The following is a 72,089-nucleotide window of genomic DNA, read 5'->3' on the forward strand; positions in this document are numbered from 1 at the left end:
GAAGTCCATGAGTGAGTATAAGCAAATGAGTCTTGCATCCTTTGTCTTCTTCCACCAGTTGGCATTGACTATGATCAATCTAACTAAGCTAAACCCACACCCAGCTATTGGCTGAAATGGGGTCTTGAACCCTTTGCTGGTGCTGCCTATGAAGATGATCCTCCAGATCTCTGACTTCTAAGTAATTAGTATTACAGACCTGAGCCACAACATCGAGCTCTTGGTTTATATTAAAGGTGATGTACAGAGGGGTTACAGTTACATAAATCAAATAAGGAGTACATTTCTTTTTGAATATTTCCTTTTGTCACCATCTTCCTTGTTTTTGGCATGTTTTTAATCTTCCAACAAGAGTTCTATAGCTTACAAACAGCCTATAGGTTTTGAGTGTTCTTATTCTGCCTCAAAAATCATAGCCTTTATATCTTCCTGAACTATAACTAAAATCTAAATGTTTCCCAGATTCTAAGGTACCCTAGAGCCCAAAACTATGTAATTGCATTTTCTGTACATGTTTTAAACTTTAGAAACATTCAAGATTATTTCTAACATGCTCTGATTTCACAAAGCAGAGCTTTACAGAGAAAGTAATCAGTGTTGAATAAATCTAGACCCTCCTAGAAAAAAATGGCACTAATGAGGAATGGATGCGATGATGAAGATCAAAGGTCACACTGTAGTTGTTAGTCGATGCCAAAAGCTGGAAACAGGGCACGCTGGATGACTTTGCAAGCAAGAAATTGACCAAAAGAATGAATGTGGGTAATAGTAACACTTACAATTTCAGCAGTAAGGAATTTTCCTCTTTCCTCTAACTTTCTCCCCTAATGAGGTACATGTTGGGATTAAATAGCAACTCATTGCTCTGTGAACTATCCAAAATGTTAACCAATCAACAACAGCAACATGAACACACACACACACACACACACACACACACACACACACACACACACACACACACACACACACAAATTCTGCTAAAAGCAGTCTTGGGATAACTGGGTATCTTGCATTGAGTTGGGGGTTAGTATCCAGCATGTGGCTATCATGGCCATTAGTCAAAAGGTACAAGCATACCAATGGTGGTTGGATCTGCTGGACCCCTCCAGGGAGGGGTTGCCTGTCTTCTCCATGTTTACAGCACATTTCTCAAGGTCATCCTTACAATGTCCATCTTGGGGGATGCTAGATCCATGGCATTGTATTAGCTCCATCACTTGTTCCCAAAAACTGGCAACTTTGCTCCTGTATAAAAATGAAACCTCTGTGTTAGGTTCCTCCTGGTTCACACTTCTTGCCTCCTGTTCCATAGCCAGCATGCCCTGGCTATTTCAGTGCAAATTAGAAGACTATAGTCTCATTTTTCTAATTACATATTCTAGGGTTTGACATCCAACCAGGCATGGTGGCTCAGGACTATAATCCCAGTTATTCAGATGGTAAAGGTAGCAGAATTTCAATCCAATGCAGCATGGGCAGGGAGGGGGGTGGGTAAGATCCTATCTGAGCAATAAATTACAAGCAAATGACCTGGGCATAGCTTAAATGAAAGAAAGCTTGCTGAGCAAGGCTGAGTTCAACCTCCAGTACATTTTGAAAAGCAGCATGTTAGAACTTAAGAACTCAATGTACCCTATTAAGGGAGAAAGTTAGAGGAAAGATGAAAGTACCTTGGCTAGGCAAGTCCATGGCAGAGTAACTGCTTCATACGCAGCAAACATGGGGTTCAATTTCCAGTGCTACAAAGAGGGAGTAAGGTGAGAGAGACAGACACAGAGACAGAGAGACAGAGAGACAGAGACAGAGAGACAGAGACAGAGACAGAGAGACAGAGACAGAGACAGAGAGAGCAGACTCCTTACTAACTGCATACAATGCAAGGAAATAGGAATGAAAAGCAGAGAGGTCTAAGACAGTTCCTGCCCCCAGAGACTACAGGACCAGAGATGATGAACTTAGACATGGCACCAAGTATGTTGCCTGGGTTGTAAGACTTTTCACAGCAAGAACTTTCTGTAAGTGAAAAGGAGAGTCCAGGGAGCAGCCTTGGATTTGAAAGCAAGGTGCCCATCATGGATGAGGTGAGTGAGAGACATGTTAACAAGGTCTGTTGGTGGGCACAAATTATCTTCCACACATAGCAAAGAGCCTAGTCTGGGAATCATGAGGGTTAGGCTTGACATCCAGAGCTTCCATTGCTGTCCATACAAACAGGCAAATCTCTCATCCTCCTAAGGCCTCTGTTCCTCATTCATAAATAGGAATTAAGCAACACTTGCCGTAGCTCCTACTTCCCACGGTGGTCAGAGGCAGGAAATGCCATTGTGGATGAGCAATGGCTGTGAATGTCATCCACCTTTGCTGTCATGGCCAAGCAGTGCGTCCGCATCCAGCACATGGCTGGGGTGCCATGGCCACCGCTTTGTGGGACTTTCCTGCCTCCCTTCCTCAGAAATGGCAGTCTCAAGCCAGGCGCTGGTGGATCATGCCTGTAATCCTAGCTACTCAGGAGGCCGAGATCTGAGGATCACGGTTCAAAGCCAGCCCGGGCAGGAAAGACTGTGAGACTCCTATCTCCAATAAACCACCAGAAAACCAGAAGTGGCGCTGTAGCTCAAGTGGTAGAGCACTCGCCTTGAGCTGAAGAGCTGAGGGACAGCACCCAGGCCCAGAGTTCAAGCCCCACGTCCGACCAAAAAAAAAAAGAAAGAAAGAAAGAAAGAAAGAAATGGCAGTCTCAGGGGCTGGGAAGGTGGATCAGTGGTAGAGCGCTTGCCTTGCATGCCTGAGGCCCTGGGTTCAATTCCTCAGCACCACATAAACAGAAAAGGCTGGAAGTGGCGCTGTGGCTCAAGTGGTAGAGAGCTAGCCTTGAGTTGAAGAGCTGAGGGACAGCGCCCAGGCCCAGAGTTCAGGCCCCACAACCGGACCCAAAAAAAAAAAAAAAAAAGAAATGGCAGTCTCAGTCCCCAGAAGCCTCTTCATCCCTGGACAAACCAGGATAAGTGATTCCCATGTTATATATTATGATAACAGGAACTGCAAAGACCCTGCTAGCCATGAAACTATCTTCAAAGCTCTTAAGGTGATCAACTCCATGGCTTTTAGTACATCCACTGGTTTTGCAATCATTGCAGTGATCTAATTGCTGGACGTTCTTATCACACCCAAACCAAGTCATTTACAGTCAGTTCCAATTCACTACCCCACCCCACCTCAACCCTGGAAGTCACTGTCACTTATGATGTCTATGGATTTACCTATGCTGGATATCCGATATACATGGAATCAAGCAATAGATAGACTTACGTGTCAGCTTCTTCTCTTAGTTTTTGATGCTTATCCATATTTGAACAATATCAGTATTTCATTCTTTTTTCTGGTAGTATTGGGTTTTGAACTCAGGACCTCAGGCTTGATATCCAGGTACTCTGCCACTTGAGTCATGCCTCCAGCCCTTTCTTATACTGGTTATTTTAAACATAGAGCCTCACTTTCTTCCCAGGAGCAGGTTTACACTGAAATTTGACTGTTTTAGGCTTCCCATTGTAGCAGGGAAGACAGGCATGTACAACCACGCCCAACTTCTTCCACTGAGATGGAGTCTCACAGGCAGTAAACTATTGTCCTTTGTATCTCAGCTTCCCAAGTAACTAGGATTACAGGCATTCCTTTTTGTGGATTAATAATATAGCACTTTATCAGTTGATACATATTGGAGTTGTTTCCTATTCTTGGCTATAAGACTAGAACCACCCATGAATATACCTGTACAGATTTTTGTGTGGTCATTTTGTATGATCTATTTCTCTTAAGTAGTTATGTGGGGTTGTCATTTCTGAGTCATATAGTCAGTAACTCTGTGGTCAACTTTCAGAGGAATCATAAAAACATTTTCCCAAATAGTTGCAACATGCTACACATTCCAACCGCAAAGCACAAAGGTTCCAATTTCTCCACATCCCTGACATTTGCTAGCATTTCTCTTTGAGTGTAGTCATTCTAGTGTGTGGGAAGTGGTATCTTATCATGGTTTTTTGATATGTATATGCATTTCCAGACAGTAACAATGTCCAACAATTTCTGTGTTCTTATTTAACCTTAACAGTTTAATTCTGAAATAAATGGTCATCCCACTGTCTAGAATCTGATTGTGCACTCTGCTGCAGTGTGTTTCCCATTCCTACACAGAAAAGAACAGTCACATTCTAGATCTTGTTTAGACTCAACTACCTGTTCACGGCACCAGGAAAAAGTCTAAATTCTTTCATGGCAGCCTTCACCTGATTTCCTTGTGCATTCTCAATTCTTTCTTTCCCACTCCAATAAGATGATTTATTTATTGTCCCCTCAAATACATCACTCATGGAGCTCCCTTAACATCTGCAGCTAAAAGAGATCTGTTGTTAGCTTGACAGTGGAAAAAGCACCATGGTGTTTTGCTTTTACAACTTCCCTGAGTGGCTGTGAGGGACTCCAAAGTCATTCAGAGGGTTCTGCTCAACCCGGGAATAATGTGTCAAAACAGGGTAGGGGGGGGTTAAGGAAAGGGAGTGTGGTAAATATTACCATTAAAACAATTTCTGTCCTAATTCTCTCTTCTGTTCTGGTGGCTCTCCAGATACACTAGAGACACTGATCCTTTACCAGGCTACCAAAGCCAGAGAAATCTCAGAAACATACACTATGTTTTATGCAAAACTCTTCCTCCCATGTCTCCTATGATCTAGTAATTCCATTCCTTAGAGTATATCAAGAGAAGTACAAATATGTCCAAGCTAGGCATGATACTACATTCCAGCATTCTAGAAGCAGAAACAGGAAGATTGCAAGTTCAAGGTTAGCCTAAGCTAACCTTGATATCTCGCTGAGGATCAAACTTTGAAGCCAGCCCAAGAGGACAAATCTGAGAGACTCTTATTTTCCAATTAACCATCAAAAAAGCCAAATCACAGGTGTGGCTCAAGTGGTAGCACCTCAAACTTGAGTGAAAGGAAAAGCTAAGTGAGGGCTTTATAGTTCAAGAATGGTACACACACACACACACACACACACACACACACACACACACAAATTTGGGGAGGTGATGAAAAATTTTCAGATTTTATTGTAGTTACACAGCTCTGCATGAAAACTAAATAAATATTGATTTGCACACATTAGTGAATCACCTAATGTGTGAATTATATCTCAATAAGCTGTTCTTAGTTTAATCCATTCTTCTGAAACACACTGAGATGGCTAGTGGCCTCTCTCCCTTGCTTTCTGATCTTCCATAAGAACCTCACTGAGTTTTGCAAATGTGTCTGTGCATTTGTGAATTTGCAGAAGTAACAGCACTTGGGCTGACCTCTTAGACCTCAGCTACAAGTGCTTATTGACATGGATATCCCTATGTGCCGTGCATCCTCTGGATGCTTAATATAGACTGAAAAGAAATTAGCATAGGAGAGTTTTGAATTTTGCTGCTTCTTTAGCTCTGAGGTCATATAAATGCAGTTGTTTCCCAAGGATGCCTTCTTCAAGCATAAACAACCTTCTGTGTCTTCACCTGCATCCCTCAGAGCTGGGATGGACACAGATGGACCAAATGCACTTCTTCCCACACTACTGTATTTTTAGTAAAAACAACAAGAGCTAGTTCTACACTATAGCCACCTATCGTCCAATTCCTTCACTATAATACTTCAATTTTCTATGTAACATTCACAACAATGGATATGAATCAGATGTTAGTAAGATAATGTTTAGTATTATTACATAAGCAACATCCCCACTACGGCAATCAAAATGGAGTAATACAGAGATAGACAGAGACGGGTACAGATGCCCTTTCAGTAACCACTGTGAGAACTGATCTTACAAAAAGAGCCAAAGAGAGCTAGGTACCAGTGCCTCATGTTTGTAATCTTAGCTACTCAGGAGGCTGAGATCTGAGGATCATAGTTCAAAGCCAGCCCAATTAGGTAAACCTATGAATTTCTTATCTCCAATTAACTAGAAAACAAGCCAAAAGTTAATCTGTGGCTCAAGTGGTACCAGTCTTGAGTGAAAAAGCTAAGGGATAGCACTCAGATTTTGAGTTTAAGCTCAGTATACACACACACACACACACACACACACACACACACACACACACACACACACACACACACACACACACACACAAGCACATCTAGAAGGAGCTGCAGATGCCAACATTGAGCACAGAGGACATGAGTGAATCTAGGTAAGAAGCCAGTTGCACAGAAAGCTAAATCATCCAGCCAGTACTCCTGAAAAAAAAATGAAAAGGAAGCAAAATGGAATGAACAAATTTTATGGTCCCCTTCTATAAAGACTTAGTAATTAAAGTTTGCGCCAAGAGCAGGTGCTTAAGCTAGGACAAACTACAAGGCTGCTTCTTCTCCCACCTTCCCAGTAAAGGCCAGCACCACCACCCCTGCTTCATCCAGATTCAAAAGATACTTCATAGTCTGGGGTCAAAACTTCAGCAAAGACAGGAGGCTAACAGAGCTAGAGCTGACCACACATTGAACTGGCACTGGTCCTATTTTTAATTTAAACAAGAGCTATCTTCTTGCATGTACTGAAAGGCTTTGGGATGAGGGAGAATAAGCAGTAACTCCAGTTGTTTCATTCATTCATTCATTCATTCATTCATTCTCTTTTTTCTTGTGCCAATACTAGGGCATGCACTCAGGGCCTGAGGTGCTGCCTTTTAATTTTTTTTTCTTTTATATTTGCTTAAGGCTGGCATTCTACCATTTAAGCCACAGTTTCACTTTCTACTTTTTAGTGATTAAATGGAGATGAGTTTCATGGACTTTCCCTACTGGGGTGACTTTTAATTGAAATCCTAAGATCTCAGCCTCCTGTGTACCTAGGATTACAGGGGTGAGCCACTGGCACATAGCTGTAAAATAAAATTTCTAAACAGAAAAGAGCACATTTGTATGCAGAGAAACCCATGCCAGAGCTATAGAGAGTATGTGTAAGCATCATCTGACTTCTGAGATACAGAACAGGCAGAGGGAAAACTGAGGCCCAAGGGAAGAGCAGTGATGGACAGGTAACAGAGGCTTAGCTACTGGCACATTCAGAAACAAGTCTTCTAGAAAGCCAGTGCAGAAGCAAGAGAGCAATGGAAAGGTAGGGCATCTGGAAGAAAAGAAGTTAGTGGAAAGACTGTGCGCAGGGTCTCCAGGGCCCCAGGACTCAGGGACCCGGAGCTGCTCCTGACCTGCTGGAGCTTTTCCTTCCTGAAGTTGCTGTAGGAAACAATGCAGATGGTAAGCATGTATTATCAGCAACTTGCTTCATGGTAGAGTCACCAAGCTAATGGCTCCCAGTGCCAGGTTCAACTATATTAGAGAGAAACAATCAGTAGATCTCTATTTGACTTTATATGGCCTGTCCTCTGCAGCTCCACTCCAAGCTAGAATTGAGTTTCAGCAGGGAAACTTGTTATTTCATGCCTTTCTTTTCCCTTATGTACATGAAAGTAGTAGGTAACTATGGGTTTCTGGGCACAAACACATCAGAATAAATTTTAGACTGTAAGGGCTTCAGATTTGCCTTTACAGACTATATTGGAAGTCTAGTAAATCAGCAAAAGGAAGCTGGAGGGACCAGAAACAGGAGGAGAACTAGGTTATCTTGGGTAAGTATTAGAGAATGATGTAGAAGATAGACAGAGTTGAAGGACAAAGCTTGCTTTGAAGCTATTGGGTTCCCACTGCTGGGGTGAGAAGCTATGGCAGCTCAGCCAGCCTTCTTTGACTAACGAAGACTAGAGACACAGCTTCCCTTAGGCAGTACTGACAGTGACCAACCCCAGAGCATCGGAGGTGATAACCTCACAGACATCTTTAGGCATGGCCACCCCATAGACAGCTCTGAAGCTTGAGGGCTGCCGAGACGTCAGTGGTACTCACTAGATGTGTTCCTCTCCCAGGCACCAAACTTCACTCTCTTCTGAGTGTAGCCCTCCAATTTCCTCTTGAGCTTACTTTCCATTATTTGTCACTGAAGATCAGTAAAACTCTCCCCTTCTTTTTTGTCCAGGACTCAGAGTCTGATGCTTTTGCTGAAAGGCTGGTGTTTTCCCATCTGAACCCAAAGGCTCTCTTCTTGACCAAAGTTTAGTTAGGTTTCTCTGAGCCCTTTTCTCAACCAGAACTCCACTTGGGCTTTTTGGTGTGTGTTCTTTTTTTGTATATATTTTTTATTGTAAAAATACTGTCCAAAGGGGTTACAGTTACATGAGTAAGGTAATGAGTACATTTCCTTTCAAGCATTGTTACCTCCTCCTGGTGTTTGTTCTTGACCAGCTCAGTGTTAGCAAGAATCATGCTGAGTTGTCCCTGTAACCCCTGGATACCTGATGACCTTCCTCATCTCTTGTCCTAGGTGTCTAAATGATAGCAAGAATCCTCTCACCTTTGAAATCTTCCTCTTAGTGAATTCCCATCTGTGCTACCTCTTTATTCTGTTCCTTGACTATCAAGCTCCAGCTTTTGTATGCTGTATTTGGAGCTGAGTTCAATCTCTCTTCTATTGAGTGCAATATGAAGCCAACTGGCATTAAGATAGTTTTGAAGAAAGTCTTTCTTACAACTTTACACAGTGCTCAGTGTATTATTTCTTTCATGGCAGCTCCCAGTATATTCTTTTCTGAAAGTCCTTCTCTTTTAAGAAAGATAATAAGTGAGGCTATATATAGTCTCTTCATCTCCCATTTAAATCATCTAGTGACCTCCAGTCTTCACAGAGACCTTCCCTAAAATCCTGTCTGTTTTTTCTGCCTGAGGATTTGATGGTTTTGTTGACTAATGCAAATGACACTAACTACCCTGAGAATTTCATTTGAAAGTTAAGTGCAAAAGCCAATTGTGCATTATGGATCTGAAATTACTTTCATTGGAATGCCTTGGAATGGAATTATCAAGCCTTTCTTTAATTAATTTGGTGCAGAAGTTTATTGTGAGGTACTTTTGGGACAATGCCCAGGCTCTGATAAGAGAGGCTAACTGCTGTCATTTGAGAGTTTGAATTTTGCTGGAGCTTCACAGTCTAGCAAAGTCCTCCACCCACTCAGTTACCTGGCAACTCACAAATGGGCTCCTTTGCAGGGAGAAGTGAAAAAGAAGGCCTCAGGAAGGTTCCTCCTTGGTGAGCTAAACCACTCTAAATGAGACCTTTATGCAGAAAAATTGAATTGAATGTCAAGGTCAATGTCAATGGCAGCGAGCTTTGTTCAACTGAAGAGGCAGAAATTCCATGGAAGTAACTGAATAAAATGAAAGAGAGTTAAATAATGTGAAAGTTTCACTCTTACAAAGGGGAAGAAACATACTTAGGATTGAAAAATCTATTTTCTTTTCTAAAAGTGAAATTTTTCACCTCCTAGCAGAGTGGCAATTAATCACTCCGACAGCCCTAATTCCACTTTTCTGAACTTCCCAGCCTGTCCCACAGCACAGTACAGATTTTAACACCACATTTGCTTCAGTATGTGCTGTTACTGGGAATGGCTCACAAGGAGGATATTTTAGCATAAACATTTCTTCTATAAAAGATGTTATTCTTGGGGCTGGGAAGGTGGCTCAGTGGTAGAGCGCTTGCTTTGCATGCATGAGACCCTGGGTTCAATTCCTTAGCACCACATAAGCAAAAAGAAAAGAGCCAGAAGTAGCGCTGTGGCTCAAGTGGTAGAGCACTAGCCTTGAGCTGAAAAGCTGAGGGATAGCGCCCAGGCCCAGAGTTCAGGCTCCACAACCAGACCCCCCCCCAAAAAAAAGATGTTATTCTTATTTTTATGAAGTCAATATTTGTTCTGTTTTGTATATCACTACCATTTTTTATTTACCTACCCACTTATTTATTTGTTTACAAATAAATAGTTAGACAAAGTCTAGCTATGTAGCCCACTCAGGTCCTCTAGCTACAAATCCTCCTTCCTCCTGCTGAATGCTGGTATTACAGGTAAGCATGACACACTTAGACCTATTTTTTTTGTTTGTTTAATTTACTTATTGACAGGTATCAGGGCTTGTTAATCTTTCTTATTCACAGTGGTACTCTTCTACTAGAGCCACAGCTCCAGCCTGGCTTTGCAGTGTTTAATTGGAGACAGTCTTCTGAACTGTTTCACGAATAAGCCTCAAACTACAATCTTCCAAGTTTTAGTCTCCTAAGTAGTTGGGATTATAGGCATGAGGCAAGGGGCATCTGGCTTAATTTTATTTTTTCCACATCAAAATATTGAAAGATCTTTGAATGAACTTCTGAAATTAGGAAGGTTTGGGGATGTTAAATCTGTGAGGAAAGTCAGAGAACATCTAGCCAGAAGTTTTCCAAGATTTCAGCTGAGATCACTTTCTAGTGAAGGCAGAAATGGACAGCCACAATGCATAACGGCAGCATCAACATCTACAAAAAATCCACTTTGAAGCTGGATTTAATGGCTAATGCCTTTAATCCCAGCTATACTACAACCCTGAGGCGGAAGTCTGGTAAGTTGGAGTCCAACCTGAGCAACTTATTGGACTTATAAAATACACTAAGACAAGTGCTAAAAATATAGCTTGTGTTAATTCCTAACACCAAACACACACACACACACACACACACACACACACACACACACACACACACACACACACACACACACACACACACCTTATGGGAATATATAGAGTCTGGGGTAGAATCTAGGGAAGGGATCCTACAGTCTCTCTTCCTATACCACCCTTTTGAGGCAGGATTGAGGGATGAGGTTGAAAGAGGCAACACGAAGCTGTTTTTCTTGGACCTATAAATTAATAAGAAGTTGGGGACCCAGCACCCCCAATTTCCATCTATCCCCTTTGATCTGAACCTTTATTTTTTAATTCAACATATTAATTCATGAGTACAATGTCACTCCTTCTGCCATTGAACCCATCGCTCCCATCCTCACCATCCCTTCAAGTTACCCTTTTCACATGTGTTCATTGAATATTTCAACTGTATTTGTCCACACTTCCTCTCTCCGTTAGTCTGTCCCCCTGATCTTGCCCTTCCTCACTCTTGACAATGTATATTTCAGCTTCCTGGTATTTTTTTAACATTAAAAATATCTTTAAGTCATACACTTAGGGTTTAGTCCAATATGTCATTTTATGAGTACAATGCATAGAAAAATACGATTCACTGCTGGGCATCTTGTAACAAAAAGCAAACTCACCCTCAGCTAGGCAATGCCTTCATCTTATCATCTTGCAGAAAAAAGCAAAGGCCCTAAAGAAAGAGAACATAGGACAGACTACATGCCGGGCAACAGAGACTGACTTGCTATTGCTACCCTCAATTTCTACAGAATTCCTCCGGAGGCAAAGACTGAGGCAACAGCCCTACCAGGCCCCACCTGTGACTAGGGACTGTTTTAACCCTACAGGCTTTTCTCAACTGCCTCCTCCAGTTCCCCCTATTTAACCTAAGGCAGGAGAAGATGGCTGAAAAATGAATTTAGTGCTGTCTTCCCATAACTGCCTTGTAATAAATGTTTCTCTACTTTCACCAGTAGTAAGTGGTTAGACCTGGCATGTGGGGCTCCTGGAATTTGGGCCTTGAGTCTGAAATTCTAGTTTTGGTCCATACTGGGACTTGAACTGTCCTTGAGCCTTTTTGCTCAAGACCTAGAGCCCTATTGCTTGAGCCTCAACTCCATTTCCAGCTTTTTTGCTGGTTCATTGGAGATAAGAGTCTCACAGGCTTTCCTTCCCAGTCTGGCTTTAAGCCTTGTTCAAAGATCTCAGGCTTTTGAATAGCTAGGATTACGGGTGTGAGCCGCCGGTGCCTGGCTAAATAAAGTAAGATTTGGTGCTCAACATGTATTTCTAAAACTTGATGAAAATGCTTCACTAGAAACTATCTAGGTTGGTTGGCTCTCATTAGGCAGGTGAGAAGATGTGTCTCATACAGGGGAGAAAAGTCAAGTTCAGGTCCCTCCTCCAACCAGTGAAGAGAGAAGGTTAGAAACTATGTGCCTAGAGCCAGAGATAGGTCATGACGAAGTCCCCCCCAAGACTTCTCAGCACTGTGGTAGTGTTCACAGGGGGGACCTCCATGTCCACATCTGGAAAATGGATGGATTAATAGGAACCATGGGCTCCAAGAGATGCCTGGGGGTGAGATGTGATTATGCAAAGTAGAGCCTACCACCTCTACCTGCCACCTTTTGGCCTGCTGCAGATCATGACATGGACCTGAGGAGGGAAGAGGGATTTGAGGTGGGCTCTGGCTGGGTGGAAGGAAGGTTCTGGCTATTGCAGAATAGAATTAATGATCAGGACCCTTGATGGTTTCTTCAGTAAGCTGAGATGTCCCTGCCAAACCATCACGTATTGTGGCTGCTACCTGAGCCCCAGGCCTTGTTTTGGTGTTCCCTCTGTGGTACCATATGGCATCCTGGGTCTCAGAGAGCTTCAGGAGCTAGAAACAGAAACAGGGCCTATAATCAATATTGATCTGAAAAAAAAAAACACAGAACCTCAGTTTCAAGGTGGTAGGGAAATTAAAAATAATCAAAATTAAAAAGACCAGACTTGGGAATTAGAACAGAATCAGGAATTAAAAGCTGAAAAAGCAAGCTTTCTTCCCACCATCCTGGGAGTAATAGGGAGATAGAGAATCAAAGGGAAACTCTGATAAATGGATTCTCTATCCAAGATCATGCTATATATTACACTGTTGTCTCTAGACCTAGACCCCTAGTCTCTCTTAGCCATAATTGTGGTGGTAGACCCTCCCTAAATCCATTGGATCTGTGTGTGGAAAGTTAGCAAAATGACTAAGGGTGGGTGACTTGCAGAAACCATCAATCACCAGACAAGAGGCACAATGGTGAGACTTCTTTGCTCCCATCTCCAGCCTGTAAGGGAGAAGAAGTTTCATTTCCCTTCTCTATTTCTCTATATTTTATGTCATATTTTCTAAATAAGTCATTACATGATATTCTTAGGAGAGGATCACAAAGGCACAATAGCTATGTGCATGAGCACATAAAATGATGTTTATCAAAATGAACTCCAAGAAATGGAACAAGAGGCGTTTTTCTTCTTCCCTTTTCGCTGCTTTTGTTTTCTGTATCTTTTGTCTTGTTTATAAGTTTACTTGTTTGGGTTAGGGTAAGAGGGGAGCACAGAAATGGTGGGACAAAGGGTGAACACATGCAGCAGTGATATTCACTGGACCCTATGTTGTAAATAAACTATACCACTTGTGGAGGGAGGGAATAGGAAGAAAAAAACTGGGAGACAGCAAGGAAAGAGGTGACACTGTTCATAAAGAAGTGTACTCAATACCTGACTTACGTTACTGTAATCCCTCTGTATAGCACCTTTGTTCTAACAATAAAAATAAATAAATAAATAGGTCCTTGCTAAACTTCCTTTTTTTAAAGTTTTTTTTTTATTGCAAAAATACCATACAGAGGGGTTACAATTACATGAGCAAGGTAATGAGTACATTTCTTTTTTTGGGGGAGGCGTCTGGTCGTGGGGCCTGAACTCTGGGCCTGGGCGCTGTCCCTCAGCTCTTCAGCTCAAGGCTAGTGCTCTACCACTTGAGCCACAGCACCACTTCTGGCTTTTTTCTTTTTGCTTATGTGGTGCTGAGGAATCGAACCCAGGGCCTCAGGCATTCAAGGCAAGCGCTCTACCACTGAGCCACCTTCCCAGCCCTAACGAGTACATTTCTTATCAAGCATTCTTGCCTCCTCCTTTCTTGCTAACCTTCTATGTTCAACATTCTTCTTTTAATGAAAACCTTCAAAATGTGTCTTTTCGTTATGAATATTAGGGGCAGTATTTATGTGGAAATTGAAGCGCTGAGGGATCTCCTTTACCCTTTCTCATTTCCACTGAAGTCTGTATCTCTACTACAGACAGGTTGCACCAGCGATAGGCTGTATGGAAGACCAGAATATACCAACCTATGATATATTATATCCCTTGGTCACACAGATTAGTTTAAGAAACTGTAGGCACAGTCATAGTTCTGAAAAAAGATGCCAAGTAACTCTTTTGAAAGAGAAATCGATATCTTTAAAGGAATCTCCCATTGTAAGAACATCTTCCTGGGCACCAGGAAGAGAGCATGACACTAGAAGTTATTAGAAGGAAATCACCAAAGGCTCTGATTAATGGAGAAGGCCTTGTCTAAGGAACCTCATCCTATACACTGGGATTCTCCTACCCACGTGCCCATGGTTATCCTCTTCATACCTGTTTTTGGTTTTGTTTTGTTTTTTTAACTTAATTCAAAGTCACGTCCTTGAGACCTAGAGGTAGAAGCCTTGCCTAATATTTGTGAGGTCCTAGCCTTAAACTAATTGCCAGCACAACAACAGCAAGAAAATCACCTCTCTGGGTTTTCCTCAGTATCCTTGGGGATTTGTGGCTTGGTTCCAGGACCACCCCCATCCCGCCCACCCAGCACACATATCCATACATATTCGTGTCTCCTACGTAAGATGGATTTGTATTTGCATAGAACCTTTCTCTTTATACTTTAAATCTTCTTTAGATTACTTAAATGCCTCACACAATGCCCCTGCTATATAAAGAGCTGTCATATTATATTATTAGAGGATAATGAAAAATCTATATGTTCAGAATATATGCAAATTTCTTCTCAAATATTTGCTAGCTGAGACTGGCTGAATTCACAGATATAGAACTCATATATGAGGGGTACTCACTTCTTCTGAGCTTTAATTTAATAAACACGTGTTTGTAGCCCTCTCATTAATAAGTTTACTATAAAATATGCCAGAGAACTCAAAGAAGTAGAAGCAAAGTTAGTCCTCTATAGTTCCAAATTGCTGAGCCAACATAGTCCAGTAATTAGAAAGCTTTTCTATAAAGGACAGTTAGAAAATATTTTAGGTTTTGTAGGCCAAGAAGCAAAATTGAGGATATTATATTTAGGCCCTGATGTAATCATTTAAAATGTAATCATTCATGATTGTAAAATCACCTTTAATTGATTGACCATGCAAAAATACTAGACCAAAAGACAAATACTGTATGATTCCTTGAATATAAGGTTTCTACAATAGTGAAAATCATAAGGAGAAAGTATACCGTGGGAGCTGGATTTGTGGGAAAAAGGGAGTTGCTGTAGAATATACAAAGAGCTCAGGTTTACAAGATGAAAAGAATTGTAGCACAATATGAATGCATTCAATGCAAGTGAATTGTATATTTGTTGGGGTTAAACTAAAACATTTTATGTCACATGTATTTGGTTTTTTGTTTTTTGTTTTGTTTTGTTTTTGTCAGTTGTGGAGCTTGAACTCTGGGCCTGGGCGCTGTCCCTCAGCTCTTCAGCTCAAGGTGAGCGTTCTACCACTTGAGCCATAGCACCATTTCCTGTCACATATATTTCACAACTTAAAAGCAAAACAAAACCAAACAAAACTGAGAAGCTAGGCACCAGAGGTTCACCTGTAATCCTAGCTACTCAAGAGGCTAAGATCTGAGGATTGTGTTCAAAGCAGCCTGGTCAGGAAAGTCTGTGAGACACTTACCTCCAATTAACTACCAAAAATACCAGAGATATAGCTGTGGCTCAAGTGAAAGCATGCTAGCCTTGAGCACAAAAGCCTAGGCACAGCACTCAAACCCTGTGTTCAAGCCCCAGGATCAGTGCGCATGTGTACACATACACACACACACACACACGCACACAAACTGAGGATATTTTTTAATTAAAAGGTATACATGAAGAGCTATGTTTTTAGTTGCCTATAACTTGCCACTTTCTAATCTAGCCACATTTGGAAATTGAAACTCAAGTCTAACTGGTCTAAGCACAATCAAAACTGACCCTTTGCCTGAGCTTCAATATTCTGCGTTCCTTCCTCCACAGAGCCTACATTCAAATCCCAACTCCATCACAGACCAGCCATGTGTCCTCAAGGAGGCCAGCCACCTAACAAATTGGCCACCAGCCTTCTGACTTGGGAAACAGACTAACCAAAGCTTTTGCCTCAAAGGCTACTTGTAAACTTATGTGGTAATACTGGTGGTAAGTTGAGGTGGGGGAAAGAGAGGTGTGGTCTTAGGTTTGATTGAATTCACTGTCCAAATGTATCTTTAAGGACACAGGTTTTCCTCTCTTGACTTTTATACTTGTTTGTCACCTCATGATAGCAAAATGCCTGGCAGAGATCCAGACATCATCATGACCACAAACTCATCTACCAAAACGGAAGAGGGATTAAGAGTGCTTCTCATGAGCCTTCTTTCCCCATAGTCAGAAGAACTTTTTCCCCGCAAAATACTCATGTCAGAATTGAACCGTGTCGCTCCCCTATGTAAAAAGTAGGCTGTAGAGTATGGAGCATGTCAGTGTCAGCACAAAAGGGATAGGCCCAGTCAATCAAATAAGAGGCCAGCAGTTTGCTTTGTAGATTTGCTCCCCTCCCTTCTTTCTCCCCAAGAGAATCCTACTTTTACACTTGATACATGACTAAGCCAGTCATAACAGCTTTATTTCAGCTTCCTTTGCCAGTGACTAAAAATGGCCCTGTGATGTAATCTGATAGAGAGGCACAACGCTTCTTCTTATGCCAGGACAGCGTTTCTTTAAAATCTTTAATTTTTTCCCCAGTTTTAGAGTAGACTCAAGAACAATTGAATTATCATAGGACCCAGGGTTAGGGTTTGAGAGTGAAATATCTCCCTACAGGCTCACATGTTGGATGCTTGGTCCTCAGCTGGTGTCATTCTATTATTGGGAGGTTCTGGAAATTTTAAGAGGTGGGCCTGGCTGGAGGAAGTGGATCATTGTAGGTGCACCCTTGATGGTTGAACCTGTTTCTCAGACCCTTGCTTGCTCCCTGACTCTGGCCATTGTGATGTGAGAAACCTGCCTCCCTACCCACTCCCATCACTCGGGTGTGTGACCTCACAATGATCCCAGAATTGCTAGAGACAAGGAGTGAAGTTGTTTTTTCAGGTATTTTGGTCATAGCTAACTAACATGAACATTAGTCCATGATAAGTAGAGTCATTGCTGTGACTAAAACTCATTTGGAGTTTATAAGGCTCTGGAACTGGTTTATGGGAGGAATTGGGACATGTTCAGAAGTATGGGCATGAACATCCCTACTGAGCTGAAGGCAGAGATGACGGGGGTACTCTGCAGGGAGCTCTGAAGACTAAGGTGCCAACAAGAATGCAGACAGTGAAGGCCAAACTCACCAAGTTTCAAATGGGAAACAAGGACCCTAGTGGGAAAAGAACTGGAAGTAATTTATCTTGGCAAAAACAAAAACATAAAAACCACTGGTGTATAATTTGTCCATGTCCTGAGATTTTGAAGGAGGCTACTAGTTCATCTTGTAGAGGGAATTTCCAGGTAGCCCAATATGTGGCATGGTTACTGCTAGCTGCTTCTAGTGAGTTTACCACAAGAATGAAGAGCAGAGGGCACAGAACAAAGACTTGAAAATTCTTCTAATTGGATCAGAAAAGCTTGTCTAAAGTTGGGGCTAAGGAAGGCATGATATCTGAAGATGTTAGCACCAAGTCTTCAGAAAGAGAGAAAGGGGGGGAGGTTGAGAGAGAGAAGAGAGGGGGCCACTGTTTGCTTCAAGGATTAATTGCCAGTGGTCTACTATCACAAACTAGATCCCACATCCAACACCTCCCAACAGTTCCACCAGCTGGGGCCAAATCTTTACCACAAGAACATTTGCCAGACACTTATGATCACAACCATAATTTACATCCAGGTAAATGTCCCTGGGAAGGGTGAACGTGAGCTGTGGCCTGTGTCATCTCTTGTACATAGGATCTCCGCTGGTCCTTCTTCAGGGTAGCAAGCTGGCCCTGGATCTCAGGCATTGTGCATGGAACTCCCATGCCTTCATGTGGATTGTGTGCATGTTCTTCCCCAGACTGAACTCTAATATCAGCTTATAGTAGATTCTAAAGAGTCATCATGAAGACTGACACCGGAAATATTCCCCCACTGCCCAAATCATGCTACTCCTCACCTTTTGGTCACTAACCTAAGCTGCCATCCATCCAAACCCAGCTCAGCTCCCCAGCCTCCCACCTAAGGGCCTTCAGATATTGCAACTTTATGCTCTTTTGCATGAACAACAGAAGGGGATTAAATTTTCCTTGAAGCTATGCATGCAAGGTAAAAGTTGCCTCAGGGATTACTAGTCTCCTGTGGAGACTACTAGGAGCTCAGGAAGAAATTTCACCCTTGGCTGAGATTCATTCATCAGTCCCATTAAAATCAGCAGAGCCATTTTCTAGCCCTGTTGATTCCATCTTCAAAGAAATGAGGAAAGGATAGAAAAAAAATGAACTGGCTATAAAGTAAGACATACCTACTTTTTACAATTTCCACCCTAGGTGTCCCCTGGGTCAGAGTCCCCCAAGAAGAGGTTTACATTGGAAAATGCCTATGAAGAAGCAGCAATGTGACAGCTGTGAACCGAGAGGGGCAGAGAATTACCACAGAATGGATGGAGCACTGTGACAGGCTTCAGCGTAGCTCAGAGAAAACCTAAGCCAGAGTGATGCAGACCTCAGGGTAAAAATGGCCCAGGGAAGAGCACAGCATTGGGCAGGAAATGCCAGAGTCTGGGTCCCTGTCAGGGTCAATATTGTGTGGGATCAGGCTGGGAAACCATGGCCTCACAGGAATGCTGACAGGTGCAGGATGTAGCAGCTGATGACTGTCCTCTAGTTCCTTATTCACTCTATGTGTGTGTGTGTCTCTCTCTCTGTCACTTTCTCTCTCTCTCTCTCTCTCTCTCTCTCTCTCTCTCTCTCTCTCTCTCTCTCTCTCTCTCTCTCTCTCTCTCTCTCTCTCTCTCTCTCTCTCTCTCTCTCTTTCTCCCCCCCCCTTCCACCTCCCTCTTAGGGACTGTGGATCAACCCAGGACCTCATACACACTGTATGTCATGCTAGGAAATTGCTGTACCATTGAGCCACACCCCTACACCAGGTTCTCTGGAAAGCAAGTCCCATAACCTGCCCTGCTTCCTGCCCATCTTGGCTTTAACCACTTGTACACATAGGAATTCAGCAGGGTTCTGCAGAAGATGACTCCATGTGACTGACTCAGTCAGCCTTTATCAGCAACCATTACCATCTGGTCCTCTAAGGAGAACGAGGTATCGTGTACAAGAACTCCAAAGTCTAGGCAGTGTCAGGCAGGAGCTAAGGAAGGTCCTTAGCTAAGGAAGGTCTCAGCATTTGCATTAGTCTATTAGGACTAATGGGTTCTTTTAAAGCTGGGGCTTGCCAGCCATCACCTGCAGGGTTTTCTAGTTTTATATGGCTCACAGCTAAGAAATTCACATTTTTATATGGTGGAAAAAGCAAAAAGGATGGTTCATAGTTTGGAGACTGTAAGAAAATTAAACTTCAGTATCCACACATTAGGTTTTAATGGAGCACAACCACTCCCATGGCCTGGGGCTTCTCCCAAACTACAGTGACAGGACAGAGAGGCTGTGACAGAGACCACACAGCCCACAGAGCCCAAGGGCCTAGAGTGTTTATTGTCTTCCCTTCACTGAAGACACTCACCAGGTGCTGTGTGTATATGGATTGAGGCACGTACAGTATTTGTAGGTGCTGGTGCTACAAACCGTCTAGTGAGTTCTCCTTCCTCACATATTGCATATGGCATCTCACAAATCAAGTGGCTAAGATCCAAAGGATCAAGGTACAAGGCCAGCCTGGCCAGAAAAGTTTGTGCTGAGACTTCATCTCTAAAATATACAGCAAAAAGCTGGGCTGGAAGCAGGGCTCAAGTGTTAGAGAACCAGCCAAATAAAGCCAAGCAGAGAACCCTGAGTTCAAACTTGATATTGGTGAAAGAAAGTGGGGGGTAGAGGAAGGAAGGAAGGAAGGAAGAAGGAAGGAAGGAAGGAAGGAAGGAAGGAAGGAAGGAAGGAAGGAAGGAAGGAAGGAAGGAAGGAAAAAAGAGGAAGAAAGTGAGGGACATGGAAGGAAAGGGGAAAGGAGGGAGGGAGGAAGGAAGGAAGGAAAGAAGGGTGGAAGGGAAGAAGAGAGGGAAGGAGGGAAGGAAGGAAGGAAAAAAGAGGAAGAGAGTGAGGGACATGGGAGGAAAGGGGGAAGAAGGAAGGAGAAAGAGAGGGAGGAAGGAAGGAAGGAAGGAAGGAAGGAAGGAAGGAAGGAAGGAAGGAAGGAAGGAAGGAAGGAAGGAAGGAAGAAAGGGAGAAAGAAAAGAATGCTGGATCTTTTAACAATCCATGTTTCTTGCATTTTAAGGAAGGCTTAGTCTTTTAACTTACAGTAAAAGAAATGCTCTGGACTGCCCTGAAAGGCAAGGTTTATATTACTCAAATCGCTAAGTAAACACATTCTTCTTCCTTCGAGATAGTCCATTCTTCCTCATTTGAGATATTCCATTAAAGCAGGCTCTGGCCTTAATTTCATTCCCTCTGCCAAATCCTTTAGATGTATCTCATTTCTCTATCTGTCCATCCCTTAGGCTCAGCTTCTACTTCAAACATATAATTGGAAACAAATCTTGAGATATCCAAGATGTTGGCATACTGAAAATCTGTAACCACAGTTTATCATCTATTTTTGTCTTCCTTCTTTCCTTTTTTCCTTCCTTCCTTCCTTCCTTTCTTTCTTTTTCTTCCTTCCTTTCTTCCTTTCTTTCTTTTACATTCTTTCTTTCTTTCTTTCCCTCTTTCTTTCCCTCTTCCTTTCTCTCTTCCTTTCTCTCTCTTTCTCTTTCTCTTTCTCTTTTTCCTTTCTTCCTTTCTTCCTTTCTTCCTTCCTTCCCTTCTTTCTTTCTTCCTTTCCTTCTTTCTTTCTTTCTTCCTTCCTTCCTTTCTTTCTTTCTTTCTTTCTTTCTTTCTTTCTTTCTTTCTTTCTTTCTTTCTTTCTTTCTTTCTTTCTTTCTTTCCTTCCTTCCTTCCTTCCTTCCTTCCTTTCTTTCTTTCTTTCTTTCTTTCTTTCTTTCTTTCTTTCTTTCTTTCTTTCTTTCTTTCTTTCTTTCTTTCTTTCTTTCTTTTCTTTTCTTGCTTTCTTTCTTTCTTGCTTGCTTGCTTGCTTTCTTTCCCTGTGTTGAGGATTGAGCTCTGGACCTCTCCCATGCACATACTCTACTTTTGAGTTTTCTCCTCAGTGTCTACTGGACAGAAATCTTCTGACAGCAGTAGGAACACCTCCTTGCTTTCAAATTCTTTTTGTTGTTATGGGGTTTGTTTGTTTTTGAGACAGGATCTCTCCATGTCACCCATGCTGGACTCAGACTCTTAAATGCATCCACCTTCATGCCTTAACTTCCCTGGTAGCTGAGACCATGGGTACATTCTTCCATTTTCTGTCTTGTCACCGAAATAGAGTGAGAGCCTTGTTTGGTTTAAACAAATATAGAACCTTCCCTCAAGAAAATACATGCTGGGCCAAGAGCCATTGACTGACACCTGTAATCCTAACTATTCAGGAGGCTGAAATCTGAGGATCGCTGTTCAAAGCCAGACAGGAAAGTCTGTGAGACTCTTATCTCCAATTAACTACCAAAAAGCCAGAAGTGGGGTATGGTTTAAGTGGTAGAGTGTTAGCCTTGAGCAAAAAAGCTTAGCATCAGTGTCTGGGCCCTGAGTTCAAGCCCCAGCACAAACACAAAACAAAAGCAAAAACATATCAGGATAGAGATTTAGCAATTGACTAATAAGATTCCATCTCAGCACTATAAGAGAGAGAGAGAGTGACGGGGAGGGAAGGAAGGAGGGTAGGAAGAATGGAAGAGGGGAAGAAAGGAGGAAGAGAGGGAAGAAGGAATGAAAGAAGGGAGCAAGTAAGGAAATTATCTAGTTGAAAATACAAGAACTACATAAATGATGAATGCATATGTCATAGAGATGTTAAAATCAAGACATGGTTGCTCAGGGCATATAGCTCAATAGTGTCTCAGCAAATCACTCTGGGTTAATCCCAAGTATACAGATACCATCACTACCACCACAAACACCACCACCATAACCATCACCATATGGAATCCAGTATTCCAAGGCTCACACAAAGTTGGGGAAAATGGAAAAGGCCCTCAGTTGAGCTTCTTGCTCTTTTCTGAGTTCTAGAACAGAACTGTTTAGGCCTTTTGGTCTGACTGCCTGTCTTCCTGTAATTGTCTGCCTTCCTTATTTTCTCCGGCAAATGTATTGGAATTCTATTTAGTTTGCATGCTCTGTGGATGAGGAGGTGTGGACTAGCCTCTGGATAGAGATCTAGTCTATGCTTTCAAGAATAATTCTAAATAATTCTGAATTGTTACATCCTTCACTAGTTCTCCTAAGAAAATCTCACTTTATCAGCAATAATCAGCCAGTAAAAGAATTTCACAGAATAAGATGCTACTGTTTAAAGAAGAGATGGTTGGAGCTGGGAAGGTAGCTCAGTGGTAGAGTGCTTGCCTTGCATGCATGAGGCTCTGGGTTCCATTCCTCAGCACCACATAAGCAGAAAAAGCCAGAAGTGGTGCAGTGGCTCAAGTGGTAGAGTGCTAGCCTGAAGCTGAAGAGCTGAGGGAGTGTCCAGACCTAGAAAGACCCAGAGTTCAGGCCCACAACAGACAGGGAAAAAAAAGAAGAAGAAGAAGTGACAGTTGAGCCAAGAGCTGGTATCTTACACCTGTAATCCTAGCTACTCAGGAGGATGAGAACTAAGGATTATAATTTGAACCTAGCCCAGTTAGGAAAGTCTCCAATTAATCATAGAAAAAGCTGGAATTGGTGCTATGGCTCAAGTGGTACATTGCTAGCCTTGCGCCAAATGAGCTCAGGTACAGCACATAGGCCGAAATTTCAAGCTCCAGGACATAGAAAGTAAGAACGAAAGAAAGAACGAACGGAAGGAAGGAAGGAAGGAAGGAAGGAAGGAAGGAAGGAAGGAAGGAAGGAAGAAAGAAAGGAAGAGAAAAAAGTAGTAATGTTGACTTGGGTCTGAAAATAAGTGCTCAAGGAGTTAGATTTTGTCTTTCTTATAAACAAATGTGAGAATATAAAATCCATGTTTTGACATCTGGATGTGGGAACTTGGAAGCATTTGAAGAATCTGACAGCTCCAAGAAGTCTGAATGGTTGATCACCTTAAGGATTTAGTATCTAATTTTCAAACATAATAAGTAAGGTCTTTTTTTGGCCAGGTATCATGGCTTGTGTCTGTAATACTAGCACTCAGGAGGTGGAGGCAGGAAGATTTTGAGTTCAAGGCTAGCTCAGGCTACATATCAAGACCCTATATCAAAACAACAAAAGAAACAAAAACCCAAGGGGTGAGAATAAAGTAGAGAATTTGCCTAGAAAAATGTACAAGGCTCCAAGTTGGGCCCTCTCCTCCTCCCCCCCCCCCTCACACACATACATACATATACACTACCTTTTGGAGTGAAGAGATGACTTCTGAAAGATTCACTTATTATGTCTCCTTAAAACATCATCTGGGCTGGGTGCTGACAGCTCACATTTGTAACCTTAACTACTCAGGAGGCTGAAATCTGAGGATCAAGGTTCAAAGCCAGCCAGAGCAAGGAAAGAGACTCTTATCTACAATTAGCTACCCAAAAAGCCAGAGATGAAGTTGTTACTCAAATGATAGAGCACTAATCTTGAACAAGAAAAGCTTAGAGACAGTGCCCAGGCTTTGGGTTCAAGCCCCAAGATGGCAAACACACACACACACACACACACACACACACACACACACACACACACACACACACACACACACACAGAATCCAGAAATGCCTAAGCTCTTTGGAGAAAAAGTATGAATGGAAAAGCATGTAAAACCCAATATTATTGTTTTCTGTTTTTGTTGGGTTCTTTCCTTTTTTATTTCCTTTTTTTCTTTTCTTCCTTCCTTCTTTCTTTCCTCTTTCCTTCTCTCTGTTTCTGTCTCCCTCTCTCTCTTTTTTTGGAAACACTGGGTTTTGAACTCAAGGATTCCTGCTTGTTAAGCACTTGAGCACAACATACCCTTTCTCATGGATTCTTTTTGCATATGATTCCCTGTTCCTACTGCATACAGTTGATCCTGGCTCATTGCAGGCTCTTGCTCACAAGATTGGTGGGAATGCCAACATGGACAGAAGCAAACTTTAGATGTACACAGAGATCTGACTCCATAGCAGTTGGAGAAGTTCTGGATTCAGCTAGCTAGGTCTTCCTCTGACTCTTTTGGTTGTCTGAGTTCATGTACTTCCCCTTTTTGGTTAAGGTAGTTAAAGCTTTGTATATGTTTCTGCTTTTGAAAAAATCCCCAAAGCAGCCAGTTACACAGGTAAATCCCACCTGAAGAAGCTTCAGCAAAGAATAAAGCCTCACTCACTCCCTGCTTTTCCAACCTTCTCTAGAACTGGGGCCAGGCAAAGGAAGTTGCTTTGAGTATGTTGGGGAGAAAATGTCAGCAATTCTTAGGACACATGACAAAGGCTGGTAAGACTACAAAGCCCTCCATCCTTCCCTGAGGCTTGGAGGAAGGCAAGGGGGTGGGGGTGGGGCTACCTGTCAGCCACCATCTCAAGGCAACCAGGCCCCATTAGCTGGAGAGCAGTAGAAAAATCAGTCATACAGATCTTTCATGGGGAATCTACATTATTCCTCCAGAAATGAAAATAGAGCATATGTTCTCTGGGGATATTTTCAGCTGCGCTCAAGAGAACAAACACTTGAGAAAATTCACTGGAATGGGCAACCCACAACCTTTATAATGCTCGGGTCCATAGTGTCTGCTTCATGTAGCCTATCCATATCCTCCATATACTTTAACTCAATCTCCTGAGGACTAATAATGCCTAATACAATGTAAATATTATGTAAATAGTTGTTACACTGCATTGTTTAGGCAATCAGGACAAGGGAGTTGAAACTCTGTACATGTTCAGTACACATGGAATTGAAAAATATATTTTCCACTTGGAAAAAATTATATTAAGTGAAGTAAGCCAGGCCCAAAGAAACATAGGTCCCATGGTTTCCCTTATTTGCAATATCTAGTATATGTATGAGTCAAGCGGAAAAGGTCAGATAATGTGATGTTAGGAAAATGAACCCATAGATTTGTATTTTAATGTTTTTTTCTTTCATGCATGTGTTTCTAACGCATTTATAAGATTATTTCTTTGTTGCTTTGTATGTTCCTCACCCACAGTATAACCCCTGCTTTCACTATATTTGATGTCAGTATAACTTGTGGAGGAGATGGGGAAAAACAAGTCATTTAAGGATACATGTGGACCTGTTGCAACAACGTCAGTGGGGAGGGGGGGGGAAGGATTGGGTGGGGGGGGAGGGGGGAGGCTGGGAAGGGATGTGAAGGGTAAACAAAGGAGGAGGCTGCAATGCTTGGTAAGAAATGTATGCATTATCCTGCCCATGTAATTGTAACCCCTCTGTACAGTATATTCACAAAAAAAGAAAAAAAAAGAAAAATATATTTTCCAATCTGTTCCTGGGTGAATCTATAGACATGGAGCCCAGGGGTGCAGAGGGCTGACTGTACAGTGAACAGGAAATTGGTGATCACTACCTTCTCAGTCATGGAGATTTGGAATCCCACCCATTGCTGGGGACTGTCCTTTTGACTCTGATTCCTGTGCAAATGGCTGCCTTTGCCCTGGGAATAGAGTTTCCTATAGAGGCAGAGTGAAGGGGAGGGGGAACAATGAGCAATGCAGGACCTAGTGACAGGTATTGATTCTTAGGCTGAGGAAGCAGCTTTAGCTCACTGGCCTGTGTGTCTCTTGAGCAGGGTGATGGCCATCCATCCCCTGAACACCTAATAATGGATTGCTGGACCTTCTGGCTCCTCTCAACTTCAGTCACATCTCTGCCTCTGGAACAGCCTACAGAAGAGCACCACCTTCAAAATTCGAGACAAGCTGGGTGTAGGTGGTTCACACCTGAAATCCTAGCTATTCAAGGAGGCTGAGATCTGAGGATTAAAGTTCAAAGCCAGTCTGAGCAGGAAAGTCCACAAGATTCTTATCTCTAATTTAACTTGCAATAAAATAAAATAAAATAAAAAGCCAGAAGTGTACCTGTGACTCAAGTGGTAGAGCATCTGTCAATTAAAATTTTTTAAAAAGCCAAGCACATGACCCTAAGTTCATGACCCTAAGTTCATGACCCTAAGTACTGGCATATAAATGAATAAATAGATATATAGATGAGATGAATAAATAAATTAGCTGAAGAGAAAGCAACATGGTAAAATCTATTTAAAACTTTTTAAAGAGGAAGGAGGCCAGTCAAGAAAAAGCAATAGAGGGTGAATTGAATGAGAATACATAATATGCATGTTTGGAAATATCACAATGAAAGCCCTTTGTACTACTAATTTATGCTAATAATTTTTAATAAAACAATTCACAGATTACAGAATATGAGCCAATTTTACAAGGAGGAAGAGACAAAGAAATTGACAACAGAAAAATAAAGAAGAGGGGAGCTGGGCGCTGGTGGCTCACGCCTGTAATCCTAGCTGAGATCTGAAGATCAGGATTCAAAACCAGCCTGGGCAGGAAAGTTCATGAGACTCTTATCTCCAATAAAACACCAGAAAACCAGAAGTGGTACTGTGGCTCAAGTGGTAGAGTGCTCACCTTGAGCTAAAGAGCTCAGGGACAGCACCCAGGCCCAGAGCTCAAGCTCAAGAAGAAGAAGAGGAAAAACAGAACCCATAAAAGACTACCCTTTCCTTTTCTTGTAGGTTATACCACAACTGGCCTTCTGCCTGAGTCCTACCTCCAGAGTGGCAGAAGTAGGAGAGAGAGAAAGATGCCAACAGGGGCTGGGAATGTGGCTTCGTGATAGAGTGCTTGCCTAGCGTGCATGAAGCCCTAGGTTTGATTCCTCAATATCACATAGACATAAAAAGCCAGAAGTAGTACTGTGGTTCAAGTGGTAGAGCCCTAGTCTTGAGCACAGACAGGATCAGGGCAGAGCCCAGGCCCTGAGTTCAAGCCCTAGAACTAGCAAATAAATAAATAAATAAAAAGATGCCAACATACAGGCCAGGGGTTTGCTCTGCCTGGGTGCCTGGTGAGGGAGCTGTGTGTGTCCCTGGTTCTCAGGGGGCAGTGACCCTGGTGGGTGTCGGGAGGCACTCTACAATTGCCCCAAGCATATTCTTGCCTGAGCTGGCCATTAGAGACACTCGGGAATCTATCACACTGTCATCAATCATGAACTTGAAAAAACTCAGTGCTAGAGTTTATTATCAACTCTTAATGAAAATATATGAGTTTCACAGAATAGTCTGAAAGGCATGGAGTGTCTGAATGTGAAATGGCAAAATCGTTTGATTAAGTGCAAGGAGTGAAATGATTGCCTGCTGATCGCAGAGAGCAGAGTGAGGAGAAAGGCCCCGGAGCACAATCAACCCATGGCAGATGCCAACACCTCTGTGGCCCCGGCAAGAGATGGGAGTAGTCTACTCTGCACAGTACAGAGCTTTTTCTCAAATACAAATCACAACATGAAGCAAGCTTTCACACAGAACTCTTGCCAGATTCAGGGAGAAGTGATCTGCAAACTCAGTTTCATTATATTCTCAGGTCAATCCTATTTTACAGATGGAAAATTGAGGCTCTGGAACATTAACTATCATGACTGGGGATCACTAGGATTTATACAGACCCAGGTCTGATTCTGGAGTCTGGGTTCTTAAGAATCAGCAAACTGGGGCTGGGAAGGTGGCTCAGTGGCAGAGCGCTTGCCTTGCATGCATGAGGCTCTGAGTTCGATTCCTCAGCACCACATATGCAAAAAGAAAAAAGTCAGAAGTGGTGCTGTGGCTCAAGTGGTGGAGCGCTAGCCGTGAGCTGAAGAGCTGAGGGACAGCACCCAGGCCCAGAGTTCAAGAACACGACCGGACCCCAAAAAACAAACAAACAAAAAGAATCAGCGAACTTTTTTTTTTTTCAGATCCAAGACCAAGCCTCAAACTTGGTACCTGATGCTTTTGCTCATTGGCTAGCGTTGTTTCAACTGAGCCATGCCTCCAGCCCCAGCAAACTCTTTTATGTAAAGGGTCAGATTGGCAAATAATTTTAGGCTTTCTTTTCATTTTTGGTTTCTTTTGCGTTTTGCTTTTGAAATCTTCTTAAAACGTAAACAACGTTTAGTTCTCTGAGAGACCACCAGATAGATTTGGCCCATGGGCTATTGTTTGCTGACCATTGTTCTTTCTTAAATGTTTTTTAAAGGTAATGCACGGAGGGATTACAGCTTCTTAAGTCAGGTAAAAAGAAAATTTCTTTGTGGACAATGTCACCACTTCCTTTGCTCTCAGTTTTTCCCTTCCAACCCCACCCACAAGTTGTATAGTTTATTTTCAACATAGTGACCAGTGAGTGTCACTCTGCACTTGTGCATCCTTTGTCCCTCCATTTCTGTGTCCACCTTATCCTACCAAAGACACATAAATGAACAAACAAGAAAAAAAGGAAGGAAAACAAAAACAACAACAAGGAACAAACCTCTTCTTTCCACTTCCTGGAGTTCATTTCGATAGATATTATTTTATGTGATGAGATGCATATAGCTATTGCACCTTTGTGCTCCTTCCCTAAGAGTATCCTTCTTTTGACCTCTGTTTGTAATTATAGCCCATGACCTTGAATAATACCCCTCTCTCTGCCATAGGTGGGCCCGTAAAGTGAGTTTGTAAGTGGATAATTGGGAGATGAAACTGGTATAATTCCCAGTATTCCGGGAATTTTAACATAGTGATTTCTTTGTGCTTTTCCCAAAGGATAAGACTACAATAGCCCTAAGTCTACAACAATTAACTGGCAAGCTGCATTACTCAGTCATTCTCAAGAATTAGACATAAGCCAGGTATTGGTAACTCACGTCTATAATCTTAGCTACTCAGGAGGCTGAGATCTGAGGATAAAAGTCTATAGCTATCCTGAGCAGAAAAGTCTGTGATACACTTACTTTCAATTAACCAACAAAAAGTCAATGGTAGAGCACCACCCTCGAGTAAAAAAAACCAGTGAGAGCTCATGGCCCTAAGTTTAATTAGCATTGTGTGTATGCATGTTTGTGTGTACGCGCGCATGCAATTACGTAATAGCAGTTGAGACTAACACCCATTAAAATAGCTGAATAGGGCTTGGTGGTAGAGTGCTTGCCTTGCATGCATGAGGCCCTGGGTTTGATTCCTCAGCATCACATAAGCAGAAAAAGCCGGAAGTGGTGTTGTGGTTCAAGTGGTTGAGTGCTAACCTTGAGCTGAAGAGCTGAGGGACAGCGCCCAGGCCCAGAGTTCAGCCACCACAACCAACCAAAAGAAAGAAAGAAAGAAAAAAAACCACACAGCTGAATACACAGTACAGTCTGAAGAAGAGAACAAGGTTGTATAGTTCACATACACCCCATATTTTTCTCTTACTGAGTTCAGTAGCATGCTCCTCGCAGGGAAGAGGCCTCCCCGGTCTGCACATTTGCATTCTCATCTATACTCCCACAACCATGAGGCTTTGCTCGTTTTTTTTCTTTTTCCCCTCTGTGAGGTGGAATTCTGTATTTGTGGTAACATATCATTATTTACTAGGCATTCAAAGGGTCTTTTAAACTGTGCTAGTTGTTTTATTAGGGGTCTTACTGTCTTCTTAATGTTCTAGTTACAAAGTAGCCTAGGTCTTTGACTAATCTCTTAACTTGAACTCTTCCATAATCCTGTTATTTTTTGTGTGTGATTTTGCAGAATATGGAGGTTTTTAGGAAAATATTACCGTGTTATAATAGAAATTCTTGAATCAATTCAAAACAATATATATAATTGACTTAAGTTTTAGACATTTTTTAAAAGATCTTTTTCTTTTCCTGTGTTTATCTTTTCTTTTCTTTCTTCTATTTTTTTTTTTTTGTTTTGTTTTGGTTGGTTATGGGCCTGGGTGCTGTCCCTGCCTCTTCAGCTCAAGCCTAGTGTTCTACCACTTGAGCCACAGCACCACTTCCAGTTTTCTGGAGCATAATTGGAGATTAGAGTCACAAGGACATTCCTGCCTGGGCTGGCTTTGAACTGTGATCCTCAATCTCCGCCTCCTGAGTAGCTAGGATTACAGGTGTGAGCCATTGGCACCCAGCAAAATTTTATTTATTTTTTTAATATATACTTTTTTGTAAAGATATTGTATAGAAGGGTTACAGTTACATGAGTAAGGTAATGAGTACGTTTTCTATGGAGCATTGTTACCTCCTCCTTTGTTTATTCCCTACCATCCCTTCCCTCCCCACCTCCCCAAATCCTCCCTACCCCCTCCAAAGAGTTTGTTTCCAACATAGTGTCTTGTACATCTCATTGTTACAATGGGTCAACCTGTATCTTTATTTCAGCATTTTGTTATTTCCCTTCCCCTCCCCAAATTAGAAAAATGTATATATAAGATGCAGGGCACCTGAATCAAATACAGTGAAAACAGGGGTTATACCATGGAGGAAGAACATACAAAAGAAACAAAAAAAATCACATAGTACATTATAAGTACATTAAAAACAACAGCAAGAAAGATAAAACCTCTTGTGTACCTATCCTAGGGTTCATTTCGTTTAGCATCATCTATGTTTATCACAGCATTATTTACCATAGTTATGGAACGATGCCCCTCAGTACATGAATGGATGAAGAAAATTATATATATATATATATATATATATATATATATATATATATGCCTCCATCAGAAAGAATGACACTGTCCCATTTGTTAAGAAATGGAAAGACTTGGAAAAAATTATATTAAGTGAAGTAAACTCAGGCCCAAAGAAACATAGGTCCCATGGTTTTCCTTATTTGCAATAACTAGTATATATCTAGGACAAGCAGAAAAGATCCAAATCTATGTACATATGACCATATAAAAATTTATTTTTAAACAAAGCTTTTTAAAATGCATGGAAACTTTCAATTTTTGGTAGAATTCTAGACCTCTTTCTCCTGTGTCCAAACCTTGAAATCTCCTCCCTTAAGTGTGGCCAGCACCTGGGTAAATGGCAAAAGCAAAGGGATTTGTACAGATGTAATCAGTGCTAATCAGTGACTGAGTTAATCAGAAGGGAAATTTTTCCTGAGGTAGGCTAGCTCTAATCACATGAGCCCTTATAAGAGGAACTAGAGATCAAAGACATTTCTGCTGGCTGTAAAGAAGCAAGCCACCACAAGTGCCACAACTGCAAGGAAGTGAATTCTACCCTAGGATTTTTGGCTGAGGACCTCAGATGAGACCCTAGACCCGGCCAACACGTGGTTTGCAGCCTCTAGAGAGACTAGCAAAAACAAAAAACAAAAAACACAACAACAACAACTAACCACCCTATTAACCTTTGCCTAGACTCCTGATTTAGGAAAATTGTAAATAATAAATGTTATTTCAATCTTTCTAAGCTGTGGTAATGTATTAAGAAGCAATTTATCATCAATTCAGACATACTTTTTAAAATTTGAAGTATATATCCTAGTACTTACTAGGCAGGTGCTGTATGACTTAAGCCATGCCTCCATCCCTTTTTGCTCTGATTATGTTTAGTCACTTTGTGTACAAGGCCAGCCTAAACCTTGATCTTCCTATTGACATTTTTTGACCTATTTGGGATGTCAGGTATGTGCTATCATCTCCAGGTTGTTTTTTTTTTTTATTGTTGTGGTAGTTTCACACACGTTTTGCCTGGGTTTTGCCTGAGACTGCAGTTCTGCCAATTTCAGCCTCCTGCGCTCAACCTCCTGAATAGCTAAGATTACAGGTGTGAGCTACCATGTCTGGCTCAGAAAAAAAAGATATTTATTTACCTCTTTTAAATTATCATAGTTTGGGATGGCCTTTAATAAAGAAGACACACAAGTGATGAAATATAAAGGAAAACTTCCATTAACGTGGTTTCATATTTTAAAACTACTGTTTAGTAAATAGTCAATGAATCACAGTGAAGACCAATAAGATGTTAGAGGGAAAGATTTCTAGCACATTTATTTAATCACAGAAGTAGATTTGTCCTCTGAAGAGACACCAGTGAGCTTCTCTGAGATATGGTCAACCAGTAAATGAATTGTCCTGCATCATGCAATATGAAGGATGGGACCAGGGCGTAGATCCCAGAGAAGAGGCTAGAATCTTTTCTTGCCATCTTGATAAGGTAGCTGGCTCACAGTATCTCAAATTCAAGGCTAGATTTCTGAATGTATTTTGTTTGAAAAGGCTGAGTTAGTAGCCTGATAAAGCCATAGCATAGTAGACAAAGGCAAGCATCTCTTCAAGAAGGAATTCCTCCCTAATATCTACCAGAGCAGATGGATATAAGTCTTCCTGAGAAGCAACAGGAGGACATGGGAGCTACTTGGCCATTAGACTCTTCTAGGCCACCGGAACACTAGTAACATTTAAAGTCACTGGAAGACACACAAAAGGGGTTCTGAGTTATTTGGAGGTTGGGCATTATTTATTTTTTTAAAAAGCAAAAGAAAGATCAGTAAAACACTAAACCCAACAGGTAGCCTTAATTGTTTAAAATGTGTCTATTCTTCAACATGCCCTAACATAAAGAAAATTCAAGTCCAGACAACTCAGAATCCATCTCACCCCAGTTAGATTGGCCAACATCATGAATTTGAACAACGAACATTGGTGGGGATGCGGTGGGAATGTCACCTAGCACAACCATTCTGGACAGCAGTTTGGAGGTTCCTTAAAAAAAACTAAACATGCCAGACGCTGGTGGCTCACGCCTGTAATCCTAGCTACTCAGGGAGCTGAGATCTGAGGATCGCGGTTCAAAGCCAGCCCGGGCAGGAGAGACCATGAGACTCCTATCTCCAATAAACCACCAGAAAACCGGAAGTGGCGCTGTAGCTCAAGAGGTAGAGCGCTCTTGCCTTGAGCTGAAGAGCTCAGGGACAACCCACAGCCCAGAATTCAAACGCCACAATCAACAACAACAACAACAAAACCTGAAATGGATCTTCCCTATGACTCAGCCATTACCACACCTAGGCATCTACCCAGAACATCAGAAGCCAGGATATCATAAAGACACATGCATACCCATGTTCATTGCTATTCTAGTCACAATAGCCAAATCATAGAAGCAACCCAGGTGCCTTACAAGAAATAAATGGATGTAAAGAAAAAAAAAATGTGGTACCAGGCCGGGCACCGGTGGCTCACACCTGTAATCCTAGCTATTCAGGAGGCTGAGATCTGAGGATCACGGTTCAAATCCAGCCTGGGCAGAAAAGTCTGTGAGACTCTTACCTCCAATTAACCACTAGAAAACCGGAAGTGGTACTGTGGCTCAAGTAATTGAGCGCTCACCTTGGGCTGAAGATGGCAGGGTTAGCACCCAAGCCTAGAGTTCAAGCCCCACAACTGACAAAAAAAAAAAAAAAAGTTAAAAAAAATGTGGTACCTCTACACAATGGTATTTTGCACGGCCGTTAGAAAGAATAATATTATTCATTTGCAGGAAAATGAATGGACCTAGAATAAATCATGTTAAGTGAGGTAAGCTGAGCTGAGAGAAATGGACATGTTTTCTCTTATATATAGGAGCTAGATCTAAAATATACCTGGGCATGATAACTTACACAAGACTCTAGGCATTCACACACAGTTGTACAAGATAAAGGAAGAATACTCCTCGGGGAGAAACCCAAAAGCATAACTCCTCTGAACATTTAAAATACTATTTATCAAAACAAATGCCAGGAAATGGAAACAGGAGTTTTTGTGTTGTTGCTGTTAGTGGTGGTATTATTGTTTGTTTGTTTGTTTGTTTCAATTTTGGGGAAAGTGGCACAGAAATGTTCACAGGAAGAGTGAACAGATGCAGTCATAGTATTCAATATACACTATGTAGAAAATGAACAGTGCAACTTATAGGGGTAGGGATAGGAGGGTAAAACTAGGGAAATGAGAGCTTGGTGGTGGTGGCTCACACCTGTAATCCTAACTACTCGGGAGGCTGAGATCTGAGGATCATAGTACATGGATAGCCTGGGCAGGAAAGTCCATGAGACTCATATCTCCAATTAACTACCAGAAAACTGGAAGTGGCACTGTGGCTCAAGCAGTAGATGCTCACCTTGAGCTGAAGAGCTCAGGGACAGCACCCAGGCCCAAAGTTCAAATCCCATGACCAACAAAAAAACAAAAACAAAAACAAAACAACTGGGGAAATGCAAAGAAAGAGTGACATTGACCAAAAAGAATTGTACTCATTATCTGAGTGCAAATGGTAGCCCCCCCCATACAACACTTTAATAATAACAATAAAATTCTATTAAAAATATACCTCTTCCGACAAACGGTACATGGTCTCCCTGATAAGTGGATGCTAAATCCAAAATGTTAGGTGATACGACAAAATTAACAGGACTTAAGAAACAAAGAACTCCCACTCATCTGGTCAAACCACTACTAAATATCCCCATGCTGCTGATCACATGCATGGTATATATGTGTACACCTTTATATGTTATAGACTGTGATAGACAATTTGCTCCAGGAAAGTTAGAATGAACTTGTGACTTTAAATGAGCATCATTATGCCACAATACTGTGAAATTTGGGAAATTATGTAATCACTTAATCATAATTTTAAAAAAAAGAACCTCGGGGAAGGTAGGGAGGGAAGGGATGGTAGGGGGAAACAATGGAGGGGATAACAATGCTCAATAGGAAGTGTACTCATTACCTTGCTCATGTAACTATATCCCTCTGTATAGTATCTTTACAATAAAAAATTAAAAATATATATATATATACCTCTTTCAAGAATTGTCCTGGGGACAGGATTCATTCCTCCTAGTTTTTATTTCTGTTTTAGGACAGCCTGAATGAAGCAATTTAGTGATTAAGACAATGATCCTGGATGTCTGAACACATTTAATCAGCAAAAATTAACTACTGCTCCCCAGATTGTATTTATAAACACCAGATGCAAACATTTTGGAGAAAAAAAAGTCTTAAACACAAACAATTTGGCATACTTCAGCATGATTAAGCTGTCTTCTAAAAATGTACCTAACTTTGTAGGGTGATATTTATTTTATTTCATTTTGTAGTATTGGGGGTTGAACCTAGGGGCTCCTGTATGCTAGACATGTGCTTTGTCACTGGGCCATGCCCCTAGCCTTCTGGGTTGATATTGAAGTGTAAAGCCTCATATTTCCACACAATTTACCATGTAATGCCAGGGGAAGAGTGGCATCTTGGATTCCTAGGAGCTTCATGCTAACACATTGAACTTGGAGCCATTCCAACATGTTGAAGAGAAAGAAAAATGTAATTACCCAAATAGCTTTTTTGTATTCAAACCTCTCAGCCGAAATAACCAGATAATTACAAATGGCTTATTTTCTATTCTAGGCATATTTCAGGTCATGTTTGAATTATTCATATAAATTCTTTTATTGTTCATTTCAATTTTCTTGTGTGGAAATATTCCAAGATGGTGTAGACATTCAGGCTGACAATGGAGTCCTGGATGGAGTCCTGGATCATGGCTGGAGGCCCTGGAGTTAGGGGGAAACATTAGCCAACTGGGTGCCAGCAATGTCTTCATTTAAAGACTAGGCAGATTAAATGCAAATCTTTCTGGCCCTGTTGGGGGCTCTTGCTTTTTAGAGTCTGATCAAGAACTTATTGGGATTCTGCTGCATGCCTCAAGTCCAGCACTTTGTAGCATGCAGGGCAGTAATTACGCTCAATTACAGCCTAGCATGTGGTTTCTGGCACATAAAACTCTCCCTGCGTCAAGCCAATCTTCAAGGCAAGGAGGAGCCTGCTTTGGCCCTCTTCCACACTGCTAAACATCCATCCTTAATTCAGACTCCAGAGGACTTCCAACATCTCAGGTCTGTCACTGGTCCCTGTGAAATCTCAAGGCTAGCATGTTAAGTGATGGCATAAATATTTCCAGGGAAATTCAAGACACAACCAGATTCAGGGATGCATAAAGGATTCTTACTCCCCCATCTTATGAAATGGACCCCTATCAAGGTAACATGATGAGAAAATAAGTCAGTAGCAAAGCTCAGAGGTGACTGCCCGGAAAACAGCCCACATTTGCGGGTGGATGCATTTTGATTTTAAGGTTTTAGCCAACCTTGCTTATTTGTTCCTCCTTGTGATCACACACCCACCAGCTGTTTGGAAAAAGAATACATGAAGCTGAGAAAAAAAAAAGAAAAAGAAGCTGGGGACATCAAGGTAGCAGGTACAGAGGCTATGTCACCAACCCAAGGTGACACTGAAGGTTGATTCTAGCTTTCTTCCTGCCTGTGGACTCTGGGTGCAGAGGATGTATTTATTCCCAAGGCTGAGGGCTGAGGTACACTGAAAGAATCTGCTCATGCTCTGCAACATTGAGAGTGTCACATAACACTGACATCTTGGTTCCATGGTTTAAGATATATTCATACGCATATATTCCAAGTGATTCTGATTTGGACTGCTTCTCTAGGAATTTCACTCTGAGGAGAAAAGCAAGTTTGCAAATGCACAGATTTGATGTAGAGAGGAAGAATGGGGGGGGGGGTAACATGTTGGCTAAGAAACTGAAAGGGAGTAAATTACAGTTATGGTTAGCAATATACAGTGAAATAGCTATAAATGTCTACCATATTAAAAGAGCAAAAGTAGGTGGCTATCCTTATAAAATGGTCATAAATGAAAGCAATAGATTGATTATCCTGTGGACCCCAAAGTTCTACAAAATGTTATATAGCACATAATAGTGCTATTATAAATGTTATATAAAATTAATATGCCAGCGTTAAGCATTAAACATTTATATGTCTTTGCAGAGTTAAGAACTAATTGGAGGGTCAATTGAGATCAGAAGAAAAGACAACAGTTTGAAGTACCTAAGACACATCCGACCATTTTTTACCCGTACATCATCAAGTAGCGAACAAAAGTCAATCAAAATTATCCCATTAAGCAGTATTTTGAGAAATACACACTATAGTCCCATTGCCCACCATTAGGTGACATGCACCTGGGAGGAAACCTCTGGGGTTGAAAAAAACACCGAGAGAAATCTATGTTTATGTGCCTGCTTTGAGTCACAAACTAATTGTAGGCTAACAAATCAATACTATTAAAATTAATTGTTTATAAAGTGAGATGTGCCTGCAGTATGTCACTTGTACAACTGGTTGGCAAGCTAGAGATTTTCTGTACATGAGGCATCTCTAGAAGAATGTTCTAGAGCTAAAAGTCACATGGTTAAGAAGGCTGACAGGGAAGCCAAGAAACTCACCATGAGAAACATTAGAACAAAGCTTGTTAATCTGAAGGACTCCAAGGGACATCTTTGGGAGGAAGGGATGAGCAGGTTCATCTTGTGCAAAGTGAGTGTGGACACATTTGGCTGGGACTCGTGCTTTCATTTTCACAGGAAACTTGTGATTCTTGAGTGGGTAATCTACGCTTTTAAAAAGTCTGAAGCTAGGGCTGGGAAGGTGGCTCAGTGGTAGAGTGCTTGCCTTGCATGCCTCAGGCCCTGGGTTCAATTCCTCAGCACCACATAAGCTAAAAGAAAAAAGCTGGAAGTGGTGCTGTGGCTCAAGTGGTAGAGCTCTAGTCTGGAGCTGAAGAGCTGAGGGACAGCGCGCAGGCCCAGAGTTCAGGCCCCATGACCAAACCCCCCAAAAAGTCTGAAGCTAAACGGGGTACTGGTGACTTATGCATGTACTACTTACTCAGGAGGCTGAGGACCTGAAGATCACACAATTCAAAGCCAGAGTGGGAAGACAAAAATCCTAGAGACTCTTACCTTACAACTAAACACCAAAAAATTGAAAGTGAACTTCATTGGTAAAGCACCAGCCTTGCCTAAAAGAAGCAAAGAAACCTCTGTATTCGAGCCAGGAGTTTACGTCCCAGTACCCACAAAACAAACAAACACAAGGAAACAAAAAAGGCAAAAAGCCAAGTAACAGAGGAAAAGTAGTCTTCTCTCAATGCTCCAGAGAAAGTGGTTCTGAAACAGTTGGGACCCACCTTTCCCTGGGGCATGGGGGCAGGAATTATACATTGTTAGCTCACTGTGAAATCACGCCAAAGCTCTGCTATTGATAAGCCTTTGTGGTAAGCACTAAAAGTTGTTTGTTTGTTTAATGTGTTGAAATATAGGGGACTTAGGGAGATTTAACTTCCTAATTAATATTATTCCCAGAGGCCTAAGCAAATAACTCTCCACCAGGCAGCAAAACGGCCCCCTTGTCAACAATTAGCACAGTACCTCCAGGCAACTTGTATGTGACTCTTGGCCAGCCACAGCCTCAATGAAAGCTAGATGACTCTCTTGCCTTTTCCACTCTCTAGCCAGAGAGGACGGCTTCCTGGTGTGTCCCCCCCCCCCCCCCCCCCCCCCCGCCAAGACCCGAGGGGGACTGCTACAAACACAGTCCTTCATTTCCACAAGGGAATTGCTCTGACTGGTACAGACACCTTGTCAAACCCCTTCTGGCTACACAAGCAGGCTGCTCAGGTTTGTGAGTGGCCAGGGGGCACCCTCTCACACTGCCCCTAGTATTACAGTAACAGCTCCAATAAAGACTTATCTTGAACTGAGAGCCAGTGGCTCATGCCTGTAAAACTAGCTACTTACTTGGGTTGCAAGGATTGGAAGAGTTTGAGGCCAGCCAGGACAAAAAATAATCTTAATCGCCAGTTGGGCATAGTGACATACATCTGTCATTCCAGCTGTGTAGGAGGCTGACCAGAGGATCATGGTTTCAGGCTAGCTCAAAAGGGTTCAGGAGGGGCTGGGAAGGTGGCTCAGTGGTAAAGCACTTGCCTTGCATGCTTGAGGCCCTGGGTTCGATTCCTCAGCACCCATAAGCAAAAAGAAAAAAGCTGGAAGTGGCTCTGTGGCTCAAGTGGTAGAGCGCTAGCCTTGAGCTGAAGAGCTGAGGGACAGCACCCAGGCCCAGAGTTCAGGCCCCATGACCGGACCCCCCCCCCAAAAAAAATAAGATAAAATAAAGAAAAGAAAAAGATTTCCCTTGAGTGGTCTGCCTTGTTCTAGCATACTACCTTTGATTCTAGTCATTCGTAGATTGGCTGAGCTGATAGCATGAAGAAAAGAAGATCAAAACAGCAGTGCCCAATGGCAGGGTGGCCAGAGCAACAGTGGAACAGGACAAACACTTCCCACATTGGTAGGAGCCCCGGAAAGAAGCAGCACTGAGGCAGTAGCAGCGGACCAGGGCCTTCCCTGGAACAGGAACACTGACAGCCATGGGCCTACGGAGCTGTAGCAGCAGGGCAGAGCTGCTCCCCTGGCAGAGGGGCTGTCAGCTGGAGTGGCCTCACACTGATCAAGGGCTGATTGAAACCATGGCGATGGAGGCAGCAGTAGTATTGGACAAGCTGGAACACTTTAGGCTGTGGGACCAGCCCTCACCTAGACCTAGGACCCTGTACTACCACCCTCTCTGTCCAAGGGCTCATATCTACAGCCACTGCCTGCTGCCATCCACTGCTGCAGTACAAAAGCACCAAGAGCCCTAGAATAATGGAAGACGCTTCTCCTCATCTGCCCATGACTGCTAGCTGGCTAGGCCAGAAGGATCTCAGCCAGCTCTCACACTTGACATGTCTACATTTTCAACACCATACAGGCAGGGCTCAAGTTCTCAACCCTCCCTTCACAATTCAGCTGCCTTAATACCTGGGAGAAAGGGGCAGGAAAGAAGGAAAGAAGGGGCAGGGAAGAGGCTAATTGCTGGTAATGACTTAATAAGACATCTTTAACAAACCTCATTTGCATTTCAATAGAGGTCTTTGGGGCATTGGTAAGAGAAGTTTATAATGAGGGTTTTCCAACATTTTGGAGAGATAAATTAGGGCACCTCTGACATTTACCATAGGCTTCCTTTCCTTGCTGGGCTCTTAAATGCTTTGCACTCCAACACTTCCAGAAGTCTATTGCTGTCTGCAGCTCTCAGCAGTCACTTCCCCAGCATTCTGTATGGCAAGCTTTTAAATATCATCCTGGCTACAGGCCACAGTCCTCTCAAGGATCCTGGCTGGAGCTTTCCACTGTGCATTCGGCAGTGTTTCCCAAGAGTAGACTAGTCCTGCTCACCCCTCAGCTACTACGTAGCACCATCCTTTCCTTTTGGTAGAGGTCATTGAGAAGGAAGGAAGGAGGGAAGGAAGGAAGGAAGGAAGGAAGGAAGGAAGGAAGGAAGGAAGGAAGGAAGGAAGGAAGGAAGGAAGGGGAGGGGAGGGAGGGGAGGGAGGGGAGGAAGGGGAGGAATGAAGGAAGGAAGGAAGGAAGGAAGGGGGAAGGGGAGGGAGGGAGGGAGGGAGGGAGAAGGGGGAAACAGGTGTCACTTGATGGTCTGAGAGCACCTTCTTCCATAAACCTGCATTGTAGTTTAATGCTGGATCTCTCAAGGCAATGGCCAATTTGACTCTCAGTGCCTGTTTTCTTTAATTTAAACTTTATTATAAAAGTGATGTGCAGAGGGGTTACAGTCATATAAGTCAGATAGGGAATACATTTCTTTTTGAACAGCATTACCCCCTCCCTCAGTTTCTCCCAGTTTTTCCCCTCCCGACCCCTCTCCCCCACAGTTGTTAAGTTCATTTCTAGCATAGTGTCTAGTGAGTGCCACTGTTGAATTGGTTTTATTCATGTGAGCTGGGCAGATGGTTTTGTTTCACTATTTGTGAAATTTCCCATAGGGAAACTTCATGGTAAGTGGGGATACCACCTGCTCATTGGTACATTGGGAGAATGAAACACAACAAATTTAATATTCACTCAACTGTAGATGTTATTAGGTCCTCTTACCAATCTAACACCCCAGCCTGGATTAAGCTGAATGAAGAAAAGATCTTGTCTAAAAATTTGTTTCATGGCTATTTTCCCATTCATCCTAGTCTTACTCCTATACAGCTGGCTAGGAGCCAATGTTTGTTGAATGACCGAATGAATCCAAAACAACTTTTTGACAAATTCATTCCTTCTGCTCATGAACTGCCAAAAGTCCTGGCTAACTGAATTCATTGTTTCCTTCTCTTTCTCTGATGGAATTTTCCTCTGGCCCTTTCTCAGCCTGAACAAGGATGGGAACTGTGCACACCTAACACACAGTACAGTGTTTGTTGCTGAATAATAGAGATGGCTGAGTCCAACCTTTTTCATTACCAATGCTGTCATAATGGTCCAGAGAGATTACTCAATTTTCCCTAAACTGTACCACTTTCTAGTTGCTCCAAGACTTCACTTCCTTCTACTACCCATTAGGACAACTCTGGCTTTCATGTTGCAAGGAACATTGAACATTGCCAGAAAATAAAAAGAGAGACGTTCTTAGTACTCTAGCAGGAAAGGGGATCTTCATCATAAAACTTACCAATGCAGAGGAGCACTAAGTCCCAGTAGAATGTTCAGGGCACTTCTTTGCTCAATACCATGTGTAAAAGTTTTTTTTTTTTTTGTTTCTTTGTTATGTTCCTTCCCCACAGTATAACCCCTGTTTTCATTTATTTGATTCCCGTGTTCTACATCTTGTATATATACACTTTTCTAATTTGGGGAGAGGAAGAGAAAAAACAAAATGCTTAAATAGGGATACAGGTTGACCCATTGTAACAATGAGATGTTCAAGACACTATGTTGAAAATGAACTTTACAACTTGTGGGGGGGGGGAGGAGTTGTGGAGGTGGGAGGGAAGGGATGGTAGGGGAAAAACAAAGGAGGAGGCAACAATGCTCCATAGGAAATGTACTCATTACTTCACTCATGTAACTGTAACCCCTCTGTACACTATTTTTACAATAAAAAACATATTTTTTAAAAAAGCATTTTTAGTCTGCGATGTGATCCCTATGCAACCTCTGCTTTTTTCCATTAGCTCCTTGAAGCAAGGCTTAACCGCTCCCACTGGCGTCAACACAGTCAGGTGCACCACACCACACCACACCACACTACATCACAGATCTCCAGGCCAGTGTGTCCTACGTGGGCTGGATTGAACGCTAAAGCGCACAGACATGGTGGCTCTAACCTCATCCCAGTATCCATCTCCTCCTCTATCAGATACGCCAGCCAGGCATTCTCCTTTCCTGACATCTCTGCAGCCCAATTTCCCAACATGCAGTCAGCATCTATCTCCATCTACCATGAACACACACAAGACTATACATACCATTGCCTTGTCGGAGGCTGAGAAAAGTAATTTTTCCTCTTCATGTGTTTATTCAATAATCATCATCAGCTGCTGCATGCCAGACACCACTATATCAAATGAATAGAAATGAATAGTGAAGAATATATATTTGCCATAGTTCATTAACCACATTTGTTTCAAATTCCCCGAACTAGAGGTCTCGACCCTACCACACACAAACACCAACATTTCACTTAAAGGAATACCTTGAAGAACATGCAGGCAATGGGTTTTTTAATTAAGGGGGAGTGGGGGAGTCTTTCAAGGTAATCCTGAGCTTTTAACTGGCAAAAAGGTGTTTTTCTTAAAAGGAAAAAAAAATAAAACCACTGTTATCTACTATTATCAAGGAGAAGCCTGAAGATGATGTGGCCACTGCCCCTTAACCCAGGAGGAAAAGCTGCATCTAAATTGAAAGCCTGCTGAGTGCTTCACTGGGGGCTAGAAGCAAGGCGTGTTGACGCTACCAAAAACCTCTTTCGCAAGGAGTTTTGCTCTCAGAAGAGCAATTTTCTTCAGGACCCAGATGCACAGCAAGCAAGTATATCCCAGTGAATTAACCTACTGTGTGTAAACTGTTTTGCTTACCTTCTCATTTGTAAGGAATTCATTCATTGTGCAATTTTAATGGCCCTAATTTGTTAATCTGAGCTGGGTTTCTGGAATGTTTCTTACCATCTCAAAGCTTCTTCCTGGCAAGTCAAGAGGAAGTGTGTCTTTTAGTTTATAAAGACAGACATCTTGGTTGATCCAAATATCTATCCTGTGTGTGTGTGTGCATGTGCACGTGCATGTGCCAATCCTAAAGGGCTTGAACTCAGGGCCTGGGCATTGTCCTTGAGCTTTTTATTTTTGTTCAAGGCTAGTGCTCTACCACTACAGTCACAGCTCCACTTCTGGCTTTTTGGATAGTTAATTGGAGGTAAAAGTCTCACAGACTTTGTTACCCAGCCTGGCTTCAAACCTCTATCCCCAGATGTCAGCCTCCTGAGTAGCTGGGATTACAGGCATGAGCCACTGGTGACCAGCCAGATATCTACTTTTTAAGTGAGGAAACAGGCTTAGAGTGACTTGCTATGAGCACATTGAGCCAAGATCCTTAACCCCAGAAGTGTTAAGAACTTCATCAAATGATTGTGTTCCTTGAAATGTATATCATAGTCTACCAGTTCTTGTGTATTATGAACCAGATACTATACACATGGTTTTGTTTTCCTTTAGTATTCATGTAAAACCTCTAAGAAAGGGGTCCTCGATGCCATTAAAGTGTTTAATTACTACCACTCCAGTGGCCTGAACACTTCTTACATTATCTACAATTTTCACCCTGTGAGGTAACATCATCTTGGTTTCTCAGGTGCTAGAGCTGGGTCTGCATGTCAAGGCTATTCAGGAGAGAAGCAATGGAGGTAAACTCAACGCTCAGAGCATGTGTTGTACCCCTGCAGTGCCGCCAGCACAGGCAGCCAGGCCTGTCATTCCTACCCACATAAAGGCATCGCAGACTTTTCCCTTGGCAGGATCCATGGACAGCACAGAAGTACCCAGAGCACTTAGGGAGCAAAGTCTAGCCATGGCACAACTGGTAAACGTTGTCTCCATTATCTACTACTGTGTGACCCTGACCTTTCAGAGCCTTAGCGTGTCCAAGTCAGGAAATCAGCCCCAAGATCTCATTTAGCAGTGGCTGTGTCCTTAAAAATAGACTATTAGCCCCCTCACAAAATAATTATCACAAAATGTTGTACCCTGATTTCCCAGAGAGATACCCAAACTTTCAGGCCCTTAGATTGGGAATATTTATTGCCATAAGGTGACTGCATCCGATTCACAGAGCTTAGGAACATGGCAGCCAGGCCCTTTTACCCAGGTTTTAAAGGGGAAAGCCACACACAGATGGTGGTATATGTAATAGCAAGCTTACAGAAGCAGAACTAGCAATTAGTAATTACAAATAGCAATTCCAATTCCAGGAAGCAAAGCAATAAATAATCGAAGCAAAAACCCACATTCCTGGTTCCCCCTTTGCTTTGTTCCTGAGAAGGGTTTAGCTGACATTTACCAGAACACATTCCAGGCTTCTTATCACACCCAAGATCAAACCACCTTCCAGGTTTCTGGGCTCTTTCTGAGTTTAACTGTAATTTACCACATTTAACTTGTTTAACACACTAATTCACTCCCAGTCTCTACCTCTGAAAGTTCCCTTTAATAATTAACCTGGAGTTTCTCTGTACAAAGAGGTTCTGACTTTAACAGTTGCCCTAGTCTTAATGAGTTCACGTTTTACAGTATATGTTAGCAGTTCAAAGGGAATACAGCTAGAAAATAGATTTACAGAATAACAGATGATATTAATTGGAAGCCAGGCTTCCTGGGAAAGTGGATTACTAAGCTATGAGGGCCTGCAACCTTCTTCTCCAAGGGAGGAGGGATCAAGGGAGAGGGCGAGTTTCCTGCAGCAAGAGGACTGAGGCCAGACAGCATGAAGGACTTCCTGCTAGTGAATGGTGGTTTAGATGGCCTGACTCTGGTGGGGATCACCACAGTAGTAATTATAGTGATGATGACATTGACAACTAATATTGGGTAAATGTAATACATAATTGCTTTATATGTTTTTTTCTATATTATAAAAAGAGACCTATTTGCCCAAGAAAAATTTTCCACTGGCCATGTGCATTGAATCATGATGCTTAGCAGATTTCCTGGTGAACAAAGACTTGTTACAGAAGTAATACTGGAAAACTGAAACACCTGGATCAAGTCATCATCTCTTTTGTCTAGAAGAATGAGTTCCTGGGCACAGAAGGAGGGATAAAATGGCAAAGATTTATTGGGGATAATGATAAACAGCACTCCTGCTAGACAGTACAGGTCCCAAGGGAGAGCAGTACCTGGGGTGCATCATGCAGGGGTTAATAAGGCCCTGGAGGAAGGATCATTGGATTGGACAGCCTGTGGGCCATACCAGTGGCCAGACCCAATCAGAGACTCCACACAGACTGCGCAAGCTCCCCGTTAACTCCTCTGACTGGGTGCCCGTTCCAGTGCATAGCTCTGGGGTCCAGTCATTGCATTGTTCATGTGCAGATCTTTCAGGGTCAATGGGCCATGACATAATGCCCAGTGGTCTATATATGAGACTGCTCAAGGTTATGATGTTATGTCCAGGGGCCAGCACACAGGACTGCTCAAGGACCTGGTGAGGGATGCAGATTGTCTAGCCAAGCCCTTTTCCTACTCTTAGAAGGAGATAAGGCCCTGTCTCCTTCCAAATCAGTCTGCTAGATGCCCTAGTTGATGAGTTCTTGCCATGAAAAATAACTTCCCCAAAGGTGCTTTTCCTTATTTATAAGGTATTGTCTTAGTCTCTTCAGGCTGCTTTTACAAAATACTGCAAACGTGTGTCTCATAAACAGCTGAAATATATTTCCCACAATCCTGAAAGCTGGGGAATTTAAGTTCAAAATATTGGTGGAAGCCGGCTTGGTTCAGAGTCGGCAGTTTTTTCCTACTGGTCATTGTTAGGAAAATGGAGGAGAGAGGAAGGAAACAGGTCCGACTCCATCTTCCATGGGTGAGGACTGTTTATTGAGCTACAGCACTGAGGGACAGCAGCTCTCCCATGGGATGGGAGCTTGTGCAAGGGGGGTATTTAAGAGTTGGAGTTTTATGTGTGGGGTCTATCAGGGAGACAGAGGTTAATGAAAAAGCCATTAGGCCTAAGGAGGTGGGCCCACAATGAAATGTTTACAGCCAGGCTTCCGTGGACTGTCCTGCCTGCATCAGGCAGTCTGTGCATATATTTGGTGGCTTGCCTGACATCTATATGCACTTGGAAAAACAGGGTAGGGTCAGACCTTGAGTCAACTCATCATAGAAAGAGTTAAGAACCTCTTGAGGAATCTCTTTCATAAGGACACTAATCACTTTTTAAATAAGGGCATTCCACACTGGTGGAGTATACCAAGATAGTAGAAGAGCTAATTTGGCTGTGGTTAGACACAGGAAGAGATGTAGACAGGATATAAAAGGCAAGAGTACATTGAGTCACAAATGGTCCAAATTCAGACATAACAAAATCACAAAAAAAGTCTAAACATTACTAAGTTCTGGAAAGTTTTCCACTGATTAATCTCTACCATTGCATAGAGATTAATCCATCCTGTTTTGATACACTGAGGTAATTCATTTAACTTTGGGAACTTATATGCCATTTTCTTCCACAGCTGCACCAACATATACATATATATATATATATATATATATATATATATATATATATATATATATACATTAGTGTATGTATATTAGTGTACATTAGTCTCATCATACACAGGGCTGAGAATGTGGCTCAGTGGTAGAGTGCTTGCCTAGCATGCATGAAGCCCTGGGTTTGATTCCTCGGTACCATATCAATAGAAAAAGCCAGAAGTGGTGCTGTGGCTCAAGTGATAGAGTACCTTGAGCACTGTATCAGGGGACAGTGCCCAGACCCTGAGTTCAAGCCCCAGGACTGGCAAATATATGTATATGCATATGTATATGTATATATATACATATATATAATAAAATTTAAATTAATTTAAATTGATATAAAATTATAGTAATAAAGTAAAACATATAATATATATTTTATTATATATGTATATAATACACACACTCTGAGGCTGGTTATATAGTCAATCAGCCAGCAATCCTTTGGAAAATTTTCTCTTTTCATCTAGGAGAAAGATAAAGTTAGATCACTAACATAAACAATCTATAAAATTACAACTCTGAGAGGATAAATCACCCAAAATATTAAGAAAGAAAACACTATAAGCATATCCATGCGATGAGTGCTGGAAAAGTGGACAAATATTCATCTACTAAGAAAAAACAAAAAAGGAAACCTTGGAGCTTATGCAGAGGATCACAATAGCTCAATAACTATATACATATGACCATCTAAAATGATGCTAACCAAAATGAACTCCAAGATATGGAAATGAAGTTTTGGGGTTTTTTTAAATGTACTATATGAAGTTATTTCTTTTTTCCTTCATTCCACCCCCCTCCCCAGCCCCCTGCAACACTTTGGTTTAGCCACTGTTGTTACTGTTTTTGATTTTGGCACCTGTGCCTTGTATATACTTTTAGCTGATTTGGGGAAGGAAAGGGGAACAACAAAATGATGAGACAAGGGACAAAGGCTGAACAAATACAACAGTGATACTCACAAGACACTATGTTGGAAATAAACTTTACAACTAGGGGACAGGGGAGCGGGGGGAGGGGCAGGGAGGGAAATTGGGAGAAAAATGAGGGAGGGGGTAACAATGTTAGACAAGAAATGTACTCATTACCTTACTTATGTAACTGTAACCCCTCTGTATATCACCCTTACAATAATTAAAAAGAAAAAGAAAAAAGTTGATAAAACAACCTTTTTTTGGACTAGAAATTAACTGAAGCAAACAACAAATGGAAACATATTAATGAAAATCAAGTCAAACTTTGTATGCAAACAGCAGATATACAAAAGCGTTTGGAAAAACTTTAACAGTTACTGATGACAAAAGAACTCTGAACAAAATAGAAAAAAAGCACACAGAAGGTTTGCATCCTGATAGAGAGTTACCACAGGGAAATCTATCGCTTGACTGTAGTTAATGATGGAAGACCACCTGCTTTCCCCCCGACCCCCCAGATCAAAAAAAGACAGGAATGTCCACTTTCACTATTTGTGAAATTTTACTGATGTTTCTAACCAGAAACAGACTACAGAAACAAAATAGCAGCCATCTAACCTGAATAAGAAGAAATAAAACTGTGCTCACTCTTAAAAAAAAAAAAAGTGGCAAATTTGATGGAATCTACAGGAAACAAAAATCTTCCAGAATTGATGAGCAAATTTATAAGGCTAGCAGCAAATAATCTCAGCATGAAGTTCAGAAAAAATTCCACACATAATAACAATAAAGAGAATGAAAAACTAGGCAAAATATTAATAAAATAAGACTGATCAAGTAAGAACATCAAAAACACATTTTTTAAAGATCTTTATAAAGAAATACACCATAACTCATAAACTGGAAAATTTAATAGTATCGTGATAAACATTTTACCCAAGTCGATCTACAAATTCAAATGTAATACATTTAAAAATTCTTGCTGGTATAGCAGCAAGTTCATTCTACTTCCAGCTTTTTCTGCTTATGTGGTGCTGAGGAATCGAACCCAGGGCCTCATGCATGCAAGGCAAGCACTCTACCACCTCTACCACTGAGCCACCTTCCCAGCCCCAGCAAGTTTGTTCTTAAAATGTATATGATTGTTCCAATGGGTCATCTTACGTCTTTATTTCAGCATTTTGTTATTCCCCCTCCCCTCCCCAAAAGACAATGTATATACAAGATGCAGGGTACCAGAATTAAATACAGTAACAACAGGGGATATACCATAGAGAGAAGAACATACAAAGGAAACAAAAAGTGGGGAGGAGGGTGGGAGGTTGGGGGAGGGAAGGGATAGTGGGAGAACAACAAAGGAGGGGGTAACAATGCTTGACAAGAAAAGTACTCATTGCCTTACTCATGTGACTCTATACAGCATCATTACAATAAAATAAAATTTTTAAAAATACCCCCAGAAAAACTTATATGAAAAATGCAAAGGATCTAGACCAGCCAATACTAGTTTCAAAAAGTTTCAAAATTGAAGGACTCATATTACCTAATTTGAAAACTTTCTCAAAACTACTGCAATCAGTTTGGTATAGTGTTGGCATAAAGTAGGCACATTGGTCAATGGAAGAGCATAAAGAGTACCAACATACGGGGCTGGGAAGGTGGCTCAGTGGTAGAGTGCTTGCCTTGCATGCCTGAGGCCCTGGGTTCGATTCCTCAGCACCACATAAGCAAAAAGAAAAAAGCCGGAAGTAGCACTGTGGTTCAAGTGGTAGAGCGCTAGCCTTGAGCTGAAGAGCTGAGGGACAGCGCCCAGGCCTAGAGTTCAGGCCCCACAACCGGACCATGCATGTGTGCATGTGAGACACAGAGAGAGACAGAGAGAGACAGAGACACAGAGAGACAGAGACACAGAGTGAGAGAGAATGTCATGGGGCTTGAACTCAGCCTGGGTATTGTCCCTGAGCTCTTTTGCTCAAGATTTACATTCTATCACTTTGAGCCACAGCTCCACATCTGGTTTTCTGGTGGTTAATATGAGATAAAGAGTTTCATGGATTTTCCTGCCTGGGCTGGCTTTGAAGTTCAGTCCTTCGTACTCAGCCTCCTGTGTAGCTAGTGTTACAGGCACCCAGCTGACAATTGATTTTTGACGATGGTACCAAGGGCACTCCACTGTAGAAAAGAAAGTTTCTCAGCACCTCAACAAGACAACCCCTCTACCATCCTGATCCTAATACAGCTGAATATGTATTTAGTAGATGAAATTAGACTCTTACCTCATAGCACACACAAAATTAATTTAAATGGATGATAGACTTTGATGTAAAAATGAAAACTATGAAACGTGTGTGTATACACGTGCATGCACATGCATATATGTCAGTGCTAGACTCAGGGCTTGGGCAATGTCTTTCAGCATTTAAACTCAAGGGCAGCACGCTACCACTTGAGTCACTTTTGACTTTTTTTTTTGCAGTGGGGGGGGGGTTGGGAGGTGGGAAGAGGAAGGCATGGCTAATTAGAAATTAGAGTTTTCAGCACTTTGCTGACCAGAGTGGCTTTGAATTGCAATACTCTGATCTCAGACTCCTGAGAAAGTAGGATTGATTAGAGGTATGAGACACCACCACCTGATTTTTCAAAAGGAAAATCTTTGTAGACTGGGTTTAGGCAAAAGGAAACATAATAAATAAACTATTAGATTTCACATCAAAAGTATAGCCAATAAAAAAATTTTTGATATATTAAAAAGTTGTTCTCTGTAGAGGATTTCCTTAAGAAAATACAAACTAGCCTGGTGCCAATGGCTCATGCCTGTAATCCTTACTACTCAGGAGGCTGAGATCTAAGGACTAATGTTTGAAGCCAGCTCAGGCAGGGAAGTCCATGAGATTCTTATCTCCAATTAACTAACAATAAAACTCAGAAGTAAAGCTGTGACTCAAGTGGTAGACTGTTAACCTTGAGCAAAAAATCTCAGGGACAACGCCTAGGCCCTAAGTTCAAGCCCCAAGACAAGCACAAAAACTATTTGTAAATCATATCTTTGATCAAGGATTTTTATCCAGATCATGCAGATTCTCAGAGCTTAGTAATTAGAAAACAATTTGAAAATGTCCAAAGAAACTTAGAAGACATATCACCAAGAAGATAAAATGTGTGAAAAGGTATAAATCTCTTTCTTCTTTTTTTTTTTAATTGTGAAAATACTGTACAGAGGGCTTACAATTACATGGACAAGATAATGAGTACATTTCTTATCAAGCATTGTTGCCTCCTCCTTTGTTTCCCCTTCCCATCCCTTCCCATCTCCCCCCACCTACCCGGTCCTCCCCCCACCCCCCCCAAAAGGTATAAATCTTTCTTTGCCTTTTTTGCTGGTACTAGGGCTTGAAATCAAAGTCTCAAATTCTTACTTGGCTTTCTTGCTTATTCTTAGCTGAGCCAGTAATACCATTTTGCTGGTTATTTGGAGACAGAGTCTCACAGATTTTTCTGCCCAAATTGGCTTTGGATCTCAATCCTCTGGATTTCAGCCATCTAAGTAACTAGAATTGCGATTGTGAGTTACCAACACCTGGTACTATACATCTTTAATCATAAGAAAAATGCAAATTAAAATCACAGCAAGATACTGCTTGCTACCCGGCTTCTAGAATCTCTATGATAGATAGCCAAGGCCTTATACTGACAAGGATGTGCTGGTAACTTTTGAAAATGGCACAGCCTCCTAGGAAATTAATTTAGACATTTCTTGGCAAATGATCTACCAAATCCTTTCATAAACATCTAGGAAAATGAACGAAGGCACAGAGACTTACATGTATGTATAGAGTAGCCTTATTCACATTAAACAAAAAGTGGAGTAATTAAATTTCCTTTAGCTCACGAAAAGATAAACTAAACATGCCATATCTGTAGAGTGGGATGACATTCAGCAAAAGGAACAAACTCCTGATAGAAGAGCTTGGGTAAATGTCACAGACATGCGGAAGGAAGCCCCACATAGGACTCTATACATTACATGGTTCCACTTGCATGCAATTTCCAGGAAAAGCAGAAATGAAAAACAGATCAGAGTGGCCTGGGGCTAAGAGTGTGAGGAAGACCTGCAGATGGATCTAAAGAAACTCTCTGACTTGATGGAAATGTGCTACAGCTCACCAGAGTTCTACATTTACAGAAATAATCAAGCTACTCACTTACCTTGTCTGAATTCTTTTGCATATAAATATGTATTTCTGTAAAACTATTAAAGTAGGTGTATTAAAATGAGAAAATACTAGAACAGAAATATTAATAGGGGGCTGGGAAGTAGGCTCAGTGGTATTGTGCTTGTCTCACACTCATGAGGCCCTGGGTTTGATTCCTCAGCACCACATAAGCAAAAAGAAAAAAGCCGGAAGTGGCGCTGTGGCTCAAGTGGTAGAGCACTAGCCTTGAGCTGAAGAGCTGAGGGACAGCTCCCAGGCCCAGAGTTCAGGCCCTACTACTGGACCGCCCCCCCACCAAAAAAAAAAAGAAAGTATAAAACATGAACATTTTGATTGAACAAAATTTGCTGGACAAATAGAAGAATAATCCTGAAACTCAGAGATGTCAGTTGAAAGATACAGATTTGGAAACTGTCCACAGTAAACGAGATCATCATGAGGGTGAGTATTTGTGACAAACAGACAGGCTAGTACCCATTAGACTCTCTACCAGAAAGCCTAATGGAAAACTTAGAATATCTGTGGATGTAGAAAAAAAAAGTTTCCTGTACCTTTATGAGACTCACATGTGGGAACAGATGCAGCAATGACAAACTATATGTCAACCCAGGCAACAGACCACAAAGAAACCACAGTGGTAGACTTTTCCAGATAATATAGAAGACATGTAGCTTTCACCTTTTAACTAACTTATTGAAAGAGATTTGGATGTAGGTTGCAACAGGGAGTACCTGCGTTTGGTTTTGGTTGGCTGTTACTATGAATGTCTTCTCAATTAGAGAGTGCATTATAGCAGTTCCTCTCTAAACAGAGGCTTACACCTCCAGAACCTCAATGGTACCTGGAACCCCAGGAAGTACTGAGCAATCTATTATTGTTTCTTCTTTACTTGTATACTTATGGTAAGGCTTAATTCATAAAGCAGGCACAGTAAGAGATGAATAAAATACAACAAATCTCACGTAACTTAAAAAATATCTAGAATCACTGTTCTTGTGATTTGGATCCATTATTGAGGGAAAAAAACATGGATCTCTTGTACACAGGCCCTGTCCCAAACACACGAGTTGATCTGCTGAGCTGGCCGCTGGCTAGTGGGTGAGTACTGTGGACAAAGCATGATCCATGTCCCAGGTGTGACAGATCTGAACAGCATGGAATTCCATCATGGTACTCAGAATCACATGTGATTTAAAGCAAATAAATTGTTTTATTTCCATCATGCAATGGAAAGAATGAGCCATAACCATGGTTTGGCCCATGGTTGACTTTAGATAATTGAAAAGTCAGAAAAGAAAATCATGGGTAAAAAGGGACTACTGTCATTTGAGCTTACACATTAAGACAAGATAAAAAAAAGCCATATGGAGAAAGGCATTCCTCACCTTTCCACCTCTTCATAGGTAACCATTTTTAACAATTTCCTAGTGTCCTTAAAGAAGAAAGTTTGAAGGACACTGAAAAATCTGAGAATGTGATGTGTGAAAAGAGAAGGGAATGGAAATTAAAAGGGATAGGGGAAAAAGTCAATGCCAGAAAAAAAAAAAGTGAAAAGGAGGAATTAAAATTTGCAGCTCAGTTGACGTTTCCTGGTGCTGTCCCGAGGAATCTGTAGGAATCTGTGACACCCCTGCTGTCAGATTCCTCTGGGTGGAGCCCATCTGCTTGGCAGTGCCTAGCTCATCCTGCTCTGGGGTCCTCAGAGTGGGCATCCATTCTCTACACTAGTCAGTAGGAGAAAAGGTGAGCCAGGACAAGGACAAGGCCCGCACAATGGCCACTCAGATTTTCAACATCATCAAAACACAATTTTTGTTGGGGGTGGCGAAAGGAAAAGGTGAATGAGAACGATTTGGGCCAAAGTCGTTGGTTTGCAAGTGTGAAAATAGAACACTGAAATCTGTTGAAATGGCTTTAAGAAGAAAGGAGGAAGATAAAGAAGAGCAATAGAGGGGGTGATGTTGAGGAAGTATATTGTAAATATGGGTGGAAATGTCACATGAAATTCCCTTGTATATTAATGCATGGTAATTTGTTAACTATATTTTCTTAACCTCAGCATCTAATGCATTGGATTTCTGGTGCTTCTCAACTAAATACTTTTGTGATAAGTGAAATTATTGGGCAATCAAAGGAATACAAACTTGACTGGTGTTAATATGTCTCTAAAACTCCTTGATTCTAAGAATACTTTAGTACTCTTTGTAGAGAGTTTTTGGAGTGTTTGAGAATCATGAGGTCAACTTCCGCTTAAGTGGTAGAAGGCATAAAAGCTCCTTGTATTGTCCTACTAACGTTTCTATACATTTGAAACGGACTTGATTTTAGAAGCTGAGTGTTGGCAGGTAGGACAGTTTGATCATTGATTTGGTATAAGGGTTATTAGGACCAAATGGAAGAGAGAAGGAATGACCAGTCATGTGTTTCCTGTGGAACCCCAGGTTATGTAAGAGTAGAAATCACTATTTGCCTTGCAAAATGTAAACAAAAGCATTATACTTGCACACCATAATAATGCCCTCTCCTCATCCCAGCTAACAGCAGGGCTCCAGTAATCAAACCAAATAACCCAGTGTATGGCACTGGAAAAGTTTGTTGCAAGAAGAGGCAATTGAAGTAATTAGCCAATCTTTATGGCCCTGATCATCTCACAGGCTCAGCGGGGTGGATGGGAGCACATGGCTGCTGTGCTAGAGAAGCTATTCTTCATTTTTACGCCCTCTTCTCCTAACACAAACTTTCCAACCTTGCCTAGAGAGGACGTTTTTCCTGTGTCCCCCTCAGTGTTCCAGATGGAACTGTGCTGATGGCTGAGCCCAGCCAGCCCATGCTGACAAGCTCTTGTCTCATTTTGAGTTTTGATTGTTTGTTTCCTAATGAAAACCACTTCATTGTTTACCCAGGTTATAAATGAAGCCGCGCTTGTTATTCAAATAAACTGAGCCAAAAGCAAATAAGGACAGCTCGAAAGTAAAAAGTTGAAGCTATTTATTAAATTTCCAATCAGATGGTGCAATGGCTCGTACTTTGGCGTATGTTTCTTCAAGTTTATGTAGATATAAATAAAAATACGATTATAATAAGTAAGCTGCGTTATGCCATCATAACCTTTACTTTCATCTTATCACGGGCATTTTGACATGTTAATTAATAGAAATCCATGATGTCATACTATAGAGAAATCTTTGCCTAGACAGTCCAATCCAATACGAAAACTGGCAAAATACTTTAGAAGTCTTTAGTAGGAAATGCCTAATAAACATTCAAAGAATGCTCAGCTTTGCTAGTCATCAGGGAAATTCAAAGTAGAGTCACAGTGTGATACTGCTACAGGCTCACAAGAGTAACTGAAAGAGACAGATCAACACCTGGTGGTAAGGCTAGGAATCAGTTTACCTGCCTGGCAGGTACACGTGTGTACAACAGAAAATGGTATTTAACTCAAAAATTCTATTCCTTGGCAGCTCTTTTTTATCCAAGGTTTCACTTTCTAAGGTTTCAATTATCTGTGATCAATAATGGTCTAAAAGTACTAAGTGAAGTATTCCAGAAAAAAATCATAAATTTTAAATCTTGCACCATTTCAAGTAGTATGATAAAAATCCACCCTGATTCTGGCTGAGATATGAATGACTGCTCTGTTTAGTATTTAACCTTTCTGCATGGTGTACACGTCCTGCTAACTAAACGCTCAGCAGCCATCTTGGTTTTAAGATCAACCATTGCAATATCCCTTACTTTATTTAATAATGGCCTTACAGAGCCAGAGTGGTAAAGTGAGTAATTTGAATATCCGTAAGGAATGTCCTATTATCCACATTGTTACACTGCAGGCCAATGTGTAAGACCACAATCCACAAGTTTGGAGGAGACAGTGGCATGCTTGCTAGATGCAGAACTATAAGAAAGTGCAACATTCCAGAAGCCAAGGTAAGTAAAGTTGTTTGAGTGACTATTGCCAAGCTTGGCTTAAGCAGATCACAAGGGATAGCTTGGTTGTAAAATAGAGACACAGCCATGAAATTGGTTTTAATAAAACAGCACTCAAACAATTCTTCCATAAGTAACTGGTGGAGCTGTTTGGGGATAAATCTAGAATCTGGGTACCAGACTGATTGCAGGTGACATGGACAGCTTAAAGAGCATCATGGCAAATGTGGCCACAGTTGTGGAGAAAAGGGCAATGTGGAGAATATGAGAACTTCATGAAGTGAAGATGAGAGCCATCTTTCTGTATCTGAAAGACCATCAGGGGAAAGAATGGGCCTGGCTTCATGTGGACACACCATGCTCTTCAAGAAGCAAATATCATTGAAATGCAAGGAAACAGGTTAAACCAGAGCTGACCAACAAGGAACTGGATTCTTCTTAGCAGGGATAAGCTCACAGCTCTGTAAATTTTAATCAAGAGACTATGTTGTTTTATGAAAGATAAGAGGAATCCAGTGATGAAAGAGAGGTTAAACTAGACTATAATTCCCATTCAAGCTTCTGCATCATTACCAAGGAACACGTGGCATCGGCTGCACCTTAATGACTTCTGGAGATATGGGGTAAAGAAGTATTTTCAAGTCTTCAAATCCAGAGGATGGACTGCAACTGGTCAATTAATGCAAGAGGAAAGTTTAACAATTGATCATTTTGAAAAAGCAAAAAAAAACACCAACCAAAAGTAGAAGGTGCGAAATGTTGAAATGAGAATGAGTTCTGGGCTGTCTTGTGCCAAGACAGAAGCAATAGAGTGGATGCTTTGCTTCCATTCAAAACTCATTCCTGCTTTTCAAAACGGAGCTTTGTATCATTACATTATAGCAGAGGAGGGGAGATTTGTGCTCGGCTGGATGACTTTCCTCCTGGTTTTCAGGTGCCATCGCTGGACTGCTTCTTCCCTATCTCCTGAGGAAGTCACTATACTTACTGAGAGCTTTTGTCTCGGACATAGTCTTTTGGAAAACAAATTTCTCTCTAGACTCTGTAGCATTGTGTTATTTTTGAAAATTATAGTTGTACTTCCGGGGTGGGAAGGAGTTGGAGAGGTGGGGAAAGACCGGATAGTAGGGGGAAAACAATGGAGGGGGTAATGGAGCTTGAAAGGAAATGTACTCATTACCTTATTCATGTAACTGTAACCCCTTCATACAGTATCTTTACAATAAGAAATATATATTTAAAAAAAAGAAAATGATAATTCTAAAATACTTTCTTCTACTTTTCCTGGAGGTCTCCTGTATATGTGTGTGTGTGTTTGTGTGTGTGTGTGTGTGTGTGTGTGTGTGTGTGTGTGTGTGTGTGTGTGTGTGTGTCTGTCTGTCTGTCTGTCTATGTGGTATGCTGGTACTACAGTTGGAACTCAGGGCCTTACACTGCCTCTGCTTTTTTCCTCAAGTCTGGTGCTCTACCCCTTGAGCCATCCCTTGAGCCACAGGTCTGCTTCCAGCTTTTTAATGGTTAGAGATGGGAGTTTCGGGGATTTGCCTTTCTGAAATGGCTTCAAACCGTGATCCTCAGATCTGAGCATTCTGGGCAATCAGAGTTACAGGTGTGGAGCAGCAGTGCCTAGCTTCTCTTTGCATTTTGCTTTTCTTATACTGATATGGTTTTCTCCTCATCCCTCACTTGCTAGCCATTTCTATGAGGACTCTGCTCCCTTGTGGCTTCCTAGTAATGGAGGAGCTATTTCAGCTTATACTGGCAAGAGGATAGAAGAAGGATCTAGGATTACCTTCTTCACATAGTGCACCTCCCATCTACTACTTGGACATTTGTTCAATGTCAACCCCCTTTGTAGCACATGTCAGAATGCAAGTCTGGGTCTTCCTGTCTAGCATATATTGAGGAGGCTAGGAGTTCCTAAGGCAATCACTGTGCTGTGTTGGATTTCAGCACTGTTGCAGTGCTAAGAACCACAGAAGTCAGAAAGGAAAAACAAATGCTCAGTGAGTAAATTTACATTCTAGACAGAAGTGCTCTTTGAGCAGACAGGCACAACTGCAGCTGCTATTACAAGGGTTGGGGTAGGGAGGAGAAATGTCAAGAGACAACTTTAGAATCACAGACAAGGGAAAACTCTCCAAAATAGCCTCAAGAGTAGATCATTCACGGTGAGCTTGGTGCCTCTGATTTCTCTCAGCTAAAGGACAGATATAAATTCTCTAGAGAGAGAAGTTGTTTTCAAAAACACCCATATCCCTTTGCCTAGGGATAGGAGTATAAGAGCTTTGCTGGTAAAGGGATAAAACACCATGGGTACATTCAGACTCATGTTCTTCAAGTAAGAGAGTTTCTAGAACAGCCTCCTTTTAGATGCCAAGAAGTGAAAACCTTCTTCCCTTAGGCTTGTCTCTGTGTGAAGGAGGCCAGGGCCATTAGTTCTGCATCTGAGAACCAGCTTGCTGCTTAGCTGCAGGACCACAGACTATAACTCAAACCAACACCAGCCTTGCTGTGACTGTGTTCAGGGCATCAGTAGCCACAAGGAAACACTGTGTTCTTAGTCACAGGATAACCAAGTAAGTCTGACTTCTTCAGTCAGTCGGTAATCCATTCCCATGTTTTAAAAACAACCCAGTGTAGTGGCACATATCTCTCATCTCAGTACTGGGAAAGCAAAAGCAAGACAATCATGAGTTTTAGGCCAAACTGTGCCTGGGTTACATATGGAGACCCTGTCTCTAAACATAAACTAACAAATAGCTCAACCAAACAAGAAAAGAAATAGTGAATCAAATGTCAACAGGAACAATGCTTCCTCCTTTGTCTCGTGCATTCAGTGCCTGTTCCCTTTATGGGAATCTGCTAGTTTTATTTTCTTACAAATACCTTCAGAGAGGCCAGTCATAGTAGTTCATGCCTATAATCCCAGATACATGGGAGGCAAATATGGAAGGCTTGAGGTTTAAGGCCAGCTCAGGCAAAAAATTAATCAGACTCTATCTCAAACAAACAAACAAACAAACCAAAAAACAAGATGCATATGGAGATTCATGCCTGCAGTCCTAGCTAGAGTAAGTAATCTCATCCTGTAATCCATCTACCCAGCTGAAGGTAGAAAAACTGTAGTTTGAGGCAAGGCCAGGCCAGGCAAAAATCACAAGGCCTCTAAAATCAATGAGCCAAAATAACCCTTTTCTTGTTCTAACTTCTTTATCTCAGGTAATTTGTTAGAGTAACAGAAAGAGGACTGACTAATAGTTTCCCAAATCAACACATAGCTTCATAGTTGTTCTACAATTTGCTTATCAACCCCTAATTAGGAACATGCAGGGTATCTGCAGTACTTTAGTATATAGTTTTCAAAAGAAAGTTGTAATGAATCACCTTATACATGTACCCTTTCATGTACCTGTACAAGAATTCCTACAATGAATTGCCAGGGGAAAAATATACATTTGAATGTGATCTGAATATGCAAATTGAACTTGTCATTTTTCTTTTCTCAGTATTGGGGATGAAACTCAAAGCCTCACACAGGCTAGACAACTGCTTTATCATTGAGCTATACTGCCAGCCCCATCATTTCTTTATTCCATAGACATTTTCGAAAAGATGTTGCCTTTCTCTACTCCATATAAAATGTAACGCAAAATGAAACAAAGAATTCAATTGAAAAGCCAAACAGTAAAAAATACACAGAAGAATACAGAGCATAAATCCTCATGGCTCCAGATTTTTTTTTTATCATCAACAAGATGAAACAGATAAAATGAACTTGATGAAAAATTTAAACTTGGGAGATCAAAGAACACTATCCAAAAAGTGAGAACAATAGGAGAATAGGTTTGCCAACGTTTTACCCATTCAAAGTCTAGTATTTGTTCTAGTTCTGTGATTTATTTAGGTTCTCTATGTTAGTTGAGCAACCACAAATGACTAGGATAACCCAGCAGCCAAAGTGTTCACCTGTTTGTGGCTTGCTGGGACTTCTCCCTTTATATACAGACCAGCTGGTCTAAGCAAGGCCAGACTACTTTTGAGCTTATCTGTCACAGTCTACCTCAATATCTCGCCTGCCCTAAACATCCCAGGGCCAACATCCAAGCAACTAGAGACTACTCCTGGTGCCCCATGGCATAATTCAAGAAAGCGCATCCTAACTGCTCACTCGCTGCCTTCCCCTTGCTGCATAAACCCACTAAAGCCCCTGGCCTATGTCTGCCCCTGAGTCCAGCAGCCTTTTGCCTCTTGACTAGTCTAGTGTTCCCCATTGTGGCGCAGGGCAGTGGTGTGTTTCTTCTTTCCCTACCCCTTTCCTGTCATCACTCTGTTGCCTGTACAAGTTTAATCCTGTAGGTACAAGGGAGATGAATGTCTAGCGTGCATAAAGATTCGTTACAACTCAACAACAAAAACGACTAGTCAATTTTGGAATGATCAAAGAACTTGAATAGACATTTTCCTAGGAAAATATAACAAATGGCTGACAAGCACAGGCAAAAGCTATGCTGCCTTATGGACCCCCGGGAAATGTAAACCAAAGTCACAAAGAGCCATCATAAGTGAATGCAGTGACTGTTACTCAACTTTAGGCTTAAAAAATAGATAAAACACCCAATTTTACCATATTTTTAAAAGGCACATAATTCTGAATGCATTTTATGAGTCAATCAGAGTTCTCTAGGTAAACAGACTATTATTTCTTTGCTTGCTTGCTTGTTAGGAGATGATTTCTGCAAATGCTACACCCTGGAAATGCCAAATGTATTACTAAAGTTGGAGTCCTGAGAGCCACAGAGCTCATGGTATAGATTCCAGTTCAAACTGATGATGTGAGGTGCTGGAACTCCTGTCACAGAAGACTGATGTCCCAGCTCAAGGAATCAAGCAGAGCTAGTTCAATCATCTTCTGCTTTTTTGTTCTATTCAGGCTTCCATACAGTAGATAGTACCTACCTACAATGGGGAAAGCCATCTGCCCTACTCACTCCAGTGATCCAACCTAAATGCTACTCTCTTCTGGAAACACACAACTGAAATAACATTCAAAATTAATATTTCTACAAATCCAGTAGGCCAGCCAACATGACAGAGACAATTAACCACAGTTAGCATAGTACTCAAAACAAATAAGAAAAAAAAAACCAAAGAGTCACAATGAGATACTACGTTGACCCACAGAAGTTGGTAAAATGGAGAGACACTTAGAAAAACGGGACATAGTAAGTGTTGGTTCTATGTGTAGCTACTGCAACACTAAGCTGTTGGAAATCTGAAGAAGGGCAGCTGCCATAGGAAGCAGTGTAAACATACATTTACCATAAACATAGTCATTTGGAAATTCCCTCCTAGGGATATACTAGGAGGAGGAAGACATACATATACCCACTCAAAAATCCACACATCAATAGCCCAGCAACGCTACTCAGAACATCCAAAAGGTAGACACTCTCCAAGTGTCCATCAGCTGATGAACCGATTAAAAATGTGGTAGAGCCATACAGTGGACTATTATTTAATCATGACATGAATGAAGTCCAGATAAGTCACTGTGACCTCGAATGGAGCCGGGCATGGTGGCGCGCATCTGTAATCCCATCTACTAGGAAGGCTGAGCCCGGAGGATCCCTTGAGTCCGGGAGTTCTAGGCTGCCGAGGGCTATGCCGATTGGGTGTCTGCACTAAATTGGGCATCATTATGGTGATCTTCGGAAGCGGGGGAACACTAGGTTGTCTAAGGAGGGGTGAACCGGCCCAGGTCGGAACACGGATGACCTTGAAAATATTATGGTAGGTGAAAGAAGTCAGTCCCAACACAGCGCAAACATGTTTCCATTTCCTTTATTTTTTTAAAAATAGAGTTTATTGTAAAGCTGATGTACAGAGGAATTAGTGTTCCATATGTAGGTAATGAGCACATTTCTTTTTGAAGTATCACCCTTCCCTCATTTTCTCCTGTTTTTCCCCTCCCCTCTCAAGTTGTGTAATTCATTTCTAACATAGTGTCTAGTGAGTATCACTGTTGAATTGGTTCATCATTTGTCCCACTATTTTTGTCCTTCCCCATCCCCTCCCCCAAACATGGTTCCGTTTTTATGAAATATCTGCATAGGCAAAAATGTAAACTGAAAGTAGATTTATGGTTGCTTTGAATGTGGGAGGTTTGGGGATAACATTAACGAGTATGGGTTTCTTTGAGAATAATGAAAAAAGCTCTAAAATTGACTGTAGTGATGATTGCACAACTCTGAATATACTAAAAAAAAACCCACTAAGAGCTACACTCAATGTGTGAGCTGTACAACATGTGGATTCTGACTCAAGGAAACTGGTGCACACGGAATAGGTCATTACAAGGGAATGCAAACCCAGATATCAATGGTGGAACTTTTATGATCACACTAACCTGAGAGGCTACTGAAGAGTGAGCAATGATCACAGTCCAGCATACCTAGGGCCTATTTTGAAAATGCTCCTTTTGAAGCACACTGAATCTGAGCATTCCATTCACCATTTGGTCATTTTAGATCTTCCTGAAATAGTTCTAGTCAGCACGTCACCTGATTCATACTCATTTGACTCCTGCCTTTTCTCCATATTGAAATGAAAGAAATGTGGCACTCCTGAAGCAAATGACTTGCCACAGACCACTACTGGATAGTGATTTAAAGCAGTGGTTTGACAAATGTCAACAAGTTCTGTGATTGGTGGATCACACACTCAGGAAAGGGAGGGAAAATGCTTGAAGGTCATTTATCATTCAAATATCCATTGAAAATACAATTTATTAATCTTATTGTTAGCTGAATCTTTTTTGACTGACCTCCTAAGAAGAGATCCAACAAATCAATAAGTAAAAGACCATTGGCAAAGGGCATGTGCATACAGTTAATTTATGGAGGAAAAAAAAAATGTCAAAGTAGGAAAAAAAATCACCCATCCTCACATGACAGAGAGGCCAATTTAAACCACTTCAAACTTCCATATTTCCTCTGGCAGAATGGCAGATAGTTTAAAGCTGCCTTTGGGAAGGGTGGGAGTTCAGAGGTAGGAAGAAATAAGATTTACCCATTATTGGTTCAAAAGAATTTGATTCACTATAATCTCTTCGGAAAGCAGTTGGTCAGTGTTGAGCATTATGTATGGTCTGTGCCTAGGGATGCTGAGATTTCCTTTGTGGGCAGTCACGCTACATACGTACTTTCCTCTTTCCTGATTTTTTTCTCCTTTCTGTCCTAATCTCTACTCTATTCCTCAAGTGAAGTCAATAAAGGGGTAATAATTGCTTTAAACTCTGTGGAATTAATTTCTTTTTGACTATAGAAATTGGCAGTTCAAAAAAAAGTAGATGCCTTAATAATTAAAGAGAAACCTTAAAAGTTTCTTCTATGAAGCTTCACAGCAATAAAAGTAATAAATGAAGCACTCAAACTATTGCACTGTAGGCAGGGTTAATAATCCTATTCAACCAGAGCCAGCTTTATTCTGAGCCAAACCAGCAACATAGGTGCTACCTTAGCGCCCCCTGCTGGTCCATGGCCAACCAAATTCAGATAGAAACATTTTTTTCTCTTTTTTGTATATATATATATATATATATATATATATATATAACATATATATACACAATATATTCTGTACAATATCTTTACTATATATATATACAATATATATTGTAATATATATTGTAATATATTACAATATATAATATATATATTGTAACATAGGTCCCATGTTTTCCCTTATCTGCAGTAACTAGTATATGTCTAGGACAAGCAAAAAAGGTTAAAAGCTATGTACATATGACCAGATAAGATGATGTTAAGCAAAATGAACCCCAAGATAAGAACACAAGTGGTTTTTTCTTTCTTGCTATTGTTTTTAATGTATTTAAAATGCACTATGTGATTGTTTTTTGTTTCTTTGTATGTTCTTCCCCCACTGTATAACCCCTGTTGTCACTGTATTTGATTCTGGTGCCCTGCATCTTGTATATGTATTTTTCTAATTTGGGGAGGGGAAGGCAAATAACAAAATGCTGAAATAAGGATACAGGTTGACCCATCTTAACAATGAGAGGAAGGAAGGATTTGGGGAGGTGGGGAGGGAAGGGATGTTAGGGGAAAAACAAAAGAGAAGGTAACAATGCTCAATAGGAAATGTACTCATTACCTTACTCAAGTAACTGTAACCCCTCTGTACAGTATTTTTACTATAAAAACATTAAAAAAGAAAAAAAAAGGATGTTGTACAGGGGCATTACAATTACGTGGGTAAGGTATTGAGTACATTTCCTATGGAGCATTGTTACCTCCTCCTTTGTTTTTCCCCTAACATCCCTTCCCTCCCCACCTCCCCAACTCCTTCCTCCTCCCCCTACAAGTTGTAAAGTTAGAAAGTTCATTTTCAACATAGTGTCTTGTACATTTCATTGTTACAATAGGTCAACCTGTATCCTCATTACAGCATTTTGTTATTTCCCTTCCCCCCCCCCAAATTAGAAAATTGTATATACAAGATGCAGTGTACCAACATCAAATACAGTGTTACACCATGGGGGAAGAACATACAAAAACAAAAAACAAAAAAATCACACAGTACATTATAAATACATTAAAAACAACAGCAAGAAAAATAAAACCACTTGTGTCCCTATCTTGGGGTTCATTTTCCTTAGCATCATCTTATATGGTCATATGTACACAGCTTTTGACCTTTTCTGCTTGTCCTAGACATATACTAGTTATTGCAGATAAGGGAAACCATGGGACCTATGTTTCTTTGGGCCTGGCTTACTTTACTTAATATAATTTTTTCCAAGTCTTTCCATTTCCTTACAAATGGGGCAATGTCACTTATTCTGGTGGAGGCATAGAATTCCATTAGATAGATAGATAGATAGATAGATAGATAGATAGATAGATAGATAGATAGATAGATAGATCTCTATCTCTATATATCACATTTTCTTGATCCTTTCATCTACTGAGGGGCATCTGGGTTGGATCCATATCTTAGCTATGGTAAATAATGCTGTGATAAATATAGTTGTGCTGGTAGCTTTACCAGCTTGGTCTTGTTTGTGATCGTTTGGGTAAATGCCCCAAAGCCGGATTGTCATTTTAATAGCTACTGCCTTTCTGCTGACTTCTCTGTTGTTTCTCTGCTCTTCAATCTCTCAACTCTTCTCTCATCAGATAAGCTTGCCTCTTACTTCTTAGGAAAGATCAAGATTCCCTGATATTCTTAATCTCAGCTCCCACACTAGCTTGTTGCTTGGTTATTTGTTCTATATCCTTTCTTGTAAAAGGGCTGATTACATTTTCCTTCCCCAGTAATGGCTCATGTCACTGGCCATGGCCAATGAAACCTGAGCAGCTTTAACATAGGCCACTTCTCTGGGGAGAGACCATGCTGCGACGTTGTCTTCCCTCCACTGTTATTGATGACATCTAAGATTTTAAAAAAATTACTTCCTCAGCCTGGACTTAGAATAAAGAGGACTGGAAGCAAAGCTACTGGTTGACCACAAAGGAAATAGTATGCATAGAAGATTTAAGGTGGGGCGTTCATGAAGACTGACTGCATTCTTATGACATGCTATCTTGGCCTGGGCTGACATACAAAGTACTCTACAATTTGTTTTGTTCTAACACTATTTCCCATTACTCTTTAACTTTTGCCCTTTCCAAGTCCAAACTGGGCCTTGCTTTCTCCAGACCCTCACAAATTCTGACAATTCTCTGCAGTTGTTTGCTCTCTCTGTCTGCCTCCTCATAAAATCAGAGTCAGATTTCACAGTGCATTTCCACGCCATCTTCTGCACAAAGCTTGTATAGGCTATGGACATCCTCTCCTTTCAATCCTTAGTTCCCTGCTCATTTCTGTTGTTTCTGGATATGTTTTGTTTTCACATACTCTTCCACCAACAAAAAAGATCGTAAACTCCCTGAGACTAAAGACTGTATCCATCATTCACCAATGTATTCTCTGGAGCTTCACACATAGTTGGTTTACATACAAAGATTCATGAGTTGAATTAATAGTTGGCTAGAGAGCTATTGCTGAACATATTTATGATGTTTTTAAAGGTAGATTTCAAAGAACATTTAATATGTTCACCAAGGAAGCAAAATGAAGATGTGAATAGAATTATTTCTAATGGCAAAGATTCCAGTTTAATCTGTCTCCTCTCCTCTGCCTCGAGGTATGCATGTGAAGCCATCTTGACCTTTATCCCTTTTAGTTCTTTGATAAGCCCAGTAAGTCTTTAGGGTAAAATATCACCAAAGAAAAACAATGTTTTATCGATATCATAAAGTAATTGCTTCCACTCTTGCCATCCATTTGCTTAGGATAATTTTTCTACTTGTGATCCAGCTAGTATATGTTTTTTTAAATTTAGGAGCAATGTACTTCCCTCTTATGATTAAAATTCAACTTGATGTAATTCCAATTCAAAACAAATAGATATGCTGAATCTCAGCAGCAAAGTGCGGCCCTGGAAGTCTCCTAGCAAATAATGTGCTCTCATTCACCAATGGCTGCCCTCTTCCCCATTCCCTCCAGCTTCTATTAACCCAGAGCCCTCAGAGGCACTTTGGCAGCCACTGCAAAGCTGCTTTTCTAGATCTAATTTAAAAAGGAGAGGAGGCATTATTTTTTAACTGCTTATCAATATTATGCTCTGGGAGGGGTATACGGTAAAGGTAACTTTGTACATATTAGAAACACAAAGAGCACTTTCAATCTTCCATCTGTGCTGAGAAAACACACCATTATCTCAGGAGAATAACACTGCTTCTACCAAAAACTCAAAATGACCCAGAAATACAGACAGATTCCTGACCTTTCTTCAGTTACTTTGTCAGCATTTTCTAACCACATTCCACGGAATGGAAACGTGCATATGAAAAGACTCATTGCCAAAGCAAGGGCTCAGAAAACCTGTCACTGAGACTTCATTCCCTAGGCCTCTTTGCAAGTTTCATTTCTGGAGGACAGCCAGTATCACATGCCATGCTAAAGCCAAACAAGATGGCACTCATACATTTTCCATCATCATCATAGCTCCAGCTTTTGTTTTGGTGTTTGGTTTGGTGTGGGGAACGTCCCCTAAATTCATCTCCCTGGGCGCTAGCAGGACTTGAGGTGAGATGGAATTTCATGTGTGTGTGCTTAGGTCTAAAATAAATGTCAGAGAAAACTATGGTATGAGGTAGAAATCCAGGTTCCAGGACACACAATACATACATACAGGATTGAGTGGTTAGTTTGGAAATATTACTCAAGGACATACTCACATTATACTTTTGAAGGCTGGGTTATCTTCACTCTGGATAGTAAGAAATAGTTAGGGATGGTCTAACAATCACTGATTTGTGTTCACCAGAGTTTGACAGCCTAGTGTCTTTCTATTGGAAGGTACAAAAACTTGCCTATGAAAACTCCAACTTAATCTTTATGAAAGTAGCACTAATTGTAAGACTTTAGATCCCTTTAGCTATTAGGGTCTGAGATGATAGATTTAACTTTAGATTTTCCCCTATGTGCCAACTTAAAACTAGATATTTGTTTAACTTTCCTATAATAGGAATGATTGATTTATGGCCTTTGGAGGGGAAAATTTTGCCAGCAGAGAAGCCAAATTCACTTGTTTTTATTTCATCCCTAAAGTATCCTTGCATCAGTGTTAGGGCTATACACTCCAGGAATAAAACAGTTTCAAGACAGGATTTCAGCATCCTAATCAAAACACTCAGAATTAATTATTGGCCAATTAACTTCCTTTATGGAAGTACTCAAGTCTAGTATCAAGACACTAGGTTGTGAGTCTAATTGTCAGGGAACATAGGTATATAAAGCTGGTCAGCTAATTTACTGTTTCAACTGCAGCACTTCTAAAAGGAAGGGGTGCTATGCCACTAGTGCTTAAACTAGGGAAACAGCAGCTAGGACTGTTCATAGTATGGTCATTCTATTTCCACCAAAAGGTATTGCCTAGAGATACTTTTGATTGTTAAGCAATGATGCTATAGGATCAGTAAATAAGCCAAAATCCTTAGAGTAGGCTTGACAAATAATTAAAGGTGAGTTTTTAAAAGATGTTTCAAATAGTAAGAACGAGGCTTTAAGTACATCATCTTTCAGAATCAATTTTCCTCCTTCCATAAGTCTCTTAAAAATTACTTCCTCATTTCCAACACTTGCATGTGTACAGGTTTTTTTAAAATATATTTTTATTGTGAAAATATGGTACAGAGGGGTTACAATTACATGGGTAAGATAATGAGCACATTTCTTATCAAGCATTGTAGCCTCCTCCTTTGTTTCCCCTTCCCATCCCTTTGTATCCTTCCCTCCCCCCACCGGTCCCCCCCACTAAAGTTGTAAAGTTTGTTTTTCGACATAATGACTTGTACATCTCATTGTTGCAATGGGTCCTCCTGTATCCCTGTTTTAACAATTTGTTTTTTCCCTTCCCCTCCACATATACTTGCTTGGTTTTTTTAAAGGCAATGTTGAGCTGGGCATGATGGCTCATGTCTGCGATCACAGCTATATGGAAGCTGGAGATTGGTGGGATTGTAGTTTAAGGCTTGGCTGGTCACCTGCTAGCAAGACCCCACACAGGTTCACACCTGACATCCCAGCTACTGGGGAGGCTTTAGTAAGAGGATTGAGATCTGAGGCCAATCTCATGCAATGACAAGAACCTATCCAGAAAAAAAAAGCTGGAGCCATGACTCAATTTGTAAAGTGCCTACTTAGCAAGTGTGCGGCTCTGAGTTCAAACCTCAGTATCCCCCAAAGAAAAGCCATACCTTTATCCTTCCCTAACCTCTTTAGTATGATATGTGGGGAAGAAGGAAAGGGAAAAGACAGGAACTAGATGAAGAAAGCAAAAAAGCAGAAGAAGAGAGAGGCAAATGAAAAACAAAAGTCCACGATAGGAAAGTAATTCCCCCTACTTCTTGCTAGAGTGAATCTGACGAAAGTAGTCTGAGATTTAAAATAGTTCTTGCACTGTGATAGCTTTGCAAGTTGTGTTCTTTCGCTAAAAGGTAAGTCTTCTTCTGGCATGGTCCCCAGCACCAGCCAGCCTCATAGTGCCTGGAATTGTCTGTTATCCTGCTCTAATCTAGAGCAGTTGGAACCGGAAGGCTGCATGTCCCATGAAACTGTGCCCATTTGGCTTCCAGGCTGGTCTTGCCAATGGGAGGACAGATAGGACAGCCAGCAACCTTCTCCTTCTCCCCTCTTTTTCTGCCTTGAGTTGTAGCTCCTGTGCTCCTTTGTTGTGCTGCTCCCTGCTCTGGTGACTGGGGCTTGGGCTTTGTGAACACTCCCTCCTCAGCCCTGGGAGCCTTGGATCAGCTTCCTGCTGCTGGGAATTACTGAGTTCTTCTCAACTCTTGCTTGTTATCTCAGTGCTTTCAGTGCCTGAACCATCAACTTTTGTTTTCTTGGTAGCAGCCTGACTTCTATCATATTTGATATACTGGTAAGATATTCCAGTTCTGGGGGGTGGGGGGAACACAGTGGCAGGGCTTTATCACCAGCTAGACTGTCCATCTCCTCCCCTGAACCTTTCCAAGAATGACTTTGTTGGCTTGGATCTTCACATATATAAGATGCAACTCACAGGATTCAATGTTTGCTCTCCAAAGCTGAATGATGAGTGCCACAGACATAGCTGAGACATGGAAGAACAAATGAATGGAAGGAAATAAGAGAAAATGTGAAAAGCCAAAAACTTGTTTATACAAGATTAGGCCTAAAATTGTTCTGCTTTACTGAAATAGAAAATACTACACATAGACTGTAATAATGATTTCTCACATATAATGTATTAAAATGTCATATGTACTTTACATATGGCTATTCATAGTCCATAAAACATTGTTTTCCCAAGTTATACAGTATAAAATGAGCAATATTTCACTGCATCCCAAATGAGGGCAATTTGATCCTAAATCATCATTTGCAAGCTAAACAGTAATTAGGACTGATAATAGTATTTAAATTTTAAGCACTCCTGAATTTGGAACTATTTATTTAATTTGATAGATGGAGGAATAAAATTACCATCTTTTATCACAAAGTTGACATAAAAGTCTGCATTGAATTACTGACACCAAAGAAACAGACCTCTAATCCACATCTCCCTCCAATCCCCTTGCCTGACTCAACTTTTGACCTCCTTCTGTGTCTGGTAACAGAGCTGACTTCATTTCCATACTATCTCTGTTCCTGAGCATATTTGTATGTAGTCACTGATTACTCAATATTAACCTGTCAGATCAAAGTAACATATTACAACTTAATCAGAATTACATATTACTGTTGGGTATAAATATATGGATCACCATATGCTGAAACTTGCTAACTTCAGCTTTAATTTGTTAGTCAAAGAGGATTAAAACCATACAAAAATGAACCTTCAAAAAGAATTACCAGGATGACTTTGTAGCCATTACTTTGTAGAATGCAATCTAAATATAGAAGGCCTACAAGGACTGCCTAACTCCTAATATGAATATATACATTAAGATTCACCTACTAGAGCCAGATGCCGGTGCCTCATACCTGTAATCCTAGCTACTCAGGAGGCTGAGATCTGAGGATCATGGTTCAAAGCCAGCCGGGGCAGGAAAGTCCGTGAGACACTTTTCTTTATGCTTTATTTCATGTGTGTTTGTGTGTGTGTGTGTGAAAATACTGTACAGAGGGGTTACAATTACATGGGCAAGATAATGAGTACATTTCTTATCAAGCATTGTTGCCTCCTCCTTTGTTTCCCCTTCCCAACCCTTCCCATCCCTTCGCACCTCCTCCCTCCCTCCTCCCTACTCCCACCCCTACCCCAGGCCAAAGCTGTAAAGTTCCTTTTTCGTTTTTCTTTTTTTTTGTTGTTGTTGGGGGTTCCGGTCATGGGTCTGAACTCTGGGCCTGGGCGCTGTCCCTCAGCTCTTCAGCTCAAGGCTAGTGCTCTACCACTTGAGCCACAGCACCACTTCCGGCTTTTTTTTTCTGCTTATGTGGTGCTGAGGAATCGAACCCAGGGCCTCATGCATGCAAGGCAAGCGCTCTTACCACTGAGCCATCTTTTTCGTTTTTCGACATAACGATTTGTACATCTCATTGTTGCAATTGGTCCACCTGTAGCCCTATTTAAACGATTTGTTTTTTCCCTTCCCCTCCACAAGAGACTTTTTTAAATTATTTTTTTTATTGTGAAAATACCGTACAGAGGGGTTACAATCACATGAGCAAGGTAATGAGTACATTTCTTATCAAGCATTGTTGCCTCCTCCTTTGTTTCCCCTTCCCATCCTTTCCCATCCCCCCAAGTTGTAAAGTTCATTTTTTTACATAACGACTTGTACATCTCATTGTTGCAATGGGTCCCCCTCTATCCCTATTTAAACAATTTGTTTTTGCCCTTCCCCTCCACAAATTATACCATCATTAAATACAGTGAAAACAGGGGTTATACTGTGGGGGGAGGGACATACAAAGCAACAAAGAAATTTATCTCTAATAAACCACCAGAAAACTGGAAGAGGCACTGTAGCTCAAGTGGTAGAGTGCTAGCCTTGAGCTGAAGAGCTGAGGGACAGTGCTTAGGCCCAGAGTTCAAGCCCCACGACTGACAAAAAAAAAAAAAAAAAAAAAAAAAAAGATTCACCTACTAGTATTATACTAGCTGAACCTTTTTACCCTACACTATTATCCTGACATTTAACTCATTTTTTTTTGCTATTATAAGATGTTTAACACATATTAGTAAAGTGAATGAGCATGGTTTATGTCCTGTCTGCATACATTTAGTCTTTATCTACTCAGGTATTTTAATAGATAATTCACATGCAACTGTACTATCCAACTCATGAAGAAAGTTCTCCTGCCCAAATCACAGCCAATGTTCCTATAGGCACTTAGAAATCAGGGGTTCGCTTAATATTTGCTTCTTTGGTTATAATAGTGTAATGATTCAGCCTGCAAATATCATACAAAAAGATATACTAAATCATAGAAAAATTTAACACAAATTAGCTTGGAAAGAAAAAACAATCAGGGGTTCAAATGCATCATTCTGTGTTCATCCAAATGTTTCTCTCAAGCTAAGTATGCCTCCAAACCCCATTCTACTAGTTATATACTCATCATTGTATGAGTTCTTCCCCATACTTACACAGCAGCCAGACTGGGGGAAAGGCCAAAAAAAAAAAAAAAAAAAGAACAGTAGTGATTCTTTTCTTTTTCTAGTAGAATTAAAAGATAAGAAAATCTAGTAGTATGCTAGCCTGGTACTTTTAGCATCCTCATTTTTGAAGATTACAACTTCAAAAGAATAAGTACTTTAGTGACCAATTAAAATATGACACTGGATAATTACATGGTATATTATACCATTATCTTAGATTTGTTTCACAACATTATTTGATGCTGGGGGGGGGGAAGGGAGGAAGCAAGTGAAAGAAAACTACACAC

The 72,089-nt window shown here is 41.2% G+C and overlaps 1 long non-coding RNA gene across 1 annotated transcript; it reads right to left on the minus strand.

Annotated features, from left to right (window-relative positions):
- Positions 1-9,075: 9,075 nt before the first annotated feature.
- Positions 9,076-16,841, minus strand: LOC138828326 (uncharacterized). Its single transcript, XR_011372227.1, has 4 exons — positions 16,750-16,841; positions 12,406-12,480; positions 11,234-11,286; positions 9,076-9,295 (listed from the first exon to the last, which is right to left on the minus strand). It is a non-coding gene; the product is annotated as an uncharacterized lncRNA (long non-coding RNA).
- Between the last annotated feature and the right edge of the window lie 55,248 nt (positions 16,842-72,089).

The sequence above is a fragment of the Dipodomys merriami genome, unplaced genomic scaffold, assembly GCF_024711535.1.
Source record: "Dipodomys merriami isolate MVZ:Mamm:240054 unplaced genomic scaffold, mDipMer1.0.p SCAF_1, whole genome shotgun sequence".
NCBI lineage: Eukaryota > Metazoa > Chordata > Mammalia > Rodentia > Heteromyidae > Dipodomys > Dipodomys merriami.